The 63,007-nt window shown below is 27.3% G+C and overlaps 2 protein-coding genes across 4 annotated transcripts; both read right to left on the minus strand.

Annotated features, from left to right (window-relative positions):
- Positions 1 to 377: 377 nt before the first annotated feature.
- On the minus strand, positions 378 to 15,783 carry LOC129984184 (growth factor receptor-bound protein 2). Its single transcript, XM_056093996.1, has 5 exons — positions 15,029 to 15,783; positions 10,381 to 10,478; positions 7,527 to 7,646; positions 6,021 to 6,186; positions 378 to 4,676 (listed from the first exon to the last, which is right to left on the minus strand). The coding sequence occupies exons 1-5, from the start codon at positions 15,104 to 15,106 to the stop codon at positions 4,503 to 4,505; spliced, it is 636 nt and encodes a 211-aa protein (XP_055949971.1). The 5' UTR covers positions 15,107 to 15,783; the 3' UTR covers positions 378 to 4,502.
- Positions 15,784 to 26,371: 10,588 nt separating this feature from the next.
- LOC129984729 (notchless protein homolog 1-like) lies at positions 26,372 to 57,061 on the minus strand. Of its 3 annotated transcripts, XM_056094675.1 has the most exons (14): positions 56,956 to 57,037; positions 52,504 to 52,563; positions 42,389 to 42,550; positions 40,772 to 40,986; positions 39,154 to 39,233; positions 38,440 to 38,516; positions 37,720 to 37,817; positions 35,905 to 36,097; positions 34,483 to 34,621; positions 33,641 to 33,687; positions 31,989 to 32,191; positions 29,599 to 29,758; positions 27,445 to 27,515; positions 26,372 to 26,449 (listed from the first exon to the last, which is right to left on the minus strand). In XM_056094675.1, exons 3-14 carry the CDS (start codon positions 42,548 to 42,550, stop codon positions 26,437 to 26,439), a joined length of 1,458 nt encoding a protein of 485 aa, XP_055950650.1. In that variant the 5' UTR covers positions 52,504 to 52,563; positions 56,956 to 57,037; the 3' UTR covers positions 26,372 to 26,436. The 3 variants fall into 3 exon arrangements, with proteins under 3 accessions (XP_055950650.1, XP_055950649.1, XP_055950651.1); XM_056094674.1 differs by lacking the exon at positions 52,504 to 52,563 and having other exon boundaries at positions 56,956 to 57,061; XM_056094676.1 differs by lacking the exons at positions 26,372 to 26,449; positions 52,504 to 52,563 and having other exon boundaries at positions 27,441 to 27,515; positions 56,956 to 57,061.
- Positions 57,062 to 63,007: the final 5,946 nt, after the last annotated feature.

Genomic DNA, 63,007 nt, shown 5'->3' on the forward strand with positions numbered 1-63,007 from the left:
ATTGTATCCTCCATTGAAACCTATTCCACAATTATATCACAGATTATCTTGAATCATTTGGAAATAAACTAATGATAAAGATTAGTTGGTACTAAGCCGAATTTTGCAATTCAGAGAAATTCTGCAAAAATGCTACAACTGCATTTTTGAAAATTGTTGCCAATAATGCAATGTAATGTAATCAAATAACAAAGTCAGCAATAAGCATGAATATTAAATTCATTGACATTCTGATAGAAGTACTTTTACACGCAAAACAATCTCGTATCCCTCCAGTTTCCATTTTCAATAATTTCTATTATTTTCAAAGTGTATACTTTCCCAAGATATACAAACTTATGCGAAAACCTAAGATAAAAATGAAAGGACGCACTTCATTCAAAGTTATTCATGAAACATTAAGTTTTATTATGCATTTTCAAATCACAAATATTGAAATAGTTTTGGTTACTATCATACAAAGAAATCCACTTCCGAGTGAAGCTTAGGTATTTGTAAAAAATGTGTACTTTTGGCAGACAAATATTTTACAATTTTATGTAAAATATATTTACTCTTAAATGAGGCATTTACGCTTTCCAGAATGCAAGCAGTCACATTTTAAATTACTACAAAAGGAGCCATAGGAGAAAAAGAAAAAAAAAAAAAAAATGACAAATCAAATCACAATAACTAACAATCTGTCTTAACAGATGCACATTAATCACTTAAATGAAAACTTTTATTTTCATTCCAATCTGAAATAATTCTTGCACATCAAATCACACTCATATATTACAAAATAGGCATGAAAATATTACATAATTAGCAATATTACAATTTATTTATTTGAAACCATGTTAAAATAAAAATTAGAAATCCCACAATCTAAGACATTTCAGAGTTTTAGAATTAATTTTTGGTTGCATCAAATTTTAACATCAAAATGTTGTTTTATTTGTGAACATTTCAAAGAAATTGAATCATGATTCATAAAAATATAATCTATAAATAAATACAAGAAAAAAACCAATTTTCAAATAATTACCCGAGTTGTATGCGAGAAGGTTAATTCAAACCACAATAAATTATATAAATGAAATTTGATTTAACTGCTTAACAAAATTCTTGATAAATATCAAACTTTGGTCAAAATGAGTCAATTGCATAAGACAATATTTCAAAATTACAAGATTCTTTTTGAGATATGACCAACTTAATATATATATCAATTTAAAAACCACTAAAAAAGTTGAGGAAACAATTCTCATGATTTTTTCAATGTAAATCAAGAATTATATTGTGAGATTACTATAGGTAATTACATAAATAATATACAAAACTTCAAAAACAAATGAACACAGTTTCTTTATAAGCTCAAGCTTTAAAGAGCTTATGTGCATAAGATATAAAAAATCTTAGTCTTTAAAAAGCAGTCCAGAAGTTCTTCAGTTAATGCCAGCAATACTCTCCAAAAGAAAACAATATACTGTATTCAGATGAAATGTATGACAAAAGAGATTACATAACATGAATTGTTTCCAAACAGTTCATTTTATATTTCACTCAGAAATACAGAGAAGGAAAACACATATATGAAATATAAAATCTCCATGCTGTTATACCAAGATAAATTAATGAAAAATAAACCTATTTTATCAGGGCCTCCAATATTTTTCCGAGGAAAACTTGTAACTTGAGTATTTTGGATATAAAAATAATACTTTAAATAAATAATACACTTATTGCTGCAATAAGAATCCTTTTCTTTAAGAATAATACTACAAAATGGTTTTGTATTTTAAATATTCTTTTAAAAGTTATTTGAAACAAATATTTGGCACTCTAATAAACACAATGCAGACTATGATTTCTGACATGTGATAAATCATAAAATGATTTACAAATTTATACACAGCTAAAATAAAAGAATACGTAGTTCTAATTCTTTAATGCACAATCATAAACATTAGAAGAGTGTAAAATGTAAGATTTTATATTATATATATAAATGTTAAAATTCTGAAAGCTTATAATTTTTACCAACATAATTTTTTGGATACACGGAATAAAATCAAATCAATACTAAATAAAGAATTTTAGGGCAGTAAAAACAAATTTACCAATTTAAATAATACTTGTTCCAATACTAAATCTACAAAATAACTGCTTATAGCTGAACAAAATACTATCACACCAGTAAAAATTAATTTTAAAAACAAAAATGTTATTATAACTATGGTAATATGATAAGACAATTTCGAGTACTATAATTTTATGAATTTAATCTTTTGAATCAAATAATTCAGCACATGGCAGCATTCCACTCATTAACTGGTAAATCATTCCATAAAAATCAGTACCATAAATTGATAAAAATCGGAAAAGGGGAAAGAAAGAAAGAAAGAAAGAAAAAAAAAAAAAAAACCACTGAGATAAAAAAAAATAATAATAATAATGAAAGGAAAATGTTAAGTATTTTAAGGAAATTTCAAAATTTATATATCTATGGCAATTTAACTTTCCAGTCATTGATAAACAGTCATGCATAACTGATAAGGCTAAAATTGATGTATAAATAAATAATACATTATACAAGGCACCATTTTAAGTACATTCAAGAACTTAAAAGAATAGGACATTTCAAACAGAGATTTGTTTTTTGACCTAATGAGATCTATATGTTAGTCCCAGAATCATTTATTTGATTTAATGCTTTAGAGTGTACACTAAAACAAGTATTAAGTTTTCTAATCTGAGGATGTTCTGAAAACTTAATAAACTATAATACTTAAAAATATTTCATATCTACAGTCTTAAAACTTCATTTTCATGTAAATAATCAAATGCTGTAGAAGGCAGATATCATCTAAACAATTAAACCGGTAAATTCGAAAATTTCTATTCATTCTAAATAAGCATTTTTTCATACAATCATAGAATTTAAAACTAAAATGCACAGATAATTATGAATTTCCTTAAACAAACTTAAAACTATTGTACTACTTATGAATTTTACTTAAAGGAGGAAGGGAACAGGAGACCCAAGGATGCCATTTCTAAAACAATAAATGACCTACAGTCAAGTTCAAAATTAATTTAATTTGCAAGAATAAGTTAAAAGAAATTATTTGTATTAAATATATGATATACAATATACTAAGATTTAAAATATGGTTTTATCCTTAATATTGTAGAAGTATCACATTTTGGATCAAATTTGTCAATGATTAACTATCAGGTGGTCTGTTTATTTGCGAGCATATGAATAAGTTAATTTAATGACGCACCAACTTAAGCAAATTAATAGCATATGACTTTGAGATTAAATCTGTTCAAATTTTGGATTATATAAGTCATGTATACTCGGTTCAATTCCATGTACTATGATATATAAAATGCATCGTATTTTGTCAGTATATTCAAAAGTTAGGGAGAACACTCCCACTGCCGAAACTGTGACCACATACTTCAAGCGAGCAACAATCATGTTAGAATATGAGAAAGGAGAGGAGATAATACTTCCACTGGTTTTCACTATCATGCATAAAGAAGTACATTCCAATTTTCTCAATTATTAAGCAGTTTTTGTGCCATATAGATTTTACAGAAAAGGAGCAGGGGGAAAAAAATGTTACATAAAATTAATTTTCAATTCTCACTGGGATTTATTTCAAAATATTTCACACCAATCTTACATGGCATTCATAAGTTTTTATATTTGAATTTGCACTGCAAATTTCTGACAAGAACTTTACCATTTTTTTTTAAATGGGAAAACAAATTGCAAAAATTGATTCAAAATTTTCAGCTTGGGAAGTGACATAAAATGATATATGTATTCCATGTTTTCTCATCACAAACAGAGGTAAATAATATTTGACATTTGGAATTTGTAAATTAATGAAGTTCAAAACGTGATATCATAATTGTATGAAGATCTATCAATAGACAAAATGCTAATGCATTGAGGAAAACCCTGCATAACAAAAGGGTGGGGATGCTGTTGCCATGACAGCAGCCATTGAAAAAAATGCACATAAGTTAGTTACAGTAATCACAAAATCATTTTCAGAAAAACAATTAACAATCACCAACACAGTATTTGTTTGACATCAATTTTACATGGTTATAAAGATATATTTTTCCTTTAAAAATTAAATGCTTTTACACAATTAAAAGAAATAAAAAGGCATAATCTACGAACCTTGTATTATGCAAAATATAAAAACATGACATATTACACAGTCAGCAAGAGCATCTTGTAACTTTACACTCAAGCTTTGAGGTGGTTGATAATAAAATGGGGAAAAGCAAAGGTTTAAGTATATTTTGGGAACATAACAAGCCAAAATGGTATTATATCCATCAAACAAGATGTCAGCTGAACTGCAAAAGAAACTTGTCTATATTAGCAATACAATTAGTAACAACTAGGACAAAAGTTACTATCTTAGGTTTGTTGAGATTACCACTCAATTATTTACAGAAAGAAAAAAAGTCCTAAGCTAAAAGGGCAATATTTAAGAATGGTAGGGGACAACATAGGTGGCTGGAAAATAACCCCGCCTGGAGCCGATCTCTCCTTCCCACCAATTTTGATCTGATCGGTCCATCACGGTGATGATGTCTCCTCGACGGAACTCCAATTCTCCTGCTTCTTGTGGATGGAAATCATACATGGCTTGAACCAAAAACTGGAAAAGTAAATATTGAAATTTGTCAAAAAAAGTTTTAAAAAGAAAATAATTTTAAAAAAATAATACCTTCCCAAGGAAAAAACAATATTTTCACAAAGTCTGTTAATTGGTCACATTTATATTCTCAAAAAATGTAATCACAGTGAAATATTACTTACATTAAAAATATGCATTAGTTTCATAAATTAATACATTAATTACTATCAAAATTGATGTATTGATGGATTAAGTTTTGAATTCATTGAAAAAAAATCATAACTCAATGAACTGTTGCAAGCACAATTGGGAAGGGGGGGGGGAGACTTTCTAATTAATTTCTTTTTGCACAACAGAAAAAGTTAATATTTTAAAACCAGTTACTATTGACAAATTCAGAATGAGTAGTTATTCGAAAAAGGCTGCTGTATAATAACCGATATGTCTAGTTATATTTGCATTGTTTTCTGTAGCTATATTTGCATCTACTTATTGTTTTTTCAACTCATTTTGACATTACTTGTGTGGGGTGTGTGGAACTTTGATACTGAGATAATAATTATTCTAAACAGAATGAAATAATCGAAGGCAAATTGTCTAAAACTAACAGAAGCAATGATGAAGAAGAATATAAAGAAAGTACTTTCCTTTAAAGTTATGTATTTCTTTGAAAAATTATACACCAATTTTGTTTTTCACAACACCAGAGAAGCAAATATTTATTGAACTATTTAATTAATAAAGTTGTTAATAATCAGCACATCAAATGATGTTTATATCGTATATTTGTTCAAACACCAAACCGTATGCACAGAAATCATAAAATATCCCAAACTAAAAGTATACAATAAAAGTGTGGTTTTACACATTTTTAGAATAAATGTTTGGTAATAAACAGTATTCATCAAATAGTTTAAGAATAATTTACCATAAATTTAAAAAATCATATATAACTTTACAAAAAAAAAAAAAAAAAAAAAAAAAAAAAACTGTAAAATATTAAAATTTAAATATATATGTAAAATACCAAATAACAAAATTTAAAAAAGCATCAATAAATCAGATGATTCATCAAAAAGATCAAAAGATTTATTGTAATTAAAAAAAAACTATTTATAACAAAAAAAATGCGATTAAAAAAGTGCATTCCCTCACAATAAAATAGAAAAACCACTCAGTATAATTATTAACAATAAAAAAAAAGAAGATATTAAAAAATATTTTTTAGATTTTCTATAAATTATGGGCTTATAACATTATAAAAACAATTTCTAATAGTTCAATACACAATATACTAATTCAATATTAATGATTGATCATATAATTGATTGAATTTGCTATGTTAATTTTGAAATGAAAACATACTTCTTCTGGATGCATGTCTTTGAGTTTAATGTCCTGGGAACGACTAACAGAGGCAGACCTATGGTATTCTACTAGCTCATTGAGCGAATTAAATTTCACTACCCACAGAAAGAACTTCCCTTGAGTATCCCGCAATACTTTAAAATGCTGGACAGCATCTCCACATCTAGAAATAGACAAAGATTATAACAAATCACTCATAGTTTAATTTATTCACACAATTCATTCACCAATCCTGATTCAATTTAAAAATGCACTCAAAATCCTAAATTTTTAGGTACTTTGCTTATGCGGTACTTAAAATCAAATTACTAAAAGCAAATATAATAATTATCAATAATTTGCATTACTAACATCTCTTTATGAAGTAGCATGCATAACTATAGATAAAAGTTGTATATATAGTTAAGATGAAAAGAATAGCATTACAAATCCCTCTCTAAATTTCTATTGCACATCTTTATAATTAATAAGATGCAAAAATTTTCAATATTATAAATATTTCTACAACTTATTTTTGAATTTAAAAAATATTAAAATTTTAACTTGTGCCTTTTAAATGGATTTTAAGAGGATAGCTATGACTGACATACTATTTCAAAATAAAGAAATTTTTTGAAAGTTAAGATTTTTAAAAAGAAAGGAATGCGGAAATATAAGATACATGACAGAAAAAGAAACATTTTTTTTTTTTTCAATTTAAAAATTTTCTGTAAGAGGCTGATATTTGTGAATAGCTGCACATCCAGAATACTAGCACTTTTAAATAAATTATATCATTTGTATATTCAATGTATGTAAATTTTGATAAAAATAATCATATGTATGTAAATTTAATTTTTAGAAAACAAATCATAATGTATATTATAAATCTTGTTTATTTTTTTTCAGTAACATTAATGCAATAAGCAACTCAAGTTTTTTTTTTTTTTAAGTTCCAAAGAGTAATTGGTATTTCAATACATTATCATTAAAATTTGCATCCAAAATATTTTTTAGATAAAAAAGTTGATTACTACATTCAGTATATCAATATTAAAAATAAATTGAGATTTCAAAAGGTATCAAGTCAAAATAACTGACTACTATCACAGTAAATTTGTTATTTATTGATATAAGTGTTTCTGAAATTTCTTATAGGTATCCTATGTATATATATGCATGATATGTATAATTTAGGTAATTCAAATATGTACAATGACAATTTTTTAAGAAAATGGAGGAGGACGGAATAGAAAGGCATTTGATTTTGTTTATAAAGTGATTAAAAAATTGATTAGTTTCAAATAAAACAGCAAATTTCATCTTAAATTTTACTTGAACCATTTACTATGATTCATCATTAATGTATCTTTTATAAATTCATACTAAAAATTTGTCTATATTACAAAACATTAATTTTTTTTAATCTTAAGTTTGTTTGTTTTTTATGTTAATACTCATGTATTACCTTCCAAAGTCATTTTTCCCATAATTATTTACATATGTAAGAAATATAAAACTTACTTCACAGATAGGGAGAAGTCCCCAGGTGAGCTTTCACTGACTCGAATCAAGAAAGCACCCTCATGTTTGTTCAGCAGCAGTTTTTCTGCATCGGCTCTAGTTATTCTGCCATAATACCAACTAAAAGCAAGCAATATATGAATAAATGAAAGTCATATACTATTGGGATACAAAGTTTTTCAGAAAAACAACTTATCACAGTTCATTTTACAGTAAAAATCTTTTTTTTTAAAGATTATCAAACAAATCACTAAATGTATGGCAATATATATATATATATATTTTTTTTTTGGAAGGGGGGGGGGTTGAAGTTAGCAAAATAAGATGCAGTTATTTTCTATTCTAAAGAAAATCAACCTAAGCATTTTTATTCTTCATTTTAAAAATTGGTATGTTCAGCTATCCATTAAATTTTACAAGGAAAAAAATCAGGAAATTTTGCTTCCAGTTACAAGCGATTTTATTCAATATGAGTTTAAGAAAACATAGCATTTATTAGTTTTAACCTAATCTAATAACTTCCACAATATCAAGCATATTCATAGTGCAAAAACACAATGTTTTTTAATTTCAAAATTGTTATCTATACTTATAATAAAGCTCAATGTGTGTGTGTGTGTGTGAATGTGTGTGTGTTGGCGCTCTACAGGCCAGACCGTTCGACCAACAGCTACGAAATTTGGCACGTGTATAACTTGGAGGCCAGAAATGTGCACCTCGGGGTTATTTTTTGGAATTTTTAATTAAAATTTTATTTATTTAAAAAATAAGCGAAATTTTAGCGTGTTTCTGCTATAACTTCCGAAAATATAACCGCACAAAAACGATTTTTACATCAAGTTAAAGATCAAAAATTTATCTTTTAAATGATACCAATGTTTTAACCTTAAAATTAAATTTCTATTTTTAATTAATTTTTAAATAAATAATTTAACAATATTTTTCAACAATTTTTTTCGTACAAAATAAAAATAAAATTTAAGCTACACGAGCACGTTTCGCATTCATGGGGAAAAAATTAGCTTTTTTCAAAGTGATGCCCTCACATCGATTAAAGCTCCATTTAAAAATAAATTAAATCTTTTTGGAAATGAAATCTGCAAAAATATGATTTTCGTCACGTGTCTGTAGGAAATGAAACAAATATGAAATATTTTTTTCTAAAAAATAAATTAAAGAAAAATTATTTTATGTACTTTTACACTATCTGTATTATTAATCCAATAAATCAGTTTTATTTTAAGGCAAGTTTTGTTTAATATGAACAGGATATCCATTCAAATCAGGGCCAAACTGCTAATTTGTAAACCTTTAGTAATAGACACAGATCTTCTAAAATGGTCTAAATGGAAAATGATTATATTTTATGTAACTTGATCCAATAAATACTCTAATATATAACGAATTTTTGATTTTACATAAAGCTTCTGCTGTGGAAATCACGTTTAACAAAATGTTCTTGAAACACTAATATTTTAAATAAAGAATTAATTTCCCAATCAACAAAATCAATCACTTAAACTGACTGATTTATAAAAATTTGAATACCACTATTCAAAAAAAAAAAAAAAAAAAAAAGAAGAAGAAAAGAAAAAAAGGATAATTTTAGATTTTCCATCGATCGTTTTAAAGAAAATACGCCAATCAGCGAGCAGGTTTCTCAAGATTAATTGGCCTAAGATTATGAAAATGTTGAGTTTTTATAATTTTTTAACATTTAAAACTTCATAAATCAGTCTTAGTTAATCGTGGAAAATAGAAACATTCATTCATTTATTTAAAATTTGGTGTGTCCAGAATATTTCTCAGAATATGATACCTTACTACATAAAATTTAGACTTCATAATTTTTGAAATATATTTATAGGCCGGAACAAAATATTATTGATTTCATTTCAATCCTTTTGAAAGCAAAACTAAAAACTGAATTTTATGCTGAATCTGAGAAATTTTTGTTGAATTATTCTTTGAGATATTACGCAAATTATGAAAAATATTTTGTAGTTCACATAAGACTTAAATACCGAACGATTCTGTTTGCAGTACTCATATTCAATAATAATAATAATAATAAATAAATAAATAACAACAAAAATGATAAATAAAATAAAACGCTTGGTTTCATTGAAAAATATCTTTACATTAATTGCAATTTCAGCATTTCCACTTTAAATTAAAGTTGAAGTTTTACCCGAAATGACAACAAATTGGTATGGATTGGTATTGGAATTGGAAATGATCTAAACAACAGTATAAATTTGGTATGACTATCAAAATTTGAAGATTGAAAATGTTTTGTTTGAGAAGCTATTAAGAGACAAGTTACTTAAAATATTTAATTGAAAATTGTAGCGAGCGGTAATACTGGTGAACCGGCTGGTCGCCAAAGGCGGCTAGTATTAAATAACACAAAAGACAGCCCATGAAATTTTTATTTTAAGAAGCTGAATACATAATCCAAGAACAGGAATAAGAACACAATAAATGTTTGTGGTGAAAAGCTATTATACAAATATTCCAATATATATATATGCTGCATTTCGGAAGCAAAACTTATACCTTTTGTAAAGCAAGATATTTATAGATATATTAATTTCATAGCATACAGATATATTAAAATGCTAGTAATTTTAAAATGTTTTTTCATATATTAAAATTTAAAAAAAAATAGTAAACTAATAAAGTAATAAACTGTTTCTAATTGTTCAATATTCTTAAATGGTGGAAGAATGGTGATCACAATATAATTACCATCCATTTAACTTGCAGATTTGATATATTTTCAGCACTATGATTGTTTTTTAACATAAAAAAGCAAGTTCAGAAAAATGAAAAATATAAGTTAGCAACTTACTCATGTTTTTTCATTTCAATGTAATTACTAGGTATTAATCCTTCCTTCCCATCCAGTTCTGCTCTATACCAATTCATATCATCTTCCATATTAAGGACCTAAAAAAAGGTTAAATTTCCTGTCACCAAAATTAATCATTTAAACTGAATAAAAAAGTTCTACAGTACAAAGGTTTTAAGATAGCTCGAAACATCTGATATAAGAAAAATGTATGAAATGAAACATGAAATTTAAAAATACATTTCAATGAATTGTAATAAACAGTAAAAAGCAAAAATAAATAAATAAGTAAAAATAGCAGATGTCATAGTAAAAATCAAAGATTTATTCTATTTACAGTTTTAAAATGAGTAAAATATCTCTTTCATAAAATGCAATAAATCTCCATCACTTTATAGTTATTATTACTTTTTAATGCATAAATTCAACTAAATAGGGTATTTATCTATTTTTATGATCTCCGATGAAAGTAACTGAAATATATCACCAAGATGGTTGTGTTGGGAGGAGTGAGACAAATTTCATAAAAAAAAAAATCATTAGTTTAGATTTATCAAGAGTGCACTTTACAAAAATCTAACAGTATATTCTTTAATTTATTTTTTAAAAAATACAAACAATTAGCTTTTATTTACATGTTATAAATTGTAACATTTTTGTCCACACCTCCATTATATGAGGAAAGTATGAAACCAATATAAGGGAGGAATAGTACAAGATTTGAGATAATTAAAATTAATAAATATAGTATTTTGATAATATTTTCATTCAATGATTTATGGTATTGGACATGTTAAACAAGAGCTGATTTTGAAATCTTCATTAGTACTTTTATTTTCTTGTACAACCGTTTCCACTGATTGCAATATGTTATTATTTAATATATTTTCGACTATTTGGATGCTTTTCCTTCCATATTCGTGGCATTCTTATATTAAAAAAATATATAATTAGTAATTCTTTTTAATTTAGAATGATAAAAGCTTTAATAATTAACTTTTGCAATTTACCTTCGCTTTTTTTCATTCTCCACTATTTATTATATTGCTTATTACTTTATTCACAGTAGAATTTCTTTCTTTAACTGAATTCATGTTGTTAACATGATTTTAGATAGAAAATAATTTTTTTATGTGAAATGATACAGATGATGTGCAGGATGTTATATGTTACAATTATTAATGAAAATAAAGAATAACAAAACATGTTTAAAGACACTAGTTTTCCTTAGTAAATTTTTGAAAAAGAGTAGAATTTTAATTTAGATAATGGAAGCTCATCCTTTTTGTTGTTGTACATTAATTTATATCATTTAATAAATATGACATAATAATGTAGATTAACATATATTTTAATGAATTTAAAATCACTAACTCACTATTGCATTGAAATACCACAATTAATTTTATTCAACAACATTAAAAAAAATTAAAAATTCAAATCATTAGTGTATTTAGCTATTAGAATATGTATTGAAATGTAATCAAACAGGTCCCATTCCTCCCACTACAGAATTTCATTTAAAAATGCATATCATCATAAAGCATGCTAGACTTAAATTTAATTTGACCCTTAGTTTGTAAACACTATATCCATAAGTTTATTATATATTTAAAATATTTTTATTTTACAATTTATGACTGATAAAAATAAATCATTAAGAAATAAAAATTTTATTTACTTCCAAGGAATAAAAATCAGTATTTCTGTTTAAAACACAAATAATATTATAGCTGGTGTAACAATTAAGATCAAGTAAGAGGTTACAGCTGCTCTGTCTAATAAGAAACTAGAAATAGATTATAATCTTTTATTTAGACATAAACACATGTATTTCATTCTTCCCAACTCTCCCCTATATATAAGATTTAGGTGTTATTTAAAAATCTTAAAATAAATCTATAGGCCATGAAAACAGCACCATTATTAATTTTTTACTCTCAATTCTTCTCACAGAAATTGCTTTGATAAAAACAACATTTTTAACAATTATTAACATTCATTTCTTTTTTCATTAAATGCCATCTTAAAGAGTTTTCTGTAACATATACTTTCTACTTTACTAATTTTAAAAGTACAAATTATAAGATACATTAGAACTGTACATAGATACATTGTAAAGTTATTTCCCAATGGTTTACAATTATGAACTATAAATAGGAGTAATAATTACAAATTTTTATCTATTTTTATAAATACGTCAATTAGTTGCCAGCTATTTCTAATTCATATTTTTCTCCATAAACAAAGTATAAAAATAACAATAAAAGTTATAAATAGTAATAAAAATCCAAAAATTGTTCAACAAAATAAATGTAAAGTATTCAAATTGGAGAAATGCAACTAATCTATACTTGATAGTTTGGTATACATGCATAGCTACACGTAACATACATCATATGTAAGCTAATTCATTTAATCAATATCTTAGACTTCAGTTTTTTTTAAAAAAAGCCTAAACTTAGATTAAAGATAGTTTTTTTAATATAGGAGAAGGAAATAAAAAAATAAAAATTAGAATACTTAAAAAATAAGAATAAAAAATTCAATTTAAAAGTAAAATTTTATTAATTGTTTGACAGTGGTAAGAATTACTTAATGGTTTCTTTCTTACCTATTAAATATGTGTAATTTAAATTGGTATTTCATTTTAATAAATTTAAATTTTTAAACAATATCAATTAAAAATCAAAATATTCCAAATTTTTAAAACTGAAATTCATACAGAGCAACAATAACATTTTAATAACAAATAAACTTAATTATGAAGTTTGTTTATGTTACTTTAAAGGTTGAACATTGTACTCATAACTATTGATATATATATATTGATAAGAACCGACATAACAAATGGTAATTACTTTAATTCCTCAGCATTAAGCATATTGAATATTAAAATATCTTTTTTTTAACAAGTAATTTGCTATTCATGAGAGATTCTTTTGTACAGTTTAATTAACTTCTTTAATTCATTGTAACTTATTTTTAAAAAAATAACAAATAGACTATATTGTTAATAAATACTGAAATAATTCTTTTCCTTGTATCAGAAGCGAGAAATTCGACAAATTACAGAATAAATTAAGGTTTTCCCACTAACATGATAAAGATTTTACAAGGCTGCTTCTTTTCATATAATGTATTTCTATAACTGCTAACAATATTATGTTTTAAATTTAAAAGAACTATAAATGTAAAATCTTCTCTTGTTCAAATATATTTTAAGATATAAAATATTTTATAAATATACTGCTTTATTGAACTATCATTTAACACTAATATACCCAATAAATTTATAATAAAATATAAATTTAAGATTATGAAAAATATGTTAGCACTCTTAAAAACTGCAAGCCCAGAGTAGCTTTTATAAAACATTTTTCTCAAAATTAAACTGATTTTTATATTGAAAAGTGAAAAAAATTCAAAATCTACAAATGATGCAAGAACCATTTTGTTATAAATGAAACAGTAACATAAATTTTACTTAAACATTTTCTTATCTAAGTAATGATATCTTAACCTTATATCTCACCTATGCACTTTTCATGTTAACATATCCCTGGAAACTATATTTAATTCAGAATAGATAAAAGTAATAAGTGACAATTTTCACAAAAATATTGCCTTCTTTTAAGTGTTTAGAGAGAGAGAGAGAAAACTCAATGTAAAAGCAGCTATATTTTACAACACTAAATTTGCAAAAAATGGCCATTCAATCAATGCAAGTATAATTAATCTCCTCCTCTCTTATTAGATGAAATAAATATTGTACAAATAATATGATTTGAAACTTTGAGTTCAAGATTGAGGTAAGAATTCCATTTCAGGGTAAAAATACTGACTGTAAAATGTTGAAAGTCATCTTATAGAAAAGAAACAAGAATTTTAATAACTTAAATGTGATTATTAGTATCAAGTTGAAAATGCAAGCTATTTTTAAATTACATCAATAATATATATATATAATTCCTTGAAATTTCAATTTCTAGAAATTGTGTATGTGAAAAAATCTCAAAAAAATAAATAATAAATAAATAAAAAAAATATAAAAAAATAAACCCTTTATATGCAATACATAATTATTGCATTTGCATTTTATTGCATTATCACTTTATATGGCATTGATTTATTTTTTCTTTTCAATTTTAAACTCCCATCTTCTTTAGTCTTTTGAACAATAATCAAAAAAGTTCCTCCAATTTCTTACAAATTTGGATATAAAAAGTAATGAAAAAAGCAATGACCAATCCAACTCTATTTCAAGGTGTCTCCTTGAAAGTGCATAGATCAGATATAAATAAATCATTTTATATTTCCAGATGAATTTCAATATTATAAATAAATGTTAAAATCAATAATAAACGATTAGAAAGTAAGAAGACTGCATTCTTTCCAAGAGTTTTCTTGCAAAATTGAAATGAAAATACTTCCGACTTCCGCATGAGATTTAAAAAACGAGAAAAAAAATTACAACATGCAAAAAAGGATTTTTCGAATAAAAATTCATAGAAACTTTAATAAATATTCCTAATGAAAAAAAAATTTTAAAAAAAAGCACACACTAGCAATTTTTTTTAAAATCCAGTTAGAAGCACAAAAATTGAAAATTTACATTAATCAATTTATTAAAAAATAATTTACTTACTTTTAAAACTTGGCCCTTTCTAAAACTTAATTCGTCATCAGCGGTCGCATTGAAATCGTGTTTAGCAATAGCTTCCATCTTCTTATATTTATGGAAATATATTAAAAGTTATAAATGTCAACACAATCAAATTCCGCGAAAAATATCGAATCCAATAGTCTGTCTGTGATCATACAAATAAAATGAACACTTCTTTACAATTAATCTTCGTACAGTTTCCGATAAAATACATGCGAACTGGAAACATGCATGCTATTTGTAAAGAGATAAAACAGATCTTTTCACCAAAAATTTGTTCTTAAATTTTCAGATGATGAAAGCAGACGAGGATCGCCGCTGAGGCAAAAATAGATCAATCTAGACAAGAGTCAGGTCGCCGCCCTTTTCTGTCTAATCCAGAGGAAAGCCCGCAATTTTCAGTCGGTTTACATAAAATTTTCTGAAATATGACTCACACAAATGCAACAGCTCACTCTCGACTCTGTTAAATTACAAATTAAAAACAATAAATGTACATGATGCCATTTAAATACATATGAAGGAAGCGGAATAACACTTCGACTTAGACCAAAATAAGTCTTTTTAACTGTGCTGACGTCAAAATGCTCTCATAGGTTAATTTTAAATAAATTAAACGAATCTTCAAAAGAGAGACTTTCGCACATAAATTTTATTAATACTTCACCGCGTATTTGTTTACATAAAATATGACTATGTGACCTATTTTTATGGGCGGAAGATTTTCAATAGCCTTCGTACTGCACTGCGGCAGCGAACGGTGCGCAGAATAAATAAAATACTAAATGTTTGTAAGAAAAAGCATTTTATGTCCAAAAAAAGTTTTTTTTTTCAGCATTTTCCCCATTTTGTAATGTTTTACAACTCTTTTTCTTATAATTGTCTTTAAATATCAGAATTCTAGAGATAATATGGGATGACAAAATTGTAGATTTCCCCATTATCCATCAACCAAAACTCCAAAAAAAATCAAGCAATAAGCAAAGTATTGCTGAAATTGCAATGTGAAATTAATGGAAAAATAATTATTATTAACCATTTTGGAAAAATTGAAGAAAGAAATGCATGTTTCACTGCACGAAAAGCTTTTCTTTTCAGAACAATTAAAAAGATGCCATTGGATTGAAAGGGGATTTATCATTCCTTTCTGCAATAAGGTAGATTTAAAAGGATATTTATTTTTTTATATAAATATTTTGTTTCTGTAAAAGTTTCTCTATGAATGAAAATTCAACCGGAGTCTGTAATTTTCAATTAATATAAAAAGTCTTTTTTTAGGAATTATATTTTTGCAGTGCAAATTCCGTGAGACGTGAGATTACCAAATTATTATTTTGCTAATGCAATCATCATTACTTAATTTCTAATTATATAAAAGTATGAAAAGTTTTAATGATTGTCTCTAAAATAATCTAATACTCTGACGAATACACTGAAAAGAAACAGAAAACTTCGCAGTAAAGAGAATTACGAAATCAATGTATGTGGTCCGAAACTCCACGAGACCAATGATTTAAATAAATAAATTTAGAATATTTTAGGATCGATATAAATACTTATTTATGTTTTAATTAATCAGAATAATGTAATTATATATTTACATATATTTTTGTTGATCAAACATTTTCTCAAAAAAACCCTGAATAGCACAATCTTAAATGCTTCTTTTTAGCGATAAAGCTTATCCTCGATGTTCGATTATCAAAAGGTCTATTGTCAAGATGTTATGAAAATATTTTTTGGGCATTTTTCATTAATATGATATAGTCTATTTTATTCTTTGCATCCCTAGTGTTAAGTCTTTGAATTTCATCAGTCTAGTGTATTTAGGAATGTATTTCCCAAAATGTACATAGATATTCCTAAATACATTTTGCCCTAAATGTATTTCTAATATATTTTCCTTAAGTTGCGAGAAATTGTCTACACACAGAATGATGCACGACAATCTGATTTTTTTTCTCTCTTTCAAGTAGAACACTACATTTTATAACAGGTTAAGTCTGAAGAGAACAATGTTGTATAATAATATAATTGTTTTACATTACTAAAACAATGTGAAATATAAGGCTTTTGTTATATTGATCAATATTATATTTCAAGTACACTGTGGCATATTTTGATACGATGAGACCAGAAACACTGGAATATTTTGAGGCCCTTCCTTGATGAATTCTAATGATGACAAGAAATTAAAATGGATAAACTTATTCGAGTGTTCAGTCTTATCTTCATGCTTGTTTGTGATATCGTTATATAATTGAAAGGCAACTCCCTATGATTTATAGCTTTTGTTTGTAATTTGTACAGAGAATATACCTTTTATCGATACAATTTATATATTATGTCATTTTTTTAATGTTTCTACGCCAATGAAATTTGCAATTTGATATATATATATATATATATATATATATATATATATATATATATATATATATATATATATATATATATATATATATATATATATATATATATATATATATATATATATATATATATATATATATATATATATATATATATATATATATATATATATATATATAATTAAAAGCAACAGTCACGAAGTTCCTTAGTGATTTTTTTTCTTCCCAATTTCAAGGAAATAGCCCAATTTTCGTATCAACATTATTTGTCCAAACCCTGGTGAGCAGGTTGTAGCCAGCCTACGAATAGGAGGGCAGAAAACAGGAAGGAGAGGTCGTAAGAAAGTATTCTGAACTTATAAAGTTTTAAGAAATGAGTTTGAAATCACAGCGGTTTGATTCTGTGAGAAAAATAAGAGCTATTCCGCAAGAGAAATTACAAATATAGTGAAATCACAGCATGATCAGTTAAGAAATTATTTTTTGAACATAGATTAATTAGAAACTATTCCATTATCTCTATTATTTCGCACGATTTCTTCATCTTGGATACGTATGTATATAATCGAACAGTTAAAAATAAGATATAATTCTTTACTGATCTTCATTTCTATTTTTTACGTTATACTTAAAAAAAAATAAAAGAATAAAGTGTCAGGTGATTTCTTTCGATCTTTGCGTCCTTCTAAATCAGGTGGACATATCAATGCACAAACAATCGAATTTTATATGAAACAGGAACCAAAATTTAAAAAATATTCTTACTAACTATAGCATTTTTTATTTTCTTTATTCAATTATAAAAGAAGTAAACTTATTCAATTTAATCAGTGCGAGTGGTATCCCTGAGATCTTCTAGTAAACTCTCTACTAAAGATGTCCCCCCGCCTCCTCAAAAAATCGTAGATTTGAACATGGCTGTGATGTGAAGTGCCGCAATTTTTATTTTCAGACGTCCGCACATGAGAGTTTTATGCTTTATAATAAAGTGAAGAAACTCACATATGCGCTGTAAATGCTCATTTTTTCAACTAACTGAAAAAAAAAAATCAACACAGAAATATAGTTTTAATATCCAGACCAAATACCAAATTATATTCATCGAAGTCGTTATTATAGCGTTTAATGCAAGTGCAGATCAACAGATGCTCAATTCGTTGAAGGATTTAATTCTAAACTCAATATGCACTTACACTTTAGCTGCTTATTTTGTGCACTAAATTTTATTCATAAAGCTATTTTGTAGTTTTCGTGTTCACTTGTTTTCGAACAGGCAGACAGATAGACTTTTAGTCAATAGATTTAGGTTGAAATTTGATAGAAATCTACAATTTCGATCAGGACCACACTCCACATTTCATCTACATAGCTGAAGGCATTTTTGAGTTATCCTATAATTCATATAAAAGACATAATATCCAAATTGTTCTTTACGAATTCAGGGAAGTCTGAGATGTTGCGATTTGTCGAAATGATGGGTTCAAATTATTTGTGATGATGAAAATATTTTCTCTTGATATACTTCGTCATAAGAGTAAGTAAAAATGGCCTCGAGTTCATAAATTGTTAAATGTTTTATGAATTATAATAAATTTTATTATAAACAGAGGATTGTTAAGGGAACATTTTATATTCTTTCTGTTCGAACTAAAATAAACATTGTCAACTTCCTATAACTCGAAGACTGAATGGCATGTTCTACATTTTAGCTTATTTTTTGATTAAAAAAAATAAAGGTAAAGAAACATTTTTGAAAGAAAATTATAAAAATATTAATGCAAAATAAAAATTTTAGAGTGACGTAGAAAAGCGCATATTGAATTAAATTAAATTTATGCTTTCGATTGGTAATAAAATAAATGAAAAATAAATAAATAAGAGTAAAATTTTGCAAACATGGAAATGTTTATTGAAAAGCATCAAAATATCACCTTTCTCTCTTTTAATTGGGATAACTTGTGATAATTGGGATAACTTGGGATAATTTCTTTAATATTATCATTTTAAATAAATAAGCAAGACAGTTGACTCACACTATACCGCAAATAATCCTTAACTATTTTAAAGCAGAAAACGATTTCTCTCAATTTGTATAGCAAATTCGCTTTTCGTAGATTTAAATGGCTTTTCCTTAGATTTAAATTTGGAGAAAACTGAACATAAAGCAACTAAACATTTTTCACTTAAATATTAAATTACCATTTGTAACTTATAGCATTTAGATTATTTCCACTATTTAAAAAAAATGTGCTGTATTATTCTCACTAAGTTAAGTGATCTGACGTTAAATGAATGAACGGAATAAAAGTATTCGGCTCTGAAAGGGAAGTGCCCGAGTTGAACAATGATGACACTTTGGAAAACACAAAAGAAAAAAATAGAATCTCTTTAATACTGGCAATTCTTATTCAGAAAAGAATAGGACTCGAACAGCAGAATTCGATAATTAATGTAAATGTTTACTACTTACGTAAAATTAATCCCTTTCAGTTAAACGAAGGACTAATTTAATATTTTTTGTATGCTAATAACTAGCAGCATTCGGTGGTGGTGGTTCATGCACCATACAAATTGTATTAATTTAGCTATATTAACTGTATTTTACCATCACAAATTAAAAATATTTTAAAACACTCTGCACAATAAACATAGAGCATACAAATTTATTAGCTATGCATACATTCGAAGTGGCGAAATTATTTGACTAATAAAACTGACATAATCCATGGGCTGCTTTATAGTTTAATTCGAACTTTCGAAATGGAAGTAGTAGAGAGAGGGAAGCATTATTGATAACTTATCTCGGGATCATGATCTTTCAGTCTCCAGTCGGCGAAATCGAACCAGCAGTTAAGGCTGGGTGACTGCTTATAATTTTTTCAATTATTTTAAATATATAGATTGTTGATTTAATAATACAGTTTACTTGCCATATTTATATCTTAGAAATATCTCAGAAATTCCTTAAATACGGATTTCGAAATTATTTATTATGTTTTTTACTATTTTCATCAGTATCCCCCCCCCCCAACTCAACATTTCATTTAGTTGTCTTTTATACAATCATTTCCTTTCTTATTTACGGAAAATGATATTGCCTTGTTCGAAACATGAAAACATATGATACAGATATATAAGTAAGGGTGGGCGCGCCCATCAAATTGCGTTTTCTTAGAACGATTACGAAAGGATAAAACTGTAGATTTGGGATTTCAAAATTTATTTTAAAAAAGAGATTATTGGCGTGATGGTAATGAAATAATTATTATGACCTTAAGTTTTTATCTGAACATTCAATTTTTAGTCTTTCGTGGTTCCAATAACAAATTATTCAAAAAAAAAAAAAAAAAAAAAAAAGAATAGTAATGTTTTTTTTAAAGACTACAGAAATGTTTGCAAGGTATGGCCCTATCATATCTTTCGTATTAATGGAACTCAAATTGAAAAATGTAAGCCTCATTACCTTGGTGAGAAAATTCAAAATGAAACAGTTGGGTTATTAGGGGATAATAAAAAAAAGAACTATCTTAAATAGGATCAGATAGATAAAATATTATTCTATTTTACTGCCAGCCATAAAGAGCAGATATCAGCTTGCATGAGGTATCTTATTTGAGAAAATATAAAACTGAGTATTGAAGGAAGTGGTATTTTGTCCAGCAATAGACAAGACCTGTGAAAGACTCTTGTTGAAAATTTTGAAGGAAAATGGTTTAAATTTTATTTTTTTACACTGCCAAGGATAAGACAATGAGTCATACTTGAGATGTAAAATATAGAAGCTTGTAAAAAAGAGTTTTGGGCATCACCCCCAAGTCATGTCCACTTCCCCTAAACGTTGCAATCACAGTTGTCACAAGTGACGCTGCGAACAACAATCCATTCAATATAAAAATGTTTCGATGATTCAAAAACCTTTCAATCTCCCCCCCCCCCGTTTCAACTAATTGTAAAAAAGACATATTTGAAATTTAACAACGCAGCCATTATCATAAAGCAGGTGATCGAGCCTTATAGACGCAATAACCTTGGCGAATTTTCTGAATGCTGATTCTAGTATCTTAAATTCAATAATTTAAATGCTAGATAGATATAATTTTTAATTAATTACTTGGAATGAGGAAAAGGTTCAAATGTTTGATCAAGAAAAATGTTACACTAAGCATGAACTTAAGTAATCAAATAATAAAAGACAATGTATATAGCAGTTTAATACTTGTAGATGTCTTTTCAACAGATGAGTCAATATTTTACAATGTATGTGGGATATTCATTATTAAAAAGTTATTGTAATAGTTTTTGAATAAATTTATAATAAAATATTTTTTCCTGCATTTATTACTGATTACGGAAAATATAAAATTTAGGGAAAAAAATGAAAGAAAGAAAGAACAAAAAGAAAGGCAGCAAAAATCAATGTAAATTTTACTCGCAAACGCTTCGAATGCAAAGAAACTTCACAGTCAAATACAAATGTATCAAACGCTTCCCCGATGAAATGAACAACAAAATACAAGAATATTGACAAAAATAAAAATATGCAGGCATACATGATGCCAAAATATTGATTAACATATCTTCAAAAGAGCGACATTAGGTCTCTCCAAAATTTTCTCGCATGTTCTCTAATAAAGGTATTACACCAGAGAACGCCTGCACTGACATACTATAGTTACGAAATATTAATTTGAATCTAGCATCTTTACTGAATTTTTTGGAGATTATTCCCAGGCACGCAAATATAGTATCCTAAAATTGAATTTGTGTTTTAGACGCATTTGTCCATTCCAATGGATACCAAAATTTGAAAAAAAACAACAAAAAACACCCGAACTACATTTGTTATCTCAAAATCACATATTAACTTTGATATATTTAAAATATTGTGTTATTGAATTATCGAGTTTACATGTTCATAAGAGTCTATTTTATAGGTGTTAAATCTGTTTTCCGAATTTTATCCATCTAGCTCTCTTCGTTTTGTTGTTATCGTCTTAATTTATATTCAAGCAGCCGGACGGACAGACGTCCTCTGAATAGATTTTGTTAAACATTTGACAGAAATATACAAAATAGATATAAAGACCGTATTTTCATCCGTCTAGCACGAAGTGCTTTGTATACTTATCTTTGTAACAGACAGGCATAATGCCGAAAAATGCGTATTTCGAGGAAGTCTAAACCATGGAGATTCGTCAAAATCTCAAGTTCGAATTTAATGAGAATAGTAATATTTTCTCTATCCCTTTCAAGACCGACGGGGCTTTTAAGAACATTTAAACAAATGATAATTTTATAAAATCGGTCTCGAAAGGGCTATACTTCGTACACGGAAAAGTAAATATGAGCGAATGGTTGTCGAGGATGATAAAAGCTAGTAATTATTCTGTTGTCTACAATCCGATCAGGCACATTTGGTGCTTTTAAGAAATAATATTTTTTATTATGTGTTTGTTGATTTACTTAATTGTTTTTTAATCAAGTGAATTTTTTCAACTTTCATGAATACGGAACAGACTTCAGTCAGTTTTAGTTATATTAACGTCCTGTTTTAAAGCAAAACTAAAGCTAATTTGGGACAGACCTCGTCATTTTGAACCACGGCCAGATGACGAGGCTAGCGCCTGGACTGGCATCCCCTCTCCAAGCTTCCACACCACACCAGCGGGAGGACATTTGGCCCCGACGGATTTAACGTGCATCAGACCCACTTACACGATGTTTCTTCGGTGAAAGAACCGACGTGCAAGTGGTCTCGACTTCGAACATGAAACCCTTCGGTTTCGAAGTTGAGACCTTACCACTAGGCCACTGCGGCCCTCAGACTTCAGTGAGTGAAGTTCGCCAATTCGGAAACTCAGTTTTCGAAAACATCGTGATCAGAACTTCATTTTAAATTAAATGGAAAAAAAAAATGACATTTAAAGGGAAATTTACATTAGGTCCACATTTCAAATTTAGTAGTGTATTTAATACGATACAATCAACGCTTCTTCTTTCTTCAACGCAGATTCTTAATCCTGATCAAATTTAAAAGCCAAGGGGGTGGGGTGGAAGAAAGACATGATTGCAATTTGGAATTTTTTGCATTAATTAACTGAGTACAGGACATTGCATAACACGATGTTTCAATATTTCCCATTAAATTATGAAAGGTTTTTTCCTTTTCTCAATTATTATCAATCCTTAATCATTATGCACAGTTATTAAAATCTGAAGTTGAATAGCTATAATAATAATAATAAAAAAAAATATTTATATCTAAAAAATATGTTAGCAAGAATTAATTACTCAGATTTTAAGGAAGGGGAATCTTTTCTTTCATAGGAATAGCAGATCAATTTTTTCAGATAAATCAAACTTATTATTTCAAACTTTCGTTGTAGCCGTGCATTGCAAGTGTGAATGATTTATTTGTGAGATTAATATCGTCTTTAAAGCCATGTAAGAACTAAAGCTGACCGTTTTGAATTGGATTCAGTTGACAAGGATGAGATTTCTGGGTCAGACCGTTTTCCTAACCTCAAAAAGGTAGCAATTTTAAGACAATACATAGAAGTCTCGTTTTCAATATTGGAAGAGTTCGGATTTGAGACCAAATTCCACTGTCTATCAAAGAAAGAGACACATTGCATCTATTAACGAAAATCAGAATGTCTCCATAATATAATAAACCAAAATTTTAAAGTGGATGAAGACCTTGCCTCCTGTAACCGATGATATATATATATTGCATACGAAATATGCAAAGTATTATAATCGTCAAAAAAATATATGAGCTTAAAAAACACGTTGAGCTAAAATTTTGTCTATCAAATTTGTAAAATTAAACTTAATTAAAAATGTGCATATCCCTCTCCGAGTGCAAATGTTCATGATAACTATAAAAAATAGAGACACAGAAAAATAAAATTTGGTAAATAGTATTATCATCTCAAGTGTAGTTGCACATCAATCGTTGAACCAAATGTGTCAAGGAATTGACCATCTGTACTTTTCCATGGATGCAAACGCAACTGCTCGAAGACATTACAAGACAGATCAATAAAACTTGATATGCGATTTTGTTATTAAAATTGTAGTTCTGTGTCGAATTTTGGATGTAACCGGTTGTCAAAGAAGCAAGCGAAATACGCACTAGGTTTTCCCCAGTAAATTACGAAGCACAAAATACTCATCCTTTGAAATGAAAGGTCAACAATTTCTACATGAGGGGGCTAGCTTTTTTCTCCAGTATTTGACCTCAACTCAATGCAATGATGCTAGAAGCTAAGATGTCGGTTCTAATTCAAGCATTTTGCAATTCAACGAAATTTTTCAGTGCACATGTTTGCCTTAGACTCATTGAAAATTTTTGTTTTGTGTTGGGATGGTGAAAAGATTTAGACCTCCGAAATTATCGAATAGCTAGCTACCTTTTCAACTGGCATAGCGCACATTCTACTGGACGGAATCTCTTCTCACTAGTTTGGGGCCAAAATTTGGAGAAAGAGGCGATGATCATGGTTCAAAATTAAGAGATTGTTGCAAAATAAGTCGTCATACTACTTTATAAGGGAATGTATAAATATATATATTAACTGAATAATATTGCCAGTTAATTTTTGTTTTATATGAATATGATAAGAGCTATCATAAAAAATATGTATATATTTTAAAGATTGATTAAATAGTTTGCAATATATTGACAAAAATATATTAAATCTATTTACAACTACAGAGCATGATAGTACACAGTAGCAGGTGACTGGAACTCACTTGTGGATGCTTCATATAAATATGCAACTTGTTAATTTTGCTAATTTGAAAAAAAAAAAAAATTTTTTTTTTGAATAAATATAAGAAAAACTAAATGCACTTGTGTATAATATCCAATTGATTTTTGACCATTTCGAGCCTATGAAAGTTGAGTTAAAATAAGAAATTTTGAAATATATTTAAAGCTGGCATCTACCAAAACGTTTAAATTAAATATATCAATAATTCGAATATAATATTTGGTCCCTTGAAAATAATCAGAAAAAATAGCATACAATAAGAATTTATATTGATTACACCTAAATCAAAAAAAAAAAAAAAAATTGTAAAATCTTTTTGTATTTCTTTTAATCATATTCCATATTCCTAGAACTGTGAACAAATAATTATTTTTATTCCCTTACTTCAGTCATATATATTTAATTGTTGTATAATATACACTTTGTACAGAGCATTTAGAAATTTCTCATTTTTTAAAATATGTTGTGTGCACAATTACATTAATGATGGGTTTTGAGGTAGAAGAAGACTATTTGTGGATGAATTTCTTTATTTTGAACAACTGGCAATCTCTTTGTCCCTGCATAAATAAATATGATTTAGAAAAACAATGATGTAGAAAAATAAAATTTCACATCGAAGTGAATTTGTGTAGATAAAACGAGCTATCTCCTTCAACTGATAATTTGCAGTAAAACTAATCACAAATTTTATTTTTAATCTTATTTTGATGAAAATTGAAATTAGCTTATATAAAAAACTTCATTACAACATATGAAGATGTTTGACTTTGATATGGTGAAGCGGAAGGTAAATAAGAACATACAGAATGAGTTTTAGTCTACTCAGATTGAAAGTTTGAAGTGAAGTTAATCACAGATTTTATGTCTAATCTTGCAATGGAAAAAATTTGTGAATTTCATTACAGTTAAAAGAAAACAATATCATCAAAATTTCTCAATGAAAATTCAAGAGTCTGGCTAGTATGAGAATTGCAGTGTCTCAAAATGCAGGGTAATTTTTCTACCAAGAGAACAGAATGGAATTTCAAATGTTGAAGGCGAATAGTTGAAAAAGGTAAATGCATGACAAAAATATCTATTTATAAAATTACACTAAATATTATGAAATAACATAATTACAAACATAATTTTGTATATAGATAATAAATGTATATACAATAAATCAACAAAAATAAATGATGTTTTTTTATTTACAGATAGAAGCTATTTACAATGACGGAAATGACATTATTTCCATTCACTGTCGCCATCTAAAAAAGAAAAAGAAACCATTATTATTAATCTAGGAAATAACATGAAAAATTGAATAACAAGTCAAGTTTCAAAATTCTACATAATACATAGCAAAATGTACTAATATAAAAGATTTTATCTCCTTAGATATTAACGCCTGATTTTGAAGTTATGCAAAATTAATCTTAGACCCCCATGTAATATTTGATAAAAATAGTTCCCATTATTTTGCAGTTTAATTCTGCTCACATAATTATCCTTAGTACAATGCCAACAAATTTCATCTTTATTTTTTCTAATAATTTTAATTTATTTTTCTTTCGAATTTATGTGAAAGCAATGAAATATGCTGCTAACACAAAGAAATTAATAATTTAAGTATAAAAGTAAATAATGAAATAAAGAAGAAATCTGACTTTCTCAAAATTTTGATTGATAAATATTTGTATTAACAACTAAAAGTAAAAAAATATCAAAAAATAAAGGAAGACTAATGAATGTGATTTGCATAAAAAATACAGATCAAAAGTCCAGTGCACAAAGAGCTTTTAGAATGTAAATATTTTTAATTGCAGGATCTTATGTCATAAATAAATTTTAAAAAATCATTATGTATAATCAAATAATTATTTTATTATGATGTTTTAACTTGTAGTCTTTATGATACAGGGAAAGATGAAGGCAGGGTTTAAATTGGCATTTTCTTAATTATATCCAATATTCACAGATTTCATTATGCAGAATTTTGTCTTTCTGGTACAAAGAAAAAAGTTCAATAATCAAGAAAGTTTTATGTCCACTAGTTTAAATTTAGAATTAATAAAATTAGTCTAGAATATAATACATTTTGTCATATTAAAAAAATTTTTTAGTACCTTCTAATTTACAAAAGCATTTATAAAATAAACATGACAAAGCTTTATAGTATTAATGCAAAAAGAATATAAAAAATCATCATGATATTTATTAATAACAAGGAAAACAAAACAAAAAGAGTAAATGACTAACTTACATTTTAATGACTTTGTCTTTACCTCCACTTACTACACGTTGTCCATCTGGGCTCCAGTCTACAGCATAAATCTGCCAATAAAACAATTCAGAATCAAGATGGAAAATAAGGCAATTAATCATTATTAACCTTTAGATTACATGTAAAATCAAATATTTCCTTTAGAGATAAGGGTTTTAGCAGAGTAATAATAATTTGTTTCTTTCCTTTTCAATTTCTAACTATAAGAGTCGTATTTTTTAAAAAATTGCATGTGGCACCTACCTTTGTCTCCTCTTATTATCTAAATTAAGCCCTCTAAATAGTTTTAGCCGAGGCAGGTATCAAGCCTCTCTTTTCCTTCCCCAATTTTTAAGACAAGTTATTTTTAATCAAATTACTAAAACTTATGGGGGCGGGGGAATGCATTCATACGAATAAAATTGGTATAATCAAAAGTATTTAAAAAAACTTTTAAAATGATGTAAAAATTTTTGTACAATGATGTTTTTAAAGCATTGATGATAAACCGTTACAATTCTTTTATTTTTTTAACTAAACTTCTAAAATTTTGAAATATCTGTCCTTAATGGTTCTCTTATACCCAAGAATAACTTTCCAAATATCATGTTCTTAACTTCAATGATTTATGTTGTGCATTGCTCTCTCAAGGGAGATTTCTTTGAGGGGAAAAATTCTATAAGAGTTGAAAAAAAAAATCATTATAAAATTACACTATTTAAATCCTAAAAAATAAAAGTTTTTGAAAACTTTTTTTTATTTCAATAAAAATTTTAAGTACTAGAAATAGCAATTTTTTCCCCCTTGATAAAAATTAAAATTTGGTAAAATTGGTTTAACAAATGATAATTTACAAATGGGTGGGGTCATTTAAAAAGACACAATTACACCATGAAAGAACTCACAATTATATAAAACTTATGGCCTCAAGTTAAAATCTCATCCTACTAGATTTTACACAATCAACTAACATAATCACACACCACAATTAATTGCATTTCAGTTATTGCATATTAATTTCAACCTAATAAATTGTTCAAGGGATTGCTCTAAAACAACATTAGGCATATATGGCACAATACATATTTCACACTGCCCCTTCTCAATAACTATTCCAGTATTTTAATAAATAGCAATGCACATCGTTGAAAAAAGTGGAAGTGGAAGAAAAGTCTAATGAGCGTTATCTTAATATGCATTGGCATCTTTGATTGATCACTCCGCATTCCTTGTCTGAATTCTTCCCTTTTCTAGGTTTTTTTCTCGATACATCTGATAAACAAGACTTTACAACTATGCTCTCAAATTATTGCATTCAACACGTGGGGAAACAAAACAAATAAAAGGCTATCTATGAATTTGTCAAGAAAATTAAGCACTTTATAAGCACATGATGCTACGCAATTTGAATAAGCTCAAAATTTCTCAAATGATAAACAAACCATTCAATAAATTCCTGTGTGAGTGATAATCCCATAGATTTAATGTTGTATTCTCGCCAGAGAAATGTATACTATTCTCCCATGAAGTTACAGCAGTCTCACGTATTCTCATTAGTTGTAATCCAAGAATTTCAAGGAAAGAAAACAATTGTCTTTAATCTTAAACAACTGTCTTGTCAAAAATCTTAATTAGACTGATCTATATAGAAAAAAAGGAGGAGAAAGTGAAAAAGAGCGAGTTCCTATGATTACAAATCACAAATGGTGCTATTTTGTTTTAAGAGCTATTACTGCTATTTTTTACTTTTGCAATGCCCAGAGATAAACACTTTTTAGATGTGAAAAAAATCGAGCCAAGAAACTTAAATTTCCCTGCACTTTTCCTGCCTTTTTTTTTGAAAATTTTCAAATTTTCCTAATTTCAGATGATTTTTAAACCCCCTTTATTTTCCTAGTTCTCCCAGTGCCGTGGCAATCCTGAAGTAACCCATTTTAATAATATTCTGTAAATAACCAAATACACGGTTTTGCATAACAAGAGGATTAATATCAGGATTTGGAACAAGTACCTCAATTAGCTTAAATTAAGCTCAGTTTAAAAATTATGTCACGGAAATATTTACAAAATTACAATGCAGCTATAATGCAAGACATAATGTATATAAAAAAAGGAAGCATATTTAGAAAGAGAGGATAAGTGATTAAGCTTTACTTCATCAGAATGGCCAGGCAAATCAATCATAAGCTTGAAAGTTCTCATGTCCCAGACTTTTAGAGTGGAATCCGCACTTCCACTAACTAGTAGTCTGCTATCAGCTGACCAAGAAATTTGATACACTTGTTGAACATGACCATGTAAGGAAGATATGTATCTAAAGAATATAAAATCTAATTTAATAAAACATGAAACAAAAAAATAAAATTTTAAAATGTAATATATATTCCTCACATTTTTGACATACCACAAGTCAACACTTATTTGGGTGCTGGACATTTTTTAACTGATTTTATGTGTAGTTCATGTGTTGAAAACAAATATGATTTCAAACTTTGCCCATCAATTTTTGTTTGCAAAATATGACATAATGTTATTTAAAGTAACACATTAAATTAAACTTAAAGTATGGGTATTAAGTTATAAATACTTTTCCTTACTGATTATATAAAACAATTGACTGAAAAAAAACATAACATCACTTACATAAATTTACTATAGATAATTTAAAAATTAGCAGAAATGGAATAATCAAATGGAAAAAAAAAAAGCACTTTTGTTTCACTCTGAAAATTTCTCATGTTTGACATTTTTGCAAGAATTTTATTTACTACTATATGAATCGTAAGGGGGGGGGGAGCTTAATCAGGGCTTATGAGTATCACATATGCCCTGGTATTGGTTTTCATTATCTTTATCAGGAAATCATTCACTTCGTTTTTTAAATATTATCGCTAAGATTTTCAGCGCACAGTTTAAATGTCATTGCTTAGGTTATAAGTATTAAATTAAAAAAAAAAACAACAACTTTCCCTTGATAAATTCTGCAAAATATTTTAGTTAATATAGGAAATGCTTGATAATATTCCTATAAGCCTACAGTAACTTAATTATAAATAGAAATACAAAGAATCTAATAAAAATAAAAGGAAAGGCTATTTTCCATTACTCCAAAAGCTTCCTTTGTTTGACATCCTCGAGGGAATTACATCCCAGCAGTAGTTTGCCATGATTTGAGTGTCCCATGTGTCCTGGTATTGGTTCTCCATTGTCTTGCTCTAATGAAATTGTTCAGATATATTCGTTCATAATTATTTACTAATACACCACACCTCTTAGGTAAACTGTCTAAATGTTGTATTAGTAATGGATATACTCATATTACAATCAAACTTAATGAATCTGTTTAATTTTTTATTAAATCAAAACAATTAACATTTTTTAATTGTCTAGATAACTCCTGTCAAGGGAAAATATCAACCTTTTTCGCTCAGTCTCATTTACGGAATTCAAAGGCAACAATAAAAATCTAGCTTTAAAATTTTTCTACATATTATATATGTATGTATCCTGATCAATAACTTTTATGCAGCAATTTCATTGATCCTAGCTTTATTTGCAACAAAAGGCAAGATGATTTTATCCTATCCTTGTCTAATTAAGGTTTCAAGAGACATCTCTTTCTCTATATATACTTTTCTTGATAGGCGAGTCCTTTCTAGCCCAATGTTATTACATAGTCCTATTAACTTATATGCAAAAGAAGAATATTTAATGGTTTGTTGCTTGCTGACAAGAGGAATAGTTAAAATTTTTTGGATCCATACAAAATATGCATCGATATTTGTAAACTTAATTCTCTCTATGACAAATGGCCTGATATATTATTTTTGATTCATTACAGGACTTTCTGGTGAGAACCAACATCAATCTTCATTTCTTTTTTTCATGCGATTCTTCTATTCAAGAAGTCTAAGTTCAGTAATTCATGAAACTTAAATTATTAAATAACTTAACCACTCAAAATCTTAAAAAGTACAATTGATGCAGAAAAACTGTTTTCATACTTGAAATCTGCTCACATAATCTATTCAAAATAAAATCAAAAAATTGCAGGCACCAAACAAATCAAACATTTTTTTTTTTTTTTTTGCTCAGTGTAATTTATATAAAAAAAAAATAATACTGTAATAATTATATGGTCAAATCATAATGAAACTAATTATAGATTTTCTCTATATATTTACATTAAAAACTTGGATAGAAAAAATAAATAAATGCATTCTCTAGAAGGTATTTATCATATGATTTCAAATTTGAAAAACACTTGATGTCTAGAACTTTATCTCTTTCTTCCATAATTGATTCTGGAAATACATGACTTATATAGTAATTATGTCCTATCAAATGGTTTAATGCATTTGAAATCATTAAATTTTTTATTCAGCTTTTTTTTTTTTTTTTTTTTTTTTTTAATATGTTACTTGTTTTTACAGCAATCAATCTTAAACTTTTAAGTAGCACCCTTTTCTCCACTCACCAAAAAAAAAAAAAAAAAATTACCCAGTAAAGTTCAATCCAAATTCATTTTAAAATAAAGCACTTACTTTCCTGTTCTTCCATTCCACAGTTTAATAGATTTGTCAAATGAGGCAGTGGCTATCAACCTCATGTCCGGAGAAAATTTAACATCATTTATCAGATTGTGGTGGCCTGTCAAACGAGCTATGGATTGCTTTTCATTTTCAGGTGCCCACATTATCATTGTATAATCATCTGAACCTGACACCATAATTTCTGGTTCGCCTTTCTATAATGGAAAGAAATGACTTATCATTTGCATTTGTTAGTAACAAGAAAAATAATTTTAGAACAAGTTAAAATCAAAATTTATTACTTTTAAGTGTATTTTTTTTTTACTTTCATAATATATTAATGAACAAAAATCTCATTTCCTGATTTCTAATAGAAGATTAGTATTTATTCAGAATCATCATAATAAAAAAGTTCCATCACTAAAATCATCGTTCAATTAGCAGAATTTTACATTTTTATCACAATCTGGCAAATTAAAAGATTTTTTAATAGTATTTTCAAGACTGTTTTCTCATGGAACAAAAAACAATGTTTGGGAAAAAGATTCAAATATTGATAGGTGCCGAAATTCCATCTGCATGTGGTTAGTGGGCATTAAAAGTACTTCTCAATGGGACATTCAAATGAGCTTCTAATAAATATTTCTATCACCTGAATATTTATCATTACTGGTTTGTGAGTAGATAGAAACTTTGAAATAGAGCCATGCATGTATACCATAAGACTGCAAAAACATTTCTATATGATTTGCAGCAATATGTTGAACAATATTGGTATTTAAACTCAAATATATATTAGAAAAAAGAAGAATTTTATTCATACCTAATTAGCAGGGGGAGGGGGGAGGTATCACAAAATCTTTCAGTGTGTTAAAGGGAAAAGTAGAAAATATATGTTTAGTTGCATGTAATGAAACATAATTCACATTCATCTTCAGACAGAGTATTTACTGTAATAAATTATAGCTTTTAAAAATTATTTTTCAGTTTCTAATTATAAATATTGAATGATTTTTAAAAATATGGAAGCTGTAAAAATGGCAAGGTATAAAAACTTATTTTTCCTTTAATTCTTTATCCATTCCTTCCTATTTTGTCAAAATTTTTTCAAATTATTAATTACGTAAATATATGCGCACAGATGACGTAAATATATGCGCACAGATAAAAATTTGGCAATTGGTTTAAAGCTTAACAACTTCATTTGCATTATTGTAACAATCAATTTTCTAATCAACTGGATAAACAGTAATACAAAAATATTAGCCGTTTAAACACTAATAGAAACAATTAAACTAATATTTTGTTTAAAATGGGATACAAAAAAAAAGTTTCTAAAGAATGACTTTAATTTAAATTTGAGTATAGTGTCTGGCAGAAGAAAATACTCAAGATATTAATTCAAATTGAATTTTTACATATTGAGATCGAGTTTTTATAGTACAATTTTCAAATAACTGTATTTTTATAGAAATATTCAACTACCAGTGCAAAATTCGAAAATTAAAATAAATAAAGCTGAATGTTTTCGTTAAAAATACATTTGTTTTTCAGATATAGCTTAAATGATTAATTAAAGTGTTAGTCAATTCCAAATAATAATTTTAATAAACAGCTACAAAGATTTATAAATTTAGAGTTATCAACAAGATATTATTACTTACAGTAGCTGTTTCATAACGCTTTAAGGCTAATGCTGCTAACTCTGCACCTGCAAAATTGAAGGACTTGCATTAATATTATATTTTATACAAATGTAAAGCATTTGAAAATTTAACTTCCAATCCATAATAAATACTCAATCAAAATAATTGCTGTTCACATTATAACTTATGGTACTATAACATTAAAAAATGGTTTAGCAGTTTTATAATTGATAAAAAGCTAATCTCTCGAGTCTAAGAAATATTTTTTCACTTACTACAAAACATCCCAGAAATCATACCACGAATCATACTAAGCATTCATTAACTTAACAGAAACATTGTCATGAAGTCCATAATAGATTTTATATAAATATTGGTGATTTTTCTTAAGTGTTTCTGAAATATTTATGCAGAAAGAAAAAAAAAAAGAATAATAGCATTTTTTAAAAATGAGTTTATATAAAAATTCTAAATTTTTAAATTGCTAACATTAATCATTGTTCTAATAACTTTAAGCATGGAGAGAGGATAGTCTATACTTTTGATGCATAAACAAATTCTTTATAACCTAAAAAATATTTTATCCATGAGCTTGAATTCAACGTACAGGTATAAACTAATTAGCTGTTTAGGAACAAATCATTATGTACCAACCAAATCATTATGTACCATTAAACAGTACCAACCAGTTTATTCACTTACTGAGACAAGTTTCCTTTTCAACATGGAATTAAAAAGAATGTTTTAGATTCAATTAGCTTTAAACTGATCCCTGCTATAATAATACTCTAACATTTTTAGTTAATTGATTTTAGTTAACAAGATTGAGCATTGATAAAAATATATCTTAAATCACTCACTCATTTTCTCTGTTACCTCCATATAATTGACATTTGCTTTACTTGGATCATATGGACCTGTTCTCATGACATAATCAGTATTCAAAGCTATAGTATTCACCCAATGGGCATGGCCTTTCAGCGTCCGGCATAAAGCTCCCTATCAAAAGAAAAAGAATTTATATTTTAAATATTAGCAAGGAAATAATATAAATTTCAGTCCATGACTTCCAACTAATTTAACTAACTTATTCAAAAAAAAAAAAAAATGTTATTACATGATTAAATATTAAAGATTTTATCAAATAGATAAATGTGAATTTTCTTGCAAAAGATGAACTTTCTAGATATGATTTATAAAGAATGCAGTAATTTATAAACAAGCAGAAATTTAATAAGAAGAAATATGTTTTGTTGTTGTTTTTATTTAGCATTCAAATTCTGAAGTTCAGAAACAAATATACTATTATATCAGTTACAAACGATATTTTAATTTCTCTCTATATAAAAAAAGTAGCTTAATTTCATGGGGATCTCTAGATAACCTTATGTAAAAACCAGAAGCAGATTTTTTTAAAAAAACTAATAAAATTTACAACATACACAAACTTAAAATTCTTGCAAGAAAATTACACCAAGAAAAGTGTATATAAATATATCAGGTAAAGGTGCGAGGGGGCAATGATCAAAACTGAAGCTGAGAAAAAGGAAAAAACAATACAATTTTCCAAATAATTGTGAGTATGACCCTTATGTGATGATATATTTAAATCAAATTTAGTTTTATATATCTATATTCGATACTATGAAAAATGAAATTCTATATTTAAAACAAAAGCAATTTAATTTCATGAGAATTTCTAGATAACCTAATGTAAAAACAGGCATTATGCCAATTAGCACTGATGCATTTTTTTTTTTTTTTTGTATTATCAGTTTATACTTGCAAGCATTATCTAGTTTTATTTAAAAAAATACATTTGCAATTAAATGAGAAAATTTTATGGGATCTTCCCAATTTTATTTTTTGTTAAAATGAGAATATCAGTTACACAATATAATTTTTTAATCTTGCAATTTCTGAAAAATTTGATTACCAAACAATTTTTAAAGAACAGATTTTAATCAAGCATAGCAAGTTGTGATTCAGGGATAAATAAAATTAATTAAAATAAGAACATTAATTTCATTCAATAGAAATGGCAACACTAAAAATAAAATTTTTACATTTATGTGCAAGATTTTGAGTTTGGATTTTTATAGAATGTACACTATTTAATAAATATTTATCATTAAAATTTTTTCTTGAATTTAATAGTGTAGAATTAAAGATAAAAAAATTATCAGTAATGCTCAAAAGAACTAATAATAAGGAAGTTATCATGAATGACATGTCTTATAAAATCATAAACTTCATATAAAAGAGTATGAAATATTTCTCACATCACTTGCTCGGTAGACTTTAATGGTACGATCCTGAGAGCCAGAATATATGAGGCCAGAACCTCCCCATCTGAGACAAGTGACAGAGCCTGTATGGGAACTTAGGACATACAACGCATGATATGTAACAATATCCCATACACGAACAGTGGTATCTTTGGAAGCACTGGCTAGACGACGACAATCCCCATTCCTAAAAAACGAAATGTAAAATAATTAATAATAGCACAGGTTTATATTCAATCTTAGAATATTTAAGAATACTTTTATTGCAACAATTAAAATGAATTTATTCATGTTAACACTATAATCATATATTAATTTTCCACTCATATGGTAATTTATAATACCATATGGTATTTAGTTTATAAATACAATGAATGTGGAATTCTGGATTTCTAGGTGATCACCTAAATTGAAAAATCAGTAATTTACTATATCAACACCACAACTGCAGTCTAAACTTGTATCAGAATGTCCTGTAGCTTAGCACATATTAAATTCTTTTGATATATGATTTCATAGCATCACATCATCTATTTGTAGTTGAATTTTTGATGGCATCATATATGCATATTTGAAACTATCTTGACAGCAAAACTGTAATCAAGCTAATTTTGTTTATTTATCAAAAAGATAAATATATAAAAAGAGTTCTACAACTAGTTTTGCAAAAACTATATGTTAATTTAAAGAGGAGGAAAAAAAAAAAAAAAATGCTGAATAATTTACTCCCCCCCCTTCTCTCTCTTTTTTTAAAGAAAGTGGTCTAGTGAGTGATTTTTTTTTTTTTTTTTGTCTTGTCTATCTACATGATGATAAGTAGTTCATGAGTCTCAGTAACACATATTCCAAACAAATTTCCATGGGAAAATTCATTTTATACAAGAACATATATTTTATTAAGACATTTCAATTTAGTAAGGCATGGAAAGTTAACAAAAGCCATCGAAATGCAGGTAATATCATTTATTATACTATCTGATTATGATTTCAAAATATAAATTCTTTTCCTTAAGATAGATCTAATTTAATTATTTTTTTAATCCAGTAATTTATTTTGATTCTTACATTTTAATAACAATAAAATGCTTCCATTCTTTTGTCAAATTAATTTCTATTCAACTTTTTTTTCTTTCATTTCAATAAATTTTCAGAATATTTGATATATTTTACAATAACACTTTTCACTAATTTAAATACTGAATTTATATTCATGCATATTATGATGATATTTTTCTTCACCCTTTTTAAAAATCTAATAGTTAAAATCTTTAAGTGAGCTCTGAGTACAAAATAAAATTTGCTGATGTTAATCCTTACTAAATTCACATAGATTTTCAGTATTGATTTTAAGAGTGGGAACATTGATATATTATTGCTTTAGACATCATGTATATTTTGAACAGATCTATTTTCAAAACTTAAAATGCAAAATACGTAAATGCATGTACCAAATATTTGAGTTCCTTACTTTATAAAATTGCATTAAACCAAACGAAAACGTCAAGTATTTAGTGGATTTTAATGAACAGGATATTCTTATGTTTTCAAACAATTATTAGTGAAATGATAAATGAAAAATCAACAAATTTTCAATGATCAATGCATTGAATGCCCAAAATTTAAAACTAAACAAAGTTCTTTAAGTGCTGGCTACTATTATTATTATTTAAATGAGTGAGTATGTACAAATTAAAAAATACAATTAAAAATGACATTCATTCAAATCAATGGCAGATTAATATCTACAAAAAGAATGCTGAATTATTATTTTTAATAATAATAATAACGAAAAGAAACATGCATTTTTACCTGTGTAATGGTTCCCAAGCCAGAGCATTGATCCAGCCTATGTGACCAGAAAGTGTTTTTCCCATTTGTTTCCCTGTCCGTGGATCCCAAATGCAAATCTGGAACATAATTCAGTTTTTACATAATAGTCAGGTAACCAAATCAAAAAATTTATACCTTATAGATAATATTAGTTAAATAACTTATAATATTTATCTCTTGATAAAGAAATGTATTTCCTACAAATTTCTTAAAAACTAAACAGGCATATAACTAATGGGTGATAAACTTTATCTGTAAACTAACACTTTTATTACAATTTTAAAATACAGCAAGAAATTTGAAACATAGTTGAAATATGATAAATTTGAAATGCTAATTTTACAGACAGACAAATTTACCATTAAAAACTATTTACAAAAAATATCATTTAAAAAAATGATTATTTTAATAAAAACAATATTATATAATATATCAATTTCATAAATAATAAATGCCCTTTTTGTACTTTTTAAAGTTCTTGATATTACTTTAATACATTTATTTGAGTTTTATGATGAATAGATGATGTAATTTATTGTATAATAATTTGTTTTTAAAGATAATTTGTAAGAAACATGAGTAAAATTTAAAAGCAAAAACTGAAGCATAAACTCATTATCTTCGATAAAATACTTCAGAAATGCTTTGCTATTTCTATACAAAAACAGATAAACAGAAATTCAAGAGGCACTCATTTACCTGACCATTTCTGCATCCTGATGCCAGTTTTAGACCATTTGGTGACCATGCAATGCATAAGACCCAGTGTTTGTGAGCTATTGAAATGGAATATTTAAATTTTATATCAAAATGATTATAATTTTTCAAATCAGGTGATAGAAGTTTTGAAAAATAAAATAGAGAATTAAGATTTCTAAAGAATGCAATTTAAAACCTTAAGATATACATTTTTTATTATTATAAAAGGTAAAAGACAAGAGATTAAAACTCATAGCTAAAAGGTAAATAAACCCTGAGGTATTTTTTGTAAACTATCATGTACATTTTTAAAAAAGTATTTCAATAATGCAAGATTATATCACACTAGACCCTTAGATGTATGAAAATATATTAAAATACAGAAAAAAAATACTAGATTACTCATCTATTTACAGTAATTTTCTTAAAAAGTATTATATAAGCAGATGTATTCCACAACACTCTTATAAGTTTCAATCAATATAGATCTACTTGTAGAGTAATAATAAATAAAAAGTAATAACATCAATACATGGGCTGCCACATGAATTGCTTGTAATTAACATTCACTTTTAAATAATATTGCATATTTTTTTACTGCAATAAAAATAAAAAAAAGTTATAATCTAATTAGATAGATGGTACACATCACAGGCATGAGTGGTGATAGTAAATACTAATTAAATAAAGTTAAGAAATACAATTTATATTTACCTTTACATGTGTACTGAGGAGTTTCAGTACATACATCCCAGAGTCTGACAGTTGTATCTCCAGAACCGCTAGCCAAATATCTATGCAGAATGTCAAACATTTTAGCTTTTAAATATGGACTAGTTAGAAATTTCTGTTTAATAAAAATAAAATGTTTAATAATTCCTGTTTAAATAAAAATTTCAATCACATGAGTTCTTATTTATTATTTTTTTTCCTTTTTCTTTTCTATACAGTGAAAGTAAAATCATCTGTCCCTTTCAACTATTCAAAGAGTATTCTGTAATTCCTTAATAATAATCAATTTAGCAATTCTCTCTACAATGGTGCAATATGAAAAGAGGGAAAACTATCAGAAACTAAAAATTAGAAATAAAAGGAAATAAAGTTCTAAAGGTATACTGATATAATATTGGTACCATACACAAGGAAAAGATCAAGTTCATACAATATTTTACAAGCTCATTCAAGATGCGTTTAAATATATTGGTCCTATTTATTTAATAACTAATAAGATTTAATATATTCCTGAAAAGCAATTATTTTCTATCATAATAATTACTTTAGTAGAAAAAACCAAATTCCGAAATAAATTTACCCCTAATAATAATTCCATATAACTTAAAATTGCGTTTTTTCCCCCTACCACATTTTTTTATTGCAAGATATTTTTATAAAAAAAAAAAAAAAGTAATATATGGCCAAAAAGAAAAACAGCATTTAATTACTTTATTTCTCTTAATCAAATTCAGAATTGTTTTTATAATTTACGGTTTTAATGATGAATCTAAACATTTAGCAAAATGATTTTGAATTATAAAAAATTTCTCAGAATTTATTGTTTTGAAAACCATATTTGAACACAACTAATGATTATTATATGAGTACATTTAGAGTTAAGTAAATTTATATCCTTTCTAAAAATTCTTATACCAGGTTAGAGTGACATACTAGAGAATAGGTTATTACACTATGTGCTGTCTTATCATTTCATAGTAACTGGAAATTGCACCTTCACCATATTGTCAAAAAATATATTAAATTTCCAAGAGACAGTAAATTTTTATCTGCTTCAGCATATAATTCATATTTGTTTGTTCATTTTCTTACAATAAAATGGAATGCAATTTTACAAAAATGAAGTCACAAATAATGATATATATTGGCATTCTGGAAGAGGATTTATTAGTGATTTTGGAACTGGTTAAAAATTATAAAATAAAAATTGTGGGTTATTCACAAAAAAAAAAAAAAAAAAAAAAAAACTAGAATGATAGACTGATGAATGAAAAACGAATCACTACATGCATTTCAAAATTGGACATGATTTGCAGCTATTGAGACATGTTTACTACAGATTATCAGACAAACTAAAATTGTCACCTGTACCACTACATCATGTGGTACAGATAAATATCTGAAGTACTGCCTCAATGTTTCATTAAAATAGCCTTTCAAGGAAAATTTTTGTGAAGGAGTGCAACTAACCTTTTGACTGGCCAAAATATAATGAACTATTTATGGAACAAACTATTTTTCCTTATTTAATGATGTTCCTTATTTAATTTATACCAGTAAAATTTAAGTTCAGAGAATTATGCAACCATCATAAAATTACCTGCCATCTGGACTGAAAGAGGCAGATATAACAGCTTCAGCATGTCCTGGGATAGAGCTGGTACAACGGGTCACTGGTCGAACTCTGAATACAGCTTGTTCTGCATAAGTGATTTCCAAGATCTGTTCACTTTCTAACTGCTTTTTCTCCACAACATTCAGAAGAGAATCTTTGATTTGCACATCATTCACAAAGAAAAGAAAAGGAACACCTTCCTAAAGATGAGAATACAAATACCATGTTAGAAAGATTACAAAAATTACATCCAAACCATTCACAGGATTCAATGAAAATGAAGACCCACCCTAATCCATGGTCTAGTTTGAAAACTTTCCAAGTTGGATATTACAGCTCAAAATCAAGTAATTATAAAGATAATTAAAAATGAAATCATTTGAACATTCTGTTTTTCTTTTTCTATCATCTCAAGTTTGAAATGTAATTATCAACTTCAATTATATATTAAACATCTGTGAGAGTTCTTTAAGAATTAGGAAATTTGCTTTAACAAATTACATAATAAAAGATTTTTGCAACACTTTTATTTATCATTGATTTTTAAGCAATTAAAAATAAAATGAAATATATTCTAAATTCATGAAAAAGGTTTTACATATATGCAATATGAAATGAATTTGAGAAGAATATGATTTAGATCACTACATGGCCATGGTCTCTCCCAAAATAACAAACATGTAATTATGACAACATAGGAATGAAACAAAAATTAAATGGATTGCTGGTGTGAGCCTTTCATCTTGATTATTGACATAATTGCAGATTTTTTTTTGTTATTAAATTCATTCAGTGTCATAGCAAAAATAATGGGCTACTTCTGTTGGAATAGCAAAAAATATAAAATATTCTTCACAGATAATATCCAATTCATAAGCCAAAGATATTGCCAGGAAAAGTTTATCTCTGTCTCAAAAAAAAAAAAAAAAAAAATCAATTGTTAAGCTTATAACACCAGGAAAGAAAGATATCTTAATGCATCTAATTTTTTTTTATAACAATGCAGAGTTTCTGTATTCTAAAAATTCCAGATATAATTCCTTCCTTTTTTTAAAGGCATATTTAGTATACAGAACATTGTAATTAAACATGTGAAATTATTTTTTAATATACATTTTATAAGATGATTTATTTATAAAGAAAATAATAGTTAAGGCATTTATAGTATAATTATAGAATTAAAAAAAAAGCTGACAAATTAAATGAATAATTAAAAGTTAACAGATATATTTCTTATCATTGAAAAATTCCATTTACATCAGTTAATGTTTTAGCATATGTCACTTTTTTCTTTAATATTTTTAAAATATGCATTTGCAAGAATGTGGAAACTTGCCACTGGTTTGAAAGAAATGTAATAATACTAAAATCGATAAAACAAATATTTTTCTCTAAGCTCAACAACCAAAGTACATGTAAAATACACAGCAATTTGCAATGTGAAATAAAAATTTCCCCAGCCATATGTTTATGTTTGTTACAGATCTCTGAACTAATATTATTGTTTGGCAAATGTTGTTAGAGCAACAGAAATGTAGCTAGAAGTGTACTTAATTAAAAGAGCAAATATGAGATTTGTTTCATAGAAAAATTGAAGATTACCTTGTTTAAAAGTGAATTGCATATATTAGACAATTTATCAACAGTGATATTAACTGGAATATCCAAAGGAATACTTGTGATTTCACCAGTTTCATCTTTGAAGCGTGCCAAAATGAAATTAGATTTTCCTTCCATTTTCCAACACTTTAAAAATGAAAACATCTAAAAACAAGCATAATTCATATTAATCATTCATGAATAATTGTAAAATAATAATATGTAGAAAAATATTAGGAAATGCTCTATTTGCTAGAACACTTGAATGATTCTCATGCATCTTCCTCTTCTATTGACCTTATATAAATGCTTTGGAAAGAAAGTCAGCATTATTTTGGATAATAAAAATTATTATTTTTTCATTCTTTTCTGTTTTTTTGCAGAAATTTACATGAAAAAAAATATTCTTTGGATTCTTTAATCAGCATTCCTTTTCTTCCTGTCATATCAACCACTTTCATTTATGTATGTGTTTTAAGATGTTTTATTAATTAGGAAAATATAGATATTTAAAAAAAAAATCTTTTCTAAATTTAACTACGATACATTGCACTTTTTCTTGCTGTCTAATTCTATAATTTAAATTTACAAAAATTATGCTAATGATAAAAGATAATGATCAGTAGCCTTGAAAATAAGTACTGGTACACTTATTTTCACTGTAACTGCTGATTCAATCACCACAATTGACAAATGTATTTTTGACTGTGCATTCAAAATCTGCTTTTTAAAACTATATTTCAATACTTCATTTATTATTTCAGAGAAGTGCAGCACATATTTTTTCAGCATTTCCTCTTGAGCTTTAGTTCAATGAACTTTTGAAGAATAGTAGGATCATTTTATAAGCATGTAGGACTGAATAATTTTCAATTTATATAAAAAGAAACTTATTATGACTCATAATGGAATTGTAATCCAATGATGCACAATGCACAATAATGCAATATGCACAATTAATTTTAATTTTTAAAAGCCATTTATTTGGAGCTTCGATAATTATCACATTCATAATAATCACACTTTTCAAAATGGAAGTAAGAGCATCTAGAAGTGGAATTAAATGAATATTTTTTTTTTTTTTGTACTTTTTTTGGAGGTGGAAAAGGTATTAAGTGAAGTTTGGAAAAGGTAAAACAAAGATAACCAGAACTGAATGTTTGCATAAGTAAAATTCAAATGTTTTGATAATGTGGGTACTCTGATTTTCACTTTTTTTCTATACATATTTTGTTGAAATTTCAATAAAAACATTGTCATAATTCAATGCATTAAAATACTAGCTTAGAAGATATTATTTTGGAATAAATTAATTTGAAACTGTTTTCTGGTTTCTAAATTAAAATTTTCCAGTAAGTGAATGTAGTTTAAAAATAGTATAAGAATTAGGTATTTTTTATTTTCAGAAATATTTATGGTTCAAACCAATTTTTCAAATCTTATTGATGATAAAAAGTAAAGCATCAATTTATAATCAATCTTACAAACATCAATTTATAATTCTCTGACAAATGAAATTTAAAAAGTCATGTGAAGAGCAAAACTAATAATTAATCATTATAAATTAATATTTTCATATCTACCTAATTATTAAAAGATATTACAATCAACAAAATATTTTGTTTAAATTTGAAATTCAATGCAGATTTGCTTCAAAAAATCTCCTAAATTAGGCCTTAATTTTTTTTACAATAAGAAAAAAACTTTTTTTTTTTTTAAAATTCTATCTGTAAGAGTTTATATTAGATCACATTTCATAAAGTAATTCAAAAACTTACACATAGTTTGTTGCAAATAGCTTAAACAATATTCATTGTAAAAATTGATTTAAAAAAATTGCCAGTTTTTCAAAAATTTTGTTTTTAATCTAATATGAGATCACATATTATTTTTTGATATTTTTATTGCTAAAATAGGTATTTGTATTCCTTGTAATGTTGCTTGCTCTAAATAATCAAGGAAATGAAACCTTACCCTGTAAAATAAACTTAAAACTACAGGCAATAAAAATATTGCAATGTGACAGACAATTAACAACTAAATACAGTTAAGATTTGAAAAGCAACACAAGAGAATAAATAAATGCTTAAAATAATTATTTATATCTATCACAGACTGCATTCAAGATGCAAGAACATTGGATACCCAATGCAGCAATGCAAAATTAAAATTTTAATCTGGAGAAGAAAGTGTAACAGCTTTGGGATTCTTTCAGATCTCCTGACAATAATTGGCAGCAATGTTTTCTGTTAAAAGATTCAACAGTCTTTTGAATATGCTTAAATGATTGTTTAAGAAGGCGAGAGAGATCTGACATATATTCCTTCAACATAAAGCAAATCTAATTTACATTCATGTGAACATCATTGGACAAATAGGATATACTGACATTGGGTCAGATTTTGTAATTTGCACAATACAGGGTCCTCACTCTTATTGAAGAAAAAAATGTAAGGGTTTCTTCTAAAAGCAAATTTGAAGACCATAAAGTCACATATTTTAGGCATAAAATTGCATATTAAGAATATAAATTAAATATTTTTACTATTAACATTTAAATACGACTTTTTTTCTTCTTCTTACTACTTGTAGATGTAGTGTACAAGCACTAAAGATATCAGTTATGCTCATCTTGTAGTTAGCAAATCAAAAAAACTTAAGCTTCAACGCTCTGATATCATAATGCCAGCTCCCTTCCTTTTAACCACCACATGTTAATAGTAATACTGGATCCTAATTCATATAAACTACAACTAAATGCTAATTTCACATAAACTACTACTAGGCACTCAATTCATCAACATATCTACATTTTAACAGAATAAAATTCATTAAAAAGATATTAATTTCATAAGCTGCCCCTCTAACCTTACTTTTGACCATTATTTGAGAGAATGAAGAGAAAAAACAAATACAAATTTGCAAATTTTTATTTAAACAAATAAACTGGAAACAATATGTAGTTAAAATATTTATGTTGCTCTTCTAAGGAGACTCCTAACCAGGACTTCTAACATTATCTTATCTATACTTATAATAAAGCTCAATGTGTGTGTGTGTGTGTTGGCGCTCTACAGGCCAGACCATTCAACTTACAGCTACCAAATTTGGCACGTGTATACCTTGGAGGCCGGGAATGTGCACCTGGGGGTTAATTTTTCAAATTTTTAATTAGAAATTTATTTATTTAAAAATTAAGCGAAATTTTGGCGTGTTTCTGCTATAACTTCCGAAAATATTACCGCACAAAAAAGATTTTTACATGAAGTTAAAGATCAAAAATTTATCTTTTAAATGATACCAATGTTTTAGCCTTAAAATTAAATTTCTATTTTTAATGAATTTTTAAACAAATATTTTAATTATATTTTTCAACAATTTTTTTCGTACAAAATAAAAATAAAATTTAAGCTGCAAGAGCACGTTTCGCATTCATGGGGAAAAAAAGCTCCAACTACAAATAAATAAAATCTTTTTGGAAATGAATTCTGCGAAAATATAATTTTCGGCACGTGTCTGTAGGAAATGAAAAAAATATGAAATATTATTTTTTCTAAAAAATCAATTTAAGAAAAATTATTTTATGATCTTTTACACTCTCTATATTATTAATCCAATAAATCAGTTTTATTTTAAGGCAAGTTTTGTTTAATATGAACAGGATATCCATTCAAATCAGGGCCACACGCGAGTTCGCAAATTGTACAGACTAAGTATATGGCAAAGGATACCGACGTGCTCTGATTGGTTTAAGCCTTGGCATCTTTTTGGCAATGTTTTGCCAAAAAGATGCCATACCGAAATATATTTTTATAAAAATAAATAAAATTTGTGAATTTATCCCCTCCCCCTATTTTTTACGGTTTACATGTAATATTAATCTGGAACACATATACAGCAGAAAAGATCAAATCCTGAAACCTATATGCAGGAAATATAAAAATTACAATTTATTAAAAATATTTTTGTGTGTTCCTTCTTAATATTATTTTGATATAACTAAAAAAATTAGCTACGAAATCACATATTCCGTTAAAGCTTACATATTTATACGTTTTGGACATTAAGTAATGCGAGTTCGCAAATTGTACAGACTAAGTCTATGGCAAAGGATACCGACGTGCTCTGATTGGTTTAAGCCTTGGCATCTTTTTGGCAATGTTTTGTACTCATAATAGTCTAGTTTTCGCTTATTTGCCTCAAACTTTGTACCTTTCATTAGTTTTATGGAAGATACGAGTGAATATCAACACGATCTAATTTTTATTAATATAATTGTTTTCTGTAAATATTACTAGTAATACTACTAATTATTATTAATAATAAATATTACTAATAATACTAGTAATACAAGTAACTAATGTTGTTTATGCACATAAGTATAAAAACTATATGAAAGTAATTACTAAACATATGATGCAGCAATTAAATAATTCTTATTTTTCTATGATTTTCGTGCATTTATTAGATAATTTATGCAGTCATTGAAACTTGTTGCTGAACGTTTGTTACTTTCCTATCAACTACATATGGGGAGATGATTACTTATGCCCAAAACGTATAAATATTTACGCTTTAGCGGAATATGTGATTTCGTAGCTAATTTTTTTCAGTTATATCAAAATAATATTAAGAACAAACACATACAAAAAATATTTTTAATAAATTGTAATTTTTATATTTCCTGAATTTAGGTTTCAGGATTTGATTTTTTCTGCTGTTTATGTGTTCCAGATTAATATTACATGTAAACCGTAAAAAATAGGGGGGGGGGATAAATTCACAAATTTTATTTATTCTTATAAAAATATATTTCGGTATGGCATCTTTTTGGCAAAACATTGCCAAAAAGATGCCAAGGCTTAAACCAATCAGAGCATGTCGGTATCCTTTGCCATAGACTTAGTATGTACAATTTGCGAACTCGCTTAAGTAATCATCTCCCCATATGTAGTTGATGGGAAAGTAACAAACGTTCAGCAACAAGTTTCAATGACTGCATAAATTATCTAATAAAGGCACGAAAATCATAGAAAAATAAGAATTATTTAATTGCTGCATCATATGTTGAGTAATTACGTTCATTTAGTTTTTTTATACTTCTGTGCATAAACAACATTAGTTACTTGTATTACTAGTATTATTAGTAATATTTATTATCGTTAATTAGTATTAGTAGTATTACTAGTAATATTTAGAGAAAACAATTATATTAATAAAAATTAGATCGTGTTGATTTTCACTCGTATCCTCCATAAAACTAATGAAAGGTACAAGGTTTGAGCCAAATAAGCGAAAATTACACTATTATGAATGCAAAACATTGCCAAAAAGATGCCAAGGCTTAAACCAATCACAGTACGTCGGTATCCTTTGCCATATACTTAGTCTGTACAATTTGCGAACTCGCGGGCCGCGAGGGCCACACAGCTAATTTGTAAACCTTTAGTAAGACACAGATCTGCTAAAATGGTCTAAATGGAAAATGATTATATTTTATGTAACTTGATCCAATAAATGCTCTAATAAATAACGTATTTTTGATTTTACATAAAGCTTCTGCTGTGGAAATCACGAATAACAAAATGTTCTTGAAACACTAATATTTTAAATAAAAAGAGTTAATTTCCAATCAACTAAATCAATCACTTAAACTGACTGATATATGAAAATTTGAATATCACTATTCAATAAAAAAAGGATAATTTTTGATTTTCCATCGATCGTTTCAAAGAAAATACGCCAATCAGCCCGCAGGTATCACAAGATTAATTGGCCTAAGATTATGAAAATGTTGAGTTTTTCTAAATTTTTAACATTCAAAACTTCATAAATAAGTCTTAGTTGATCGTGGAAAATAGAAACATTCATTCATTTATTTAAAATTTGGTGTGTCCAGAATATTTCTCAGAATATGATACCTTACTGCATTAAATTTAGACTTCATAATTTTTGAAATATATTAATAGGCCGGAGCAAAATATTATTGATTTCATTTCAATCCTTTTGAAAGCAAAACTAAAAACTGAATTTTATGCTGAATCTGAGAAATTTTTGTTGAATTATTGCTTGAGGTATTACGTAAATTATGAAAAATATTTTGTAGTTCACATAAGACTTAAACACCGAGCGATTCTGTTTGCAATACTCATATTCAATAATAATAATAAATAAATAACAATAAAGATGATAAATAAAATAAAACGCTTGGTTTTATTAAAAAATATCTTCATAGTAATTGCAATTTCATCATTTCCACTTTAAATTAAAGTTGAAGTTTTACCGGAAATGACAACAAATTAGCAATATATATAGTAAATTGAACGAAACGATCTAAAGAACAGTATAAGTTTGGTATGACTATCAAAATTTAAAGATTAAAAATGTTTTGTTTGCGAATCTATTAAGATTAAAATATTTAATTGAAAATTGTAGCGAGCGATAATACTGGCGAACCGGCTGGTCGCCAAAGGCGGCTAGTATATATATAAATCTGTTCTCTTCTGCCTTTTTAGCTAGCTTGTCTACACTTTTGCAGTACAAAAATTTCTCATATTTTCATTCTTTTTTATTTTAAAGTATTTAATTCATCCTCAGCATACTTCCTTTTCTTATTCTTTTTAACACTGCAACTTTTGTTCGTCCATGTTTTGAGCATACTTATTTTGTATATAATCTGAATTCTTTTGTGACTTGTAGTTACTTAACCCCCCCCCCAATTTATCTAGAACCAAATATTTTACAATATATGTTTCTTCATTGAGGTTTATAATCTCAGTATTTTTTTATTTAAGAAAATAATTTTTCAATCATAGTCTTTATATGGGATAATATCACCAAAATCCTTCCACAACTTCCGATAAAACTTTGGGCCATCAAAATATCTTAATAAAAATTTATTAATTAAATTTTTGGATAACTGAAATTTTACAAATTCTACTGAAATGCAAGTCACATGAATAATAAAAAAAAAATGTTAAATTCTATTAAAATACACACTTTTTTCTAGTAATTGCTTAAATTCAGAGGAACAGAAAAAAAAAAAAAAAAAAAATAGCTTTCATCTTGTTATAATAGAGATAGGCTTGCTTGGCCATTCTGCCCAAAAGTAAACAATTCATAATTTTGACCAATATGTATTTGAGAGAAAACGTATCCAAAATTCTATGACTGAATGGTATACAAAATCCTGACATTCATGTTTGATATCTCTTAACTGTTTTTCCAAAATTTGATTAGTAAGCATTTTGTCCTCAAAGAATGCCAAATTAACTGAGCTGATATATGCATTTGAAAAAACAAACCTAAAAAGAGTATTTACAATTCTCAGGCATTCAAGAACATAAATTTTCATGACAGAGAAAGCTTCCAAATAGTCAGTGAACAATTTTTGATATAATTGTGCCAAAAATGGCAAAAATATAAACTGTAAAATATGAAGTATGGTTGGATAATTTTAGTTATAGACAAGAAAAACTCAATTTGACAAATAGAGTTGGATCTTTTCATCAGATTTTGTTTCAGTTGGTTGAAAATAGCACACTTTAAACACAAACTCAGTTTTTAGATACCTATTATTAAATTACAAAAATCTGACAAGGATTGATTCAATAAAAATGGTAAATTCATGCCAAAGATCAATATTTCATAACCATTGTTTATCAGTGTTGTGCAAGGCATTAGTAGTGTGCGTGTGAAGGGGTTAGCACTTTTATTAGACAATACATAAAAAAGTGTTGATTGTTTAAATCTGTTCCCAGTAAATTTCAAATATTTTCTTAAACCTAATTATTAAAAAAAAAAAAAAAATCTGGGACTCCGAGTTTAAAATAAAATTCAAGAAATCTTCCAAGGAATATAGCTACCTTATAACAGCTTTTAAAAAGGAATTAATATCTGAAACTTTACTGGAAAAGATAAGTATGTGTTTTTATCTTTAAGCAAGCACTACAATGTGAAGGTTCTATGCTCAGTCATGAAATCTTTCTTACAAGTGTTTTTTACATAAATAGTAACAACACAGGAGAACAAAAATTCAGTGCAAGTCATGTTTTTTAAAAAAAGAATTTACTTTTTTTTCACTTTTTAAAAATAGACAATAGAAGGGAGGGGGGAGAACCTTAGGATTCCCTACAGCAACTATCTTAGGATACATAAGTCCCCTTAACTATCATCATTCCTTTTGATTCTCTTGATGCTCATTGGATTCAGAGAATCAGTTCCGGCAATATCCACAAATTCCAGTTGGAAGCATTTGAATAAAATTACTTGAAGAAAGGAAATATCTATTGATGGAATGGTAGACTTTTATTATTCTTATTTTATATAAACAGAATACACATTTCAATGTTGTTTTCTTACCATTTTAATTCAAATGTATTTTTAATATATGTTTTTATATTTTAAGACATATAATCTACAAAATTTTTCCTTATCTTTAATAGTCATTTATTTGAATTTCATCATTTTTTTTTATTAAAGTGTTTAATTTTGTAGTTAGATAAAGATAACTATTAACAGTACATTGGTTCTTTTGTCATCTAATATCTATCTAAACTAATCAAACTTTCATTACCATTGAGAACTGCCTCAGCAATATCTTCCAATTTAATTTGAAACATAAGTATCTGATATGATGTTGAATAGTGCTAATAAGAATATGTAAGGATATAATCCCCCCTTTTTTTTCTAATAAAACAATTACATTTGGTTGAAAAATGCAAAGTTCTATTTGAAATTTGTAATGCATTGTAGAATTTTGATTCAACATGCTCACACTTCACTTCTGATTTATCACATCATATTTCTGATTTATTTTGCATCTTTTCAATCAATACTTTTAATCTCCTTAGATTTTTGAAATCTTATGAAATAATGTATTATAATGTCTCTTATGAAATTTGTCTGTTTAGTTGTAATGATCTAAAGTACTAAACTGAGTTAAAATTCTACTAAAATATTTAATTACATCTGACATTATTACTTATGTAAAAAATTTATTTTATTCATATACCAAATTTTTCTTTGTATTAAAAATTAAGATTTTGAATTAGAGATATATTAGAAACTACTTCACTTAGATGGTAGAATGCATTAATATATTTTTCTTTTATGATAAAAAAAACAACTCCATTATTTAAGTAAAACACTATTAAAATTATTTAAATACAGAGCTAAAAAATGCTTAATATGATCATGTTAATATCTGCTTTATTTTATCAAAATCCTCCGGTACTAAACAGATGTATTCAAATGTACATAAAACTATCCATGAATTGTGATCACTACATCATTTAATGTTATCAATTTTGAAATTGATAATTCACCCATCCTTCATTTTCAATCAACTTTACTAATGTTCATGGAACTGCTTGCACTATTGAAAAGAAATGTTTGGATGTTTTTCAAATGAGATGGCATTCACATTCTTTTATCAGGGCCAGAGTGATCTTAATTTAAATTGATAATTAATTATGAAAGGGAAACATTTGATAGCAAGACAACATTGAAATTCTTAAGCAGTATGAAAGTTTATCTAAAATTAGTCAATGCAACATCAAGCACAGTTGAAAATTTCAAGCCTCCTTGTAAAATAATGAAAATTTGCTAGCTTCTTGTAAGAAAGAATAAGGTTCCAAAAGGAATGAATGGATTAAAAAAACTTTCCAATCAATGTCAAAATAAAATAAGTAACAGACATTAAGAATCCTGAAATCATTACTCAAAAAACTTTTTAAAAATCTAAATAATTATCAATAAACAACAACAAATAAATTTTATAGTTAGTACTTTTTTAATAAATATAACTAGATCTGAAATAAATATTTTTCTTCTTCTTTCATCTTGATATGATAACATTATAGTTGGTTTTATACAATTTGGTTATCATTATCAATCAGTAAATGTTTTCAAAATTCTTGTTATAGAGTGATCATATTAAGCATTAACTACGTATCATTATTTTAAAATTATTTTATTAGAAGAAAAGTAAAATACTCATATTGCACGAAATAAAAACCAAGCAAGTTATACTGAACAATTATTTGGATGCATTCTGATTAAAAGAGGTGAACAGCTATTCTAACATACAGATAATTAATCGAGAAATACCGATTTACCTTCGATGATATTCTCGATGCTGAAGATGGGTCTTTGCCCAGCTCCAGTTGTAAGCAAAACTGTAAAACAACGAGATGCTCATAAAGAAGAGCAGAAACATAAAAAAACTTTATCAAACACAAAAACTTTATCTCATATTATCATTTAACTTATCTCAAACATATCTTGATGACTTCTTTTTATGCACAATAGACTAATATATTTTTATGCACAGCATAGACTAATAAAAGGCAATCCAACATGTAATGCCTCCTCTCCATTTATTAAGTAAGTTGCATTTTTACATTTTGTTTTTCTCGTTATGCAAGGTGCTTGTTAAGCGAGGTTTGACTGTAATCACTTTCTATCTATACAGTGATTATTTCAGTACAAATATTTAACACTGAAAAATCATCAAGATGAAGATTATATAAAAAAATCATTATTATAAATAATCTTGGTAGACACAAATTAACTATAATTCAATGAAAATATAAGTAATGCAATAATGCAGGGGTGTTTGTGGGACCCCAAAAAATCCCTGGAAACTTTTACGGACTTACTACCGGCATTTTGGAGTTTCGAGAAGGGGGGGGGAGAAATGAAAAATTACAATTATGAAGTATTGAATGACCTAATTATAAAAGTTCAATGAATTACTTTTTTTGCAAAATTAATAACCATAAATTTTTAAACATATAAGCTACTACATTTTATGCAAATCTTTTAAATTACCTGAATTAATTCTTTTAAAAAAAATTATCTAATTTCTGCTGCTTTTTTTTAATTTTCTGATGTTTGTGGGCTTGTCTTTCTTTTGTGGTGAACTTCATAATTGCAGGAAGGTTGACTTTTATTTTCCTCATTTACAGTTGAAGAAATTTCCTCGAGAACTGCACATGCAGAGGTAGAAGCAGTTTGCTTTTCTGCTAATGTAGAAGGTTTTTCAGAGACTTTTATAGGTGACTCATCTGAAATACATGTTTTTAAGTCCTCTTGATATGTTTTCCAACTTCTGTTCATATTCAGTATGAGATCTTTGTGAATTGGATCAGTCATTGGATTTTTTGAGCCATATTTTTCACATGAGGTTTCTTTAGAAGCCATTAAATCATATTTAATAGTCTGCACTGCATCTAGGGAATCAATCTTAAGAGAGGTTCTATAGTCAGTGACAAGTGTATCCATTAAGTTGAATGCACTTTCCACTAATGGGCCATGGAAGCAGCTAAGGCAGGCTTTGACCAATTTAGCCAATGTAGGATACTTATAATCATTTGTGAAATCATCTTTTAAATTAAAAACTTTAGACCAATATTTATCAATTGTACACTTGACTTGATTTCCACTTTCATCAGATGTGTAGAGCATTTCTTTGGTGATATCAATATCACTCTGGTATAACCTTATTTCAGCTTCTACTTTTGACTTTTCATTATCACTAAAAATATGGGACATAAAAGATGATAATTTTTCAAAAGCTAATATTGTACTGGTTTTACCTCTTAGCTCTGGATCTAATGCTGTAAAACTAATTAGATATGAATTTTTAAGGGGTAATTTCTGTTTCATATGCTGAAATTTCTAAATGAAATTCTCTTGCGTACATAAATAAAAAAATATTTCAATAAGCGAAACGAAAAATTTACATGTGCATCAATAAATGAAACGAAAATTTTACACAGCGAAGAAAAAAAAGTTCCGAAGCGATCAATGACAAATAGCTAGTACGGCGAAAAATCCCCCTTCTCTACTTATTGGCGCCACGCCAGTAGAGATAAGACCTTTGAACCCAGAGTCACGTTATCGCACATCTGGTCGAACGAAGTCTCCCCCTTTTTTTTCTGCCGCGCCTACTTGCCGAAAAGAATCCAGAAGAGAATGTCCGAGAACCGGGGGAATGAGTCATAACTCGCAATAAGGAAAGAACAAAAAAGAAGTTTTTTCCCCCTTTTCGCGCATTATCACTGCCTTTGGAGAAAGAAAGGAAAAGTTTTTACCACACACACTGACCTTGCGTTTTCTGCTTTAAAAGCAAACAAAATTACCCAGATCAAAATAAATAATTCATTATTATTCCTACTTCCTTTTGAACGACGATCCCCGGAAATTCCGGGGATCGAAGTTCAAAATCCCCGGAGCACAAACACCCCTGATAATGTTTATCTTATACAAAATAATTTAAATAAATGCACTAAAAATATTACTCTTATGTTTTTACAATAAAAGGTTCAGCAAGATAACTATCAACCAAATAAGGAGGAAAAGTGAGTTTAAATTATTTGTTTATAAGGATTTCTAAGTAATACAATTTTAAAAGTAAAAAAAATCATATAAAAATGAAATATTTTAATGAAAAAATAATTTAGTTTCTATTTAATTTAAAGAATATAGGGCAGGTACAATAATCGAATGTTAGCTAGCCATGTTTCCAGTGCTAACAAATATTAAAAAAATAAACAAGTCTCTTTGCTAAAATGAATGAAGTAAATGGAAGGGGGGGGGGAGACATAACTAAAGAGATAACGAAGATAATACAAAAACTAAATTTTATATTAACAAGTAGGTGAATTATATTACTAAAATTATTTAAAGAAATTTTCTCATATTTTATTTAGCATTTAATAAAAGATTTAAAAGGCTAATAAATAATTTTGAAAGTTCACAAATCTGCCATTACAGATAGATTCGATATTAAATTGTAGAGATCATAAAAAAAATAATAATAAATACAAATTATTATTTTTCCTCAGCAAACTTCTATCTTAAATCAAATTTATGATGAAAATAAATAATAAATGTGTCTATCAACATTATTTAAGCATGCTAAAAAATAGAATGCACCCTTCATTTATTTTTTGCAATAATGATCTATTTTGTCAATCCAATTTTTTTAAAAATAATTTAACATGTTAATTTAAATAATTACATGAATTTTAAAACTGATAGTGTGCTAGAGAAGAAAAAAATCTGAAATTAAAAAAAAAAAAATTAACAGGCAAATATAAAACATGCCAGAAATCAAACAAATGTTATAAAAATCTTTAAATAATAAACATGCCAGAATAATGATTATAATACAATAATAAGAAGAAAAATTTTATCTTTTGTTTAGTGAAGAAGTTAAAGAAAATATATAAAGAAATTAGAAAACATCAACTTTTAATGTGCTATACTAATATACAAGTCTAAGACTCCAAGTTTTGTTTTCATAATTGATTTACATAATATACAACTTCTCTGAAAATGCTGCACGAACTGTTTACAGTGATGGGCTCAGAGGTAGGAGCCTGCTTTGGAATTTAAATTGTATCCAAGTTAATATTCCTTATATTAAAGCTGTTTTCGGTTAAAAAACACTTTTATTCATTACATTGAGGTAAATTTTCATGGCTTCTTTGATGTTATATTTTTTCATATTTAGTTATCCAATACTCTTTTTTTTTTTTTTTTAAAAGGTTGCAATAAAATTTGTTCCATTTTTCAATTTAAAGCCACTGTTCTTTTCATAACAGAAACTTAAATAAATAAAATAATAAGTAGAAAATAGTAAACTTGAAACTGTTTGTAAAACAAAACAGTTTGCAGAACAATGCAGAAGTGAAGACTTCTATTGTTGGAGAACATTGAAGAGATGGACATTGCAAAAGAAAGAAATATGATGCTGTTAGACAACTTATAATGTTTGTAAAAACTTTCAACTGCATCAGCTTACCCAGAGACTATTTGTGTTTAAATAAAAATTTAAACATGAATAGGTCACTTAGTACATTTGAATCACACTTTAACATGTTTCTTTTCTAAGGAAAAAAAAATGTTCATATAAAATTCTTTTTTTTTATTTTAAAAAATGTAAAAATCGGATCAAAATTATATTAATTTCAGCTCTTCAGGCCAAATGCTTCTCGAATTCCGGTTGTTAAAAATATTATAAAATAACCAGCCTTTGAAAGATATTTAAAATTTCATAAATTTAAAAATAACTGTCAAACGAAAGATTTTGGACAAAAACAACAACAAAAAATAAAGGCAAGAAATCCTTATAAACTATAATAGTAACATAAAAAAATCATTTGATTCGTAGTGGAATCATCCTCATGTGGGTAAAACTAAACAACAGGTACACATTTTCTCCATTAGAATTCAAATAATCTTACTTAAAAAGTCACATTGATCACAAATAAATATTATATATTATTCTGTGATTCAAAGTACTTATTTATATTTATTAAACTTAAATACAATTATTATATACTGATATTTTAAACAGTTCATATCCTAAATATTAATTACCAACACATCACACACATATGAGGCACAATAATTTCTGTTAATTTGGATAGATATGTACTCATTTTGTATGTTTTCTTTAGAAAATACCATAAATTAAAAAGTAATAACATAGCATATGGATAAGTTATATTATATATGGCTCGTTAAAATTCAAAATTTCAGTAAAATTTAATACATACAAAAGTTTAAGCCGAAGAATGTTTTTTCACTGCCTTCTGGTACGACACAATATAAGCACACGTGCCCGGGCAAGCATCGTTATTCGTTATTTACAGTAAACTTTTAATTCCGCAAAAAGCGGAGAGAAAACGATATCTACACTCCTCAATCGATGGTGATTAGCATTATAGAATCTGGGTAGCGATATTTATTTTCATTCTCAATAAGATTTTTTTTTTTAAAAAAAAAGAACACTCTAGGGTTTTTTTTTGCATTTTAAATAAATTTATGGATAAAGATATCGTGACAGATGTGATATGGCAAAATATCTCTTCTCGCTTCTTACTATTTGACATACTAACAAAAACCCTGATGGAAGAACTAGCAGGAAAAATACAGGAATAATAACCTTACTGCTGTTGAAATGAGGAGATATTTAAAACAAAAAGCTACAAAAGGTATATCACCAGTCCTAATAACTGTTCTAGGGAAAACTCTGACTAACTCCATCAAAATTTGGTTTATTAACCAGTGGATGCAGCAATCTATAGAAAACCCGCGACAATGAAGCATATTCTTTCTTTTGCCTTTCTTACTCGTTTTGTGAAAAAAAACTAGCATCTGCTATCTTTGTAGAGTGACACATCATGGGCCTTGTCAAGGGCCAGAAAAAGGCATTAATTGTAATGGTCCCATAGCTTATATAATGCCAAGCTTATATAATGTCCAGCATACGTAAAAGAGCAAAAGATACTTGAACTTAATTGCCATAACCATACAACAACTGGCGAAGCTCCCAGTATTTTTGAAACATCAAGCATCAAATATTCTTACTACTGCAAAATTTTTTCAACGCGAAATTTGAAAAATTCGAAAAACAATCTGCTCTTTTCGCTGATATAATATAACATCCATTGAATGTATAGTGCAGAATATGGCACAAGGTGTCGATTGCAGTTCATCTTCTGCACGCAAAAAGAAAATACTACAGAATTTGAATCAAATGTCCAACACCAAAATGAATTGGGATCCAGGTGGAAGTAATGATCAAGAGATTATGCAAGTTGGCTAAACATTCCTTCCCCTTTCTTTCTTTCTTTCTTTCTTTTTTTTTTTTTTGATTGTCTTTTGTCATTATTTCCTTTTCTTTCCAACCAATCAAATTTGGGGTTTTGTTCTTCGTTTTCCATTTCTTTTTTCGCTTTCCGTTGTTTTTGCCACAGTTGTTCAACATAAGTTTTCGCACACTTTCATTATTTCCCCAAAAATGTTCTTTCTACAGTGGAATAAAAACAAGAAAATTTGGTTCATCCAACATCCATTCTCCACATCTTCTTTTTGGATCTTTCAAGAAACATACCTGAAAGGTACGGACCACTCTATTCCAAACAAAACATTTTTTCATACCAACCGATATAATAGACCAGGTAGTGGTCTCTTTATTCGTATACCAGCAAATATGTATGGTAGAGTTATTTTTTTAAAAAGAAAATGATCCTGATCTTGAAATCCTTGCAGTTGAAACTCAAACCTCAATTCAAATCTACCCAATTATTAGTATTTATGCTCTTCCGGGTTTCAATACTAACCTGATTAAAAAATTCCTTGATGGTATAAATTCGCCAACCTTCATATTTGCTGATTTCAAACCGCCTCCACCCTTTATGGCGTGGAAACCATTTTTTGCTTCATAGGGACAGTTTTGAATGGTTCAATAGTTCTAATTTTATACTCTTTAACTCAACATGCCTAACTCATATCATAAACTCAAGTACATACTCGAATTTTGATCTCACTTTATGCTCTGTTCAGTTTTTTTGAAGAAACTATGTTTTTCACTGATCTTTCAAAAGTGATTATATTCCCAATGTCGTTTCGTGATCGAAATTCAGTGCCGCATCTAAAAATCTCAAAACTGTTAAGTGGAACACAGTCATTCAGGAAATAAATTAAATCTTCACAGCAATTAAACAATCGATTATAGAAATAGTTACTAGTAAAATTTCATAAATTATAACTAAACATTCGTCGAAAATTTTTTTACCCAATGAGTATTAACCCCCGTGGTGGAATGCTGTTTGTGACAACTTCAGCAGTTTGAAAAAATACATGTGAAAAAAAAGCATTGAGGAGCATATCTGTCTCAGATCGGATTAAATACAAAATATACAGAAGCAAGCTAAATTTCATGTTAAAAAAGTGAAAGATAGGCATGGGAAAAGTAGGAGCAAAATTTCTCAAAATTCTAAAATGTTTTTAAAAATACTAAACAAGGTATTTAATCATGCTAACTCCGATATCAAAACTAATTAAATTATCTTCCATAACAATAGATACATAAGCAGTTCAAAAATTCAAAGTAAACTTTTTGCAAAATTTTTTTTTTATAATATGAATATGGACTGGTAATGACAAACTACTGTATATCCGATGGACTACTGTAATGACAAACCAATTTTTAAACAATAGTATTCACATTTGGAAACTCAAAAGAACAATTAAAAGAACGAAAACCACACCAGCAGCCTGGTTCAAAAAACATGACGATACTGCTTTTTACAAAGTAACAAAATCAAAACAAACCAACACGGTCTTATTCAGAGAAATCCAAACAACAACATATAAAATCTATTCAGGAATATCTGAGGCACATAAAAAGAAAGAAAAAAATTGTTCACGTTAGCCATGCGTGGTAATTCTTTAGACTTCTCGGTGGTGGATACCTACCTGAGTGATTAGTCTGCATTCTCTCTTGGTTTTGATGTTAAACTATTAGAATCGCCATGGTCACACCGCCTCATTCAGGCAAAATTTAGGAGTAAAAGATAGTTCATATTCTCCAAGTAGTGCCAATGCCCCTGCCGGTCATTGACCCAAATTTTTCTGTTCAAACTATCGGAGTAAGGAAAGCAGAGAATGAGAGAGAGTAAAGAAGTTGATAAACTATAATTTATTAATAGACCCTAAATTCAATCAAAGAACTACAATTTTTTACGCATTTTATTACTACTGTCTTGCTCTTTCTAAGTTCTTTCATATATATATGAAGCATTAAAATTTCATAATTTCATTATTCATTATATTTCATTATTTAAAGCGAATTTTTTTTTTAAAAAAAAGCTCTTTATTTTTTGATATTTTACCTATATATTCTTTTTTTATGTCTTTCAACTCATATTTTTTTTTCATAATAATAAATTTAATTATTAATAAATTTTTTCGCTTTTCGTTTTAACTTGTTGGACTTATTTTTTTACTAAACAAAGTTCAGATTTGACATATCAATATCAACTTTTTAGAAAGTTACTGGGCGCATAAGTGAAAAATTAGAAACCTTTTGTGAATAAAACATATAAATATTCTTATCATTTTTATTAGAACCTCCCTAATGTTAAGTAAGCCTAGAATTCGTGTTGATTCGTGAGATAATTATTTCGAAGATACTAATTATGAAATTAAAAGAAGCTATTAAATTTTATTCGGAAACTAAACTGATGCTCTATTAGAATTTCCACAATAATATCTAATAGACTCAAATAGATTTGTTTATTGTGATTGAGTAAAATCAAGATAATTTGAGCTACATGTAGTAATAATAAGTTCACAAATGCCTATTATTTGCTAGAAATAAAATACTGAAGGCGAAATTTATATTTTCGTTAGAACTAAGAAAGTAATGATAAATAAAAAAAAAGTTTTCGCTTCATGTTTTACAAACGAATCATTAATGACAAGTAAAAAAATATTGATCCTTAATTTAAGTCACTATTTAGCTTTCGTGTGATACATTTAAGATATTTTTATAGAATGAATTTTTATGCATTATACAAAAAGTGTTTTTAAAAGTATAATAGATATTATTTATGATGAATTTAAAATCCAACATTATCACTAAAAAACTTCACATTTAACAAATAAAACCCATTTTTGAAGGAAAAATATCAAAATGGATTCAAATCTCTAGTCCTAAATCTCTTAAAATGATGTGATTTTATGCTTGATTCGTCTTATATTTTTAAAAAACATACTCTTAATTACATAGCAGCAATAAATATTTTTTAAAAAATCTAAAGTTATCAAAACACGTGTGAGTGTGAATTTAGCTACTAACAGCAAACTAAAAAAGCTGTTCTCTCAGACCTCATCAAAGAGTGCTTTTTTATTGCTAAAATTAATGGCCTGTTTCAATGATAGCTCAATAGGGGCCCCCACCCTTCTCGTTGTCATTTTTCTGAAGGAAGGGACAATTCTATTCTATAATTGTGAGTGAGTTTATCCCGGATTTTGAGGGTCTGTTAATCTTACTCTAGAGGGTTCATAGAGTGAAAGATGGTCACATTCCATTGATTGTGATAACCTTTGTGAAGATTTGGAGGGTATAAGTTCTGACTAGCACTATGGTAAGCACTGAGGTTGGTAGTTACCAGATCTCTTGTTGGGTTCTGTGGTGGGTGATGCCTTCGGATTGAATCTGAAACTGCTCGCTGAACGATCTGTTCCCTTCAGCGGGCAGCAAATTACATCTATACACCAACAGCAAGAATTTTCCTAGTTAAAAGAATAGCTTTTACTAATGATGCACTTCATTTTTTCCCTCCATTTTTAGTTGAAAAAATTATTGCCAATAATATCGGTGAAGTAAAAGCGCTCCGATCAAGCAACTTGTTGATCGTAGACAGCCCTAATCTCGGAAACAGCCCTAACAAATTGTGAAATTAAAAGCCGTTTCAAATATCCCATATATTAAGAAGTTCTTCAAAGTACGTGTTTCCTGCGAAGAATAATTAAATCTTCCGAAAGAAGCAAACTCTAAAAAGTTGCAAAGACAGGGAATAAGCCATTTATAACGCATTTCTGTATGAAGGGATAATCAGAGTCTAAAGACTCAGCAACTGATTTTATTCTTTAGTTTTGCTGAATTATCAGATACACTGAAGCAGAGTACAGAGCGTCTTTCAATTAGGCCATATGTATAAGACCCGATTCGTTGTTTCATGTGCTAACACTTCGGATATTCAAACGCTGACTATATTCAAGACACTGACTTTTAACTTATTGTATAGAAATAAGCTATGGCTTCTGCTGATAAATACGTAAACTGCAAAGGCACACAAGTTCCCTTTCTCGGAACTGCCTAACATGATAAATGGAAAAAGAAATTATTAGCACAAAAATTTAAAAAGAGATTTCTTATTTTGTAGCCCAAAAATGTGTCATCTCAAAGCCTAGCATTTGGCAATAGCTATTTATCTATAATCAAAAATCGTCTGCAACTGACACTATTGAAAGTAATCCAAACAATATACCTGCATATTCTAATTCTGAATCTACTACAGTAACATCACTGCCAATATCTCGCTAAATAATATCCTCAACCAGTTACTCTCATCTGCCAAGGCATCTTCAGTTTCTGCTAAAATAATGAATTCCTCAAATAGTCATGAAATTTCTTCAACCCAGTATTTCTTCCAGTGAAACGTTTTCAGTTTCTAAAACTTTAATAAATACAAATTGGTTATTGACAAGAAAAAACATAAAAGGAATCGAAGTAAAGTATACAGGGAATACCAAATTCTAAACTTCATCCCAACAAATTTCTCATTCTTTGTCGGTTGTTAACTCCGTGACTAAGCAGACTGAGCAATAGGTGTAGTGGATGGAATCACAGCAAATGATCGTAATAAATTGTCTCCTACTGTGGTCTCTGAATTTAAATCCATGATTACTGGTCATAAAGCCAAATGTGAAAGAGAATCGGATAATATTACTGAATACAACCCTCATGAAGCAATTTACGAGACGCTCTTGAATTACCCTCAACTACACTCATGTCCAAAATTAAGGTCACAAAACTGTTTTTCAAAGTAATTTTAAATGGCTACCAGTAAAATTTAAACAAATTATAATTTATATATTGTGAATAACCGGTAACATGATATTAACCTTTGTTGTGGGGAAAAATGTTGTTTAGCATTAGTTTTTAAGGAACTACTGAAATTAGACCGTTTAAGCATCTGGGATTTTTGTCTGCAATTTTGTGAATATTCCATTAAAATAAAAAATTTAACCTGT

Source organism: Argiope bruennichi, chromosome 9, assembly GCF_947563725.1.
Source record: "Argiope bruennichi chromosome 9, qqArgBrue1.1, whole genome shotgun sequence".
Classification (NCBI taxonomy): domain Eukaryota; kingdom Metazoa; phylum Arthropoda; class Arachnida; order Araneae; family Araneidae; genus Argiope; species Argiope bruennichi.

Excerpts from the sequence above, each read along its gene's own strand:
- LOC129984184 (XM_056093996.1), bottom strand. The coding sequence starts at position 15,106 with ATGGAAGCTATTGCTAAACACGATTTCAATGCGACCGCTGATGACGAA. Across the intron at positions 10,479-15,028 it reads GAAAGGGCCAAGTTTTAAAA|GTCCTTAATATGGAAGATGA; the intron begins GTAAGTAAATTA and ends ACCTTTTTTTAG. Across the intron at positions 4,677-6,020 it reads AAGACATGCATCCAGAAGAA|TTTTTGGTTCAAGCCATGTA; the intron begins GTATGTTTTCAT and ends TTACTTTTCCAG.
- LOC129984729 (XM_056094674.1), bottom strand. The coding sequence starts at position 42,550 with ATGTTTTCATTTTTAAAGTGTTGGAAAATGGAAGGAAAATCTAATTTC. Across the intron at positions 36,098-37,719 it reads GCTTGGGAACCATTACACAG|GAATGGGGATTGTCGTCGTC; the intron begins GTAAAAATGCAT and ends TTCGTTTTTTAG. Across the intron at positions 27,516-29,598 it reads TGCCTGGCCATTCTGATGAA|ATTTATGCTGTAGACTGGAG; the intron begins GTAAAGCTTAAT and ends TTTTATTGGCAG.